Here is a 72,089-nt window from a genome sequence, read left to right on the forward strand (position 1 = left end):
TGGGCGTGACAGAATGTTTTTACACAACTGGGAAACTTTGTGGTTAGGTAGGTAGGTTCTGACTGTAGCAGTCTCAGCAGTGACCTCCTTCACTCTTGGGATCGAGAGGATTCTTAGGCTGCATCCTGAATAGCACTCTATTCCTTAAATAGTGTACTACTTTTGTCCAAAACCATGCGGTCATCCCTGTGGGCCCTGGTCAAAAGTAATGCACTGTGTGCAAAAGGCTGCCATTTGCGACGTTGCCTAAGCGTGATCGCCACTAGCCTATATCCACCATGCCTGGGTCTAAAAATAAGAGGAGTCCTAAAAAAGATTGATGTCCTAAGCACTCGTGATGGGCACTTGAGAGAGATGGTGTCAGAGAGAGAGAGAGAGTGTGAGCTAAATGAACTGCTAGTGAGCGAGGGAGAGAGAGAGAGAAAAGATGGTTTAGTTGGTGGTTTGCTTTTTCGCTCCTCCTTACTACTGGTATTCTGCAGCCAAATTCAGGACTTAAACCCTATGATACATTTTAATTGCTACAGTGCGACATTCTCTCATTGAATCTCCATTCTGCATTTCTATTGCCCAGCAATTTGCATGGAGCTGTTGATGGCTCAGCCACTCTGGGATGTTTGAGGGCGTGGAACGGAACGGCTGGCGACGCTGTTAATTTACACCCCCGACTACTGCGTTCCGCTCAAAGTCATGAAGCCTACACCTGTCATGCATTACTGCCACACTGCAAAGAGGGGTCGGGGTGGGGGACTAACAGGGCAGTTCAGGGGTGTTACATTGAGTTATTCATCCAATCCAATCCCCTTGGGTGTAATAGATACGTTAGCGGTTGTCTAGGCGACAGTGTGGGCAGATTCAGTTCATCTAGTGAGGAATATTCATGATGTGCAAACAAAGCTACATTTCCCTATTGATTGTGTTGTTACTTGGTCTAACTATGTTCTGTTGTAGGAGTTGATAGGAGTTGACCTTAACTGCTGGTTCCAGGGTCAGATATGTTCTATCCTAAGGAGGATTTAGGCTGAGGACATCTGATCCTAGGTCTGTGTTTAGGGGCCAGTTCAACCTCAAGGTGGATTGCTGAGATACCTCTCTAGCACAGAGGTTTTCAAACCTCTCCTCTGGGACGCCAGTAGTTTTACAATTGAGTTGTACCCCTGAACTCGTTCACCTGATTCACTTATTCAAGGGCTTGATAATTATATAGTTGACAAGTTGAATCATGTGTGTTAGCTTTGGAATACATCAAATACATGGAGCGGCTGGTGGTCCGGAGGAGAGATTTGCTCTAGCATGGAAGTCTGAATTCTGAATTCAGTCGGCCTGAATCCTCTCCAGTCCACCACCTGCTCTTAATTAGTCCTACACTGTAGAACTGTATTACACATTAATGATATCACAAGCCAGACTGGAAGCCAAGCCATTATGCAGCACTGTTAACACCCAGGCTGTCTTCCCCTCGCTTTGACTGCTGATGATGCAAACCCCATGGGGGGAAGTGAGAAACACCCCATACCGCTCTGTTTGTCCCACCTGGGGCACCCGTATCATTTTCATCCTGTCTGCACCAAATCACTTCAGTGTCTCCTCTCATCGTTCCGAGGTTGATTTGAAACACCACGCACGCGCCTTCACAACCCGACTCCCCCCACAACCCGCCACCTTTGTCCCAGCACCTAGGGTAGGCTTACGACAGCAACGACAACCACACACCATGCATCAGCAGTAATAGTTGGAGCTCTGTAATCTGAGGACGCGGGCGGCTGATATAAGAGAGTGTTGGGTCTACGGAACAAGATGGGCAGTGAGAGTATACTTGTTAGGGATATTCTGGTAGCAAGAGCACATGATCATCTTATTAAGTCGAGACTGGCGAAATAGAGATATGTTATTTTCTCAGTGTGGTCAGTCATGAAGTTTGATTAACAATTTGATATAAATATTATATAAATGCACTATGCCACAGAAATAGCCTGGACAAAAAAATGGTAGGCCCCTATTTGATTTGAAATCGTAGTCACACAGGTTATGGAATGCCTGGAGAATTTACAGACATGTTCTGTTTCCCACCCCAACAATAACCATACTATTACCTGTGAAAATAACATGTCATGTGCATCACCATCATCATCATCATCATCATCATCATCTTCTTTGTTTCCCTTAGAATGGGAAAGTAACTGAACACACCCTCCACCGTCATGGACTGACAGTAGTCACTGGCTTGTCTTCACATGCTCATGCAACACGCCTAGCAACAGCAAACATCTTGTCATCTTGTGATATGGTTGGTATTTGTTTTGTACACATACAAGATGGCATACGTACATCTTCATTAGCTAATGCTGCCTGCCCATGATCCACGTATCTCCCTTCCTACGTTTGCTAGCCGTCCCGCCCGTTCCTTCCCCTATCCTGTCAACATTATGAGCACTTGTTTATCCATTCAGACAGGTGTTTGAATAATGTGCATCTCTGTCCAATAAATAATGATTGTCATGAGGCTGAGGGGTGAGGCGCGGGGTTAAGGGGTAAATTTATGACAGCCAAATGTATCTTTCACCTCATTGATCATGAAACGTGAGTGACTCCAAAGAACTCTGCGAACAGGTGCGGTGGCGAAGGGTAGGGGCCCTGGGGCGGTGGCGAGGGGTAGGGGGGAGACGAGAGAGAAAGAAAGGGGGGAGTGGAGTAAGAGAGAGAGAAAGAGAGAGAGATGGGACACAGCAAGGGAGTCAGGCAGGTTGAGTGATTGGAATTTGCATGATGAAGAAAAAAAATCTATACTCTGACTCAGAGTTCAGAGGTGAGGTGGATTCCAAAGGCAGGGGTTGTGTGTTTTTCATCCCCACGACATGTCTCCAAATCTAGCATCGGCCGCCGTGGGATACGGGAGACATTGCCCACAGGTGCACTTTGGCGACGCAAACAGCAACCAGTTATGACAGGAAATATGATTGAGAGGCAAGTCATTCGGACCCCCACCACCAAACCCACTGAGAGAGATAGCGCATACAGTACATAATGTTGTCAGATAGTTCATCCCCGTATCGATTACCAGGCCGGCATGGATGGATCATGTGTTACTGTGTCTGTTTTTAAATGTTTCTGGTATCGAATACATCGCTTGGATCAGATGTCTGTGGCATGTTTAAATACACCAGCATGCTGTCTCTCATTCCTTCTCTCTCTCTCGTCCCCCCTTCTCTCCATCATTCCCTCTGTCTCTCAAACATACAGCTTCTGTCTCTCATAAACACATGCACACACACACACACACAAAATGCCCATTCTCTAGGACCTAGGCCTATATCTCACAAACACACTATTTCTCTTGCTCACACGTACACAGCCTCTGTCTATCCCTCTCTCTATCAGTGTGTGGATGACAGCAGTTTAATATGACCCAGGGGGAATGAAGGCAGTTGCCGTTACAAGCCTGATAATTCGTCAAGTCACGAGCTAATGAGACGGTCATGGGAGCTTTGGCCACAGACACACCGGAATGTTGGGAACAGCCAATCACAGGACACAGTAAATTCTATGCAACTTTATTTATTCCCATCAGGGGTGACTTTAAAAATCAAGTTAGACATGTTTGCATTGTTAAGAGAAAGACATAGTAGTGTTGAGGTTGATGCAGTCTCAAATCCTAATTTAGCCTCATCCTGAATTTATGTACTGTTTTGAAAAACATAAACATAACAGTAGGTATCTAATACAGAAGCATGTAACAAAAGTTTCCCATAACAAATGTCTAATATCTCAATATTGACCAAATATGCAATCTGTCATAACTTCACAAAACAATTGCAAATAGGAGCACTAAATAACTCTGATTTATGCTGGTAGAGTGGTAGAAACGTTGTTTGTAGTTTACATAAATTATAGTGATGAATAAACTATAATTTACACATTTTGATAGAAAAGAAGATGTATGTGTGGCGTACGTCTTTTTTTGAGCAGAAAAGTCGCAATAAGATTCGATTTAATGCCTAAGATTTAATCATTGGTTCTGCTCTCGATTAGTCAGCCTGTTTTCATTGTAGGGCTTTTTGCGCAAGCGGTTATATCCTTCTTCACAGGGAAGAGAAGAGCCGATTTCAACAGGTCCCACGAAGACAAACAAAGAACCACACCCGGTATTGTATGACAGGTAGCTATGTCTAAACAGATTATTTTCAAAAATAGCATCTTCACGGATATTAATCACCCTTCGTTCGGGGATAAAATACCATTCATGCTTCCTCGTTCTGCTACTGGCATCGCAGCAAAAAACAAAATGGCTTTACAATGCAGCTAGCTAGCTAACCTAAAGTTAGGCCTGGAAAGCTGCATTTAGTCGGACACTGCAGCTAGTCAATGTGGAACCTGTTTTTCCGCAAACCTAAGTTTTAAAACGACAGGAATGTATTTGCACGAGTGCACAGCTGGTTGGTACTAGCCAATAAAATGAGCATTACAGGACCTTGCTGATTAGGTTAGCTAACTAGCATTGTAACTAACTCCTAATTTCAACTGGTTAGCATCAGAGCGACTCAATGCGTTTGTAATTAAGCGGCATTTGACATCTTGTGCAGTTGGTATATAATGTATAGGCTAACTTTACAGTACAGTTAGAAAGTCGTGTTTATATTAGCGATCTAACTCATGTAAGTGAATAACCGGCCACCTATAGCTATGTTGCTAGTAGCCCAATAATGGACTAGAAGCTAAGGTCGGAGTAACGTTATAGTGCAAGGGCCTTACCGTTACATGTTCTATTTAGAGGGGAATTGGCCCTGGCAGCCAAATAGTCCATCTAAATGTGAATCGATTTTCAATTGCGGTATGGTTCTAGAAACATAAAGCTTTCTACTTTCATATCACATCAAAACAATTTCACAAATGGAAAATATACAGTTACTGTTTTAAAGGTCGGCTTTGGGCAAAAATAACGTATTCAAACGGTATAACTGATCAATGCACCCATCATACCAGGTCATTTAATGCATTAAAAACTCAATTGGATGAATAAGATATTTGCCCAAAGTGCCATTTCTCTAAACAAATCTTTTGAAATGACGTCAACACATATGTAGTTACTGGCTAACGAACTAGCTGTTTCGGTGCGCATGACCAGAATGACGCATAACTAACCACCAAAGGCATACCCCATTTCTCTTCTGAAAATTGAGAAAGGGGCGGAGTTGGACCGGGTTAATGCAGTTGCAGCTGATAGTATCTTTATGTGACAACAGGTTTGTGGCGTCCGTCTTCTGTTAATACTCAGGTGTTCGGGGATGCAGATAGATAATTAGTACAGAGTTGACTCTGGCGTTTTCCGTAAACAAGCACTGTAACATGGAAATATGGCAGTGTGGGAAACCTAACCCTATAAAGCTGTGTAGAAATGTAACCTTTTTGTTTTATGAAAATTATTTCTCATTGATATGGAAGACACGTTCTGTATGTTTCCCAAACTGTACTGCAAGTGATGCATGTTAAAGTTTAGAGAAAGTGTATGGGCTTTTATGGCCAGACATATGATAGTCCAGTAGAGGCTGGTGGGAGGAGCTATAGGAGGACAATCTCATTGTAATGGCTGGAATTAAATTAATGGAACGTAGTCAAATGTGGTTTCCATATGTTTGTGCTTGATATTGTTGCATTTATTCCATTCCAGCCATTACTATGAGCCCGTCCTTCTATAGCTCAACCCACCATCCTCCATTGCTGTCATCAATAGGCCTTATTAAAGGTAGTTAGCCTCTATCAATGGAGTATGTTCCTAGTTACTGCACCCCTTGTCATTTGAACAGAATCCTATATACTTGTCCTTTCTTATGCATAGAACTTCTGCTCTTTGAGACTGATGTATGATGCCAACCCAGATTAGCTTCTAACTAACCTATCCCTAATATTCACACAAGCTTGCTTGATCGGTGGACTAAATCTGTGCAGGATGCTGATGGACTTCTCAATTACAAGATAGACTATCATCAGAGTCTAATGGCAAAATGGCGTTTACTCATTAAGGCGTCAGCATGCTTCAGTTTGACTGGCGCCTATGCGAAACGAACTAGTGTTCTCACATACTCCATTAAAATACCTTTCTCTTTAAAACATTTGAAAAAGGCAGCAATAGCACTTTGAGACGCCGGAGCCAGTATACACTTTTTCAAAATAGTCAGAATTAATCGAAGATAACTCAAGAAATTGGTCATTAATTGTAATGTTTTTGCACAGGAGATCTTACTCGCCCAATTTTACATCTAAAATGTTTGGTGCAGTATTTCTCAATGAAAACAATTTGTGTGAAAATGAGTCGTCTCTCGTTGAATGACAGACTTTATAGAAAAATCCCTACTGTTGACCAGGCACAGATGAAAGGGGCGTAGACTTCGGCTACTACAGACTTCGGCTTGCCTCGAGAGAGAAAATGTCTGTGCCCGAACAACCGAAGAAAACTTTACTGAAGTCCGAAATGAACAAAAACGTCACAATGTCATCATAATACATGCACAAGCCCTTCTGTACTGTTTCGGCTGGGAAGCAGGCGGACGCCTTTACAATTGAATCGGTCTGTCATCTGAAAACGGTGTAAAAAATACTGCTGTTTGGGCTTCTATCGAATTTATGTATAATAATTTTTCCCTTAATATTCCTTGTTTCAGGTCAACATATCAAGTTGTACATGTATTTGAATACAAGCAAGAATCAAGATTACATAAAATATAACATTAGCAACAGAAAACAAAAGGGACATGGCTGGTTGGTATACCGTATTTTACATTAGAAACTGGGTGGTTCGAGCCCTGAATGTTGATTGGTTGACAGCTGTGGTATATCAGACTGTATACCACGAGTATGGTAAAACATTTATTTATAATAGCAATAATGCAACGTCTGGGGTTTGTTGTATATTGCCAATATACAATGGCTAAGGCCTGTATCCAGGCACTCTGCGTTGTGTCGTGTTTAAGAACAGACCTTAGCCGTGGCATATTGGCCGTATATCACACCCCCTCTTCCCTTATTGCTCAAATATACCGGTATTTGGTTTTACGGACCGGTTTGGGTTTTAACTTTACCTTCTATAACGGTATTTGAATGTTTGGTTTGTTAAATCTGATACGCCATGTGTAATGTCCATTTTTATAGTTTACTCCACTACTTGAGTCATCTCTTTCCGCTCTCTTTCTGTGCCGCTTTCCACACAGACCTAGCCCCGTTAGCTAATAAATGTACTGAGTCAGAGAAAATGTAACTAGCTATACAGCCTGATAATACCAGTGATGGTGTAGACCTAAATCAGAATTTTTGCGCAACATTATCTTCTAAATCAGAGGGAAACGTGAAGCTCGAGTATGTTCGCTACATGCAGTTGCTAAGAGAACTTTATATGTAGCCAAAGATTATAGGGTTCCCTAGGAAACACTTATCAACACTTTGGTTGCTACCCTGTCTCCTCCCTGGCATTTTTGTTCATTTTCAAGTCAACCAACACTGTATCCAAAGTGTCCGCTATTATATTCTAACTATAGAATTAGAATAATACATTTCCATGATTCCAACAGTTCACCGAAATGAACATTTGGTTTAGGTCCACTCATTCACATAATTTAAGTGGGCAAGGTAAATGTCAATAAATACACAGCCATTCTGAGTGAGTGATCACCGTCAACCTATGGTGAAGAATTTCTATCCTGATGGGAGTGGTCTCATCCGAGATGAATATGTCCCCATCCACATGGCATGAGTGGTCACTAAATGGTTTGTTGAATGAAAACGATGTAAACCATATGCTATGGCCGTCTGTCACCAGATCTTAACCCAATTCTACACCACCATCAACAAATGATGGAATTTCTTGTGGAAGAATGGTTTTGCATCCCTCCAGTAGAGTTCCAGACACTTGTAGAATCTGCCAAGGCGCATTGAAGCTGTTCTGGCGGCTCGTGGTGGTCCAACGCCCTATTAAGACACTTTATGTTGGCGTTTACTTTATTTTGACAGTTACCTGTACAATACATAACATAATTACATTTTTATTACATTAACAAAAATAAATATTTTTTCTTATTACCCGTGACATTTCTCAGGGTATCTGCAAGATTAGGGGAAAGATAGCATGAAGGGGTCCCATATTTCCCCCCCCCCCCTTTGTTCTGAAGTATGGAATTTGTTTTCTCCAGTGGCAGCCTTTTAAATATCTCATAATACCACTTTTTATAGTAGGTTGCTGGTCTTTTATCCAAATCAAAATAATCAATTTGCAGGCCACAAAGTGTATATATATTTTTAGGTGATTGAGTTGTGCTAGTGTACGTAATGGCCTGTTGTCTGTGACACCTGATACAAGTAGCAACGGGTCCATTCTTCTAGAACATCTTAACATGCCCATTAGCTCAGTTTAGTTTTTCTCCCAAAAAATTGTTAATGTGGTGGGTATGTCCAAAACAAGTGCCATTGGGTACCTTTCATTGTTGTACTTCCACATGTTATTCTTTTCTTGGCCTTTGTATCAAATTGATGGTAAGTCTAATGGTGTTGAATAGTTAACATTGCTTTGCTTTTCCACCCTGTAAAAGAGCATGACTGCAAGATGTTTAAGAGAAGATGATGGAATTTTCCCTCCCCTCAATTTAAAGGAAACAAAAACAGTGAAATCATAGACATTTGTCACTACATAGGGACCCCCTCCTGTAAGAAAACCAAAAAGAAGAAATAATACAAGCAAATGAAATTTGAGGAGGCCCAGCATCTGTAATCCTGTTTCTGCATTCCACCTCTCAGCTTGGCGTTGCTCACAGAAAGTCCATCCCAGCTCTACCCTCTATCAGCTTGGGCAGATAGGGCAGCCAGTGCCTTCGGTACCGTAGGCCGGGGAACCCCGTTCCTCTTCGGACCGTCCGCGGCTATCCGCCTGGCCCAGATCAAAGCCCAGCTAACCCTGCACCAACTGAGCATCATCGCCGCTGCCAGTAACCACGGCAACCAGCAACTGGCCCTGCTCAACCTTCTCCAGCAAGCAGCTGCCAACAACATCGCTCAGCCGCTCGCCACCGCCATGTACCAGCCTCAGCAACAGGGGCCACCCTTCAACAGGCCCAGGAACATGCCATACCATCAACAACAACCCGGCCACTCTACGGATGGCAACAACATGGCCCAGATGAACAGCTACCAGGCGGGTCAGTTCCCGCCGCAAACACGGCTACCCGAGGAGCTGGAGTCAGCGATCTCTGTCCGTGTTCAGGGCGGGAGGGACGAGGACCACCGACTACTTAACCAGAATACCCAGATCTCCCGGCAGCACTGTGTAGATGCCCGCCTGCACGGGGACGGTCAGGGTGGGAGTTCAGAGACTGCCTATTCTAACAGCAACAACCTTGTCTCGCTCTCCTGCGATGACCAGCAGAATCAGATGCAAGATGTGGACTGGTCCAACTACCAGACTCCCAGTAAACTCTTTGGTCTCAATCAGCAGCAGCACCTCCAGCAGTCCTCCCACTCTCATGCTAACCCCAACAGCGGGCATTCAGGAGGGGGCATGCAAAGCTGGAATGCTCCTGTTTCTGAACCGGCTCGTCCACAGGGTGGAAACATGCAGGGTCTGTACGTACCCGAGAGCGCAGGCAGTATCCTGGCCGGCTTCGGTTTGTCAAACGATGACCTGGAGGTTCTCAGCCACTACCCTGATGACCAACTAACTCCAGACACTCTGCCCTTCATCCTACGTGACATACAGATACACAAAACAAACAGAAACACAGGCCCTCCTGCGTTCTCTCAAACTCTCCCTGCTATTCCTAACCTGCCGCCACCGCTGCGTCTTTCTCCACCACAGCGGCATCCTGCACATTCATGTACGACCAACATCCCACGTTTTCTGAGTGTGACGCAAACGGCGGGTAAAGTTATCGACTACGGCCACGCAAGTAGGGCGGCGGAAGAGGGTAGAGACTCTTACAAACGCGAGCTACCGCCTAAGGAGAGAGCGACTAAACCAGAGTCAAAGCCCACCGGTTCGTCTTTGAAACGTAAAGCTGAATCCCCAAGGCAGCACGACGACTCCTCCGACTCAAAGAAAGACAAAGACTACAGGAGGCGTGCTCCAATCCCCGACGCTCACAAGCACAAAATAACGCCCGTCAGAGACCCGCCATCAAGATCTCGGTCGGAGCGCGAAGGGTCCAGATCAAGGCCACAGTTCGAAGCCAGGAGTGAGTCGTCAAAATCAACCAGACCCACCGGTGCCAAACGCAGCTCTAGCGCAACCAAGAGGCTCCCAACACCCACCATGATAGGTGATTTCTCTGCGGACCCTCCGAAGGTGTACCCCCACACCTGCTCCCTGTGCGACATGCAATGTGAACGGGCTAAGGTGAGTACCGTACCTGTACCGCACACGTTGTTCGCCAAGCAGAGATTTTGTTTTTGTTAAACGGATACTTCAGGATTTTGGAGTCTGACGAATTTGTGGATACCATTTGTTGTCTCTGCGTCCAGTTAGGAAGTTGCTAATTAGCATTAGCTCAATAACTGGAAGTCTTTGGCAACTGCTAGCATGCTAGTTGATACCATAGACTTCCATTTGTTGTGCTGATGCTAGTTGGCTTTGGCTCGCAAAGCTACTTCTAACTTCCATCATACTGGATACAGAGAGATTGTATCAATGAGTTCCTCTGGCTCTGGGGAAGTAGATAAAGGGCTTCATTGCCAAAATCACAAAGTATCCCTTTAAGCTTTTATAAAGGCCCAATGCAGTTAGAGGAAAAATCCACTCAAACTATATTTTGGTATTTGTTTCCATGAGTCCACTGTTGATACACTACCACAGTGTTTTGAATGTCAGCAGTCAAGTTTTCAAGATATTGGACTTTCAAGAAGCAAAATGTCCACTTGCCACATTGTCATGATGATGCTAAACATTTTGGGACTGTATCAACAATGGACTAATGAAGGAGGGAAAAAAAGTTTTGGGGTGGATTTTTCCTTTAAACACCATAACCACTTTTACATACACACCAGGCATAAAACACAGTGAAATACATCACATAATATTTGGTTCTACTTACAAAAATATACATATTTTAAGCAATGGTTTAACAGGTCTGATTCACATCAGATTCACACATTGGTGTGCTTACGCTGATTGAAACACCAGGTTTTCTGTGCAGTCTTTCAATTTATTTGGACATGTAAATACCTTAATCGGCATCCCAGCTGTGATCTGCAGTTGTGCTAGCACCAGCTGAGCCTCCGTCTTTAGCGAGAGTGAAGTGAATTCGGAACAACAATGTATGCATCTTTACAAATAGTTTTCACATACAAACTTTATATGTCCGAAATCAGAATCAAATATGTTTCCCAAAAATAACATGGTCGCTGTGGTAGAATGTATATTTTGATTGGCAATTTTCTGCATTTGTCAGTGCCATCAGGTAGCCTGATTCCAGATGTGTCCATGTAAACAGCACTATTAAGGAAATCGTTCTTCTTGCAAAGCATGTCAATGTTTTTATTAAACTATTTTATTGATCTGACTATCCACAATAATCACATTATTGTGTGCATCTAACCGTACACGGTGTCTTCTCCTTTCAAACCATTATTTTGTAAATCCATATATGGTTGGTGTTACTGTTGAGTTGTTCAACAATTAAAACAACTAAACACTAAAGGAGAAAAAAAACTAAAAACATTTGCTCCTGAAAAAGTAGCCTGACCCTTACTCTGCTAATGATGAAGATGAAGAAGATGAAGATTGCAGAAGACATGGATATAACTGCAAAAGCTGAATCGTATTTGTGGTGAAGAGGACTAACTTTACCCAGTATTCACTCTTCTACAGTGTACAAAAACATTATCAATGCTGTTTTAATACAAGAAACACCATTTTGCAATTTACATATTTTGTTACAGGTTGTTGCCAAAATGTCTCTTTTCATAACTTCAAATTTTGAAACTTTCTTTAGTACTTTGCCATTTGATTTGATGCCTCAAACTTGAACAAGTAGTATCAATACATATATTTTTGATAGCTTGTTGAGGAATGCATTCAAGATATGGAAGACCTATACATATCAATAATACTCCTAAATATACATAATACATTTCCACCACACTCCTTAATGCATACATAAGCATAGGCACAATGGTGGTGTAAATGTGATCCTACCAATCACATCTCTCTGCTGGACTCTGGTATATATCTAACCATTATTTCTTTATTTTCTTTTGTTTTTTTTCTCACAGGACTGGATCAATCACGTGAACACAGTCAACCACACAGCTAGCTGCAGAGATCTGCGCAACAAGTGGGTGTTTAAAAAAATAATAATGCTAAAACTATGCTGGCAGTTAAAATCCTTATGTCTATTGAAGCACCCATCAGTCTAAGCAAAAAATTAAATAAATCCCATCAAAATCCATCAGTTTAAGATATCAGATGTCATTTTCTTTTTGCATGGGCTGTGTCTCAATCCATCACATCCTATGTCAGCCTTCCGCGTCCGTGATAGGTGGCCGAGCTACAGCGGTGTTTATCAGACCATGAGACATCCCGAAGATGTCTGTAGGGTCCGAACGGCTTGAGAAGTGTCATGTGACTCGTCTGAAGTCGGTAACGCTGATGTGCCAACTACTGTCTGTAGCGTCCGAACCATTTGAGCTACATTCTATGACCCCACTATGGAAAGTGGTGACTCACAAACACGATGGTGTTCTCCGTTTTGTTCCATGACCTTCTAAAGCTAACCCTTACAAACAAATGAACTATGGACGAGTTAGTTAAGTAAAACAAAACATTTCCTGAGCTTTCTTATATCCTAGATATAGGACAGACACTTCAAAACCTTATTCTTAATGGAAAAAAAATTGACTGCCTTTTTTGTTGTCATTTATGAATGTGTTATTCAATGTATTTCTATGGGCTATAGGAGGCCAAATTCAATATTTCCTAAAAGATAGATATATATTTTCTAGCTTTTTGGGATTCTTAAAGGTGTACTAGAAATTCAAAATCAAATAGCTAAATGATCCATGGTATGACCATCTTAAGGGTAACGTCCCACCTGGCCAACATCCAGTGAGATTGCAGAGCGCAAAATTCAAATACAGAAATACTCATTATAAAAATTCAGAAAACAAAACATATTTTACATAGGTTTAAAGATTAACTTCTTGTGAATCCAACCACGGTGTCAGATAAAAATAAAATAAAAAATGATTTACGGCGAAAGCATACTTTACAATTATTTGAAAACATAGCCCAGAAGACAAATCATTACAAACAGTAACCAGCCAAGTAGAAGAGTTACACAAGTCAGAAATAGAGATAAAATTAATCCCTTTGATGATCTTCATATGGTTGCACTCAGAAGACATTCATTTACTCAATAAATGTTCCTTTTGTTTGATAAAGTCTCTTTATATCCAAAAACCTCCGTTTTGTTTGCGTTTTTTTTAGTAATCCACAGGCTAAACGCAGTCACAACAGGCAGACAAAAAATCTAAATTGTATCCGTAAAGTTCATAGAAACATGTCAAACGAGGTTTATATTCAATCCTCAGGTTGTTTTTAGCCTAAATAATCGATAATATTTTAACCGGACAATAATGTTGTCAATATAAAAGGTTAACATGAAAGGCACTCTCTCTGTCGCGCGCATGAAAAAGCTCTGTGACACTGCAGGGTCCACTCATTCAGACTGCTCTTACTCCCTCATTTTTCAGAATACAAGCCTGAAACAATTTCTAAAGACTGTTGACATCTAGTGGAAGGCATAGGAACTGCAATTTGAGTCCTAAGTCAATGGATACTGTAATGGCATTGAATAGAAAACTACAAAACCAAAAAGAATCCTACTTCCTGAATGGATTTTTCTCAGGTTTTCACCTGCCAAATCAGTTCTGTTATACTTACAGACACTATTTTAACAGTTTTGGAAACTTTAGAGGATTTTCTATCTAAATCTACCCGTTATATGCATATCATATCTTCTGGGCCCGAGTAGCAGGCAGTTTAATTTGGGCATGCTTTTCATCCAAAATTCCAAATGCTGCCCCCTACCCTAGAGAAGGTAAAACAATTCCATATTTTTTAGCTTAGTACCCCTCCCCCACAACGGCTTAGACTTTTAGAGTTAACTAACCCATTAATACTCAACAATAACCCATGGATGATGTACTCATGTCTCTTCTTTTTCCCCCAAAGGTATCCAGACTGGAATCCAAATGTCCCAAGGTGAGAGATGTTCCTAAAATGTAGGACTACCTATTTTTCACCCTGATTGTCCAATCGTACCTTTTTTTAGATTACAACTGTGCAACTGACAAACCACCTATCATTTTCCTCTGGTGGTGTTGTATGTCACTGGGTCTTTGAATCACATATAATGTCATATTGTTCTTCTGACTCCTCTCTCCCCTCTTTGCCCCAAACCAGGAGTGACCCGTCTCAAGGTCAGGATGCCTGTGCCAACTGGCATTCCCTAGAACGCTCTCCCTCCCGCTCCGTGTCCCGTTCCTTGTCCTGGTCCCCCACCCCCCCTCCGGACCGAAGCAGAAGGATCTCTCCGCCCACCTCCCATGGACACACCCCCCACACCTCTGGCCGGCACAGCCCCTCCCAGTCCCATCGGCGTTCTGCCTCCAGCGCTCACAGGCCGGAGAAGAGAACCAGCGAATCCTCAGGTAAGCCACTTTGTCTAGATGCTAATCTGGGCTAGTGGTTGACACGGTTTCCCAGACCCAGATGAAGCGTATTCCTGGAGTGCTAGTCTGTTGGCACTGTAATATATCTGCCCTGTGCTACATCGTCATAACCCAGACGTCATTTGTTACCCCTACCTCCAGGGATATCTACTGTAATATATCAAATCAAACTTTATTTGTGACATGCGCAGACCTTACCGTGAAATGCTTACTTACAAGCCCTTACTTCTTATTCTTATGTGTCAGATTAAAAAAAAAAAAAAAATTGTACGGAAAAAGCACACCATGCAATAATCTGAGTACGGCGCTCAGACACAAAAACAAGCCGTACAGGTACCCGCCATGTTGTGGAGTCAACAGAAGTCAGAAAAAGCATTATAAATATTCACTTACCTTTGATGATCTTCATCAGAATGCACTCCCAGGAATCCCAGTTCCACAAATGCTTGTTTTGTTCGATAAAGTCCATAATTTATGTCCAAATACCTTGATTTTTGTTGTAATATATCTACGTCATTATAACCCAGACATCTGTCACCCCTACATCCAGGGATATCTACTGTAATACACTGCTCAAAAAAATAAAGGGAACACTTAAACAACACAATGTAACTCCAAGTCAATCACACTTCTGTGAAATCAAACTGTCCACTTAGGAAGCAATACTGATTGACAATAAATTTCACATGCTGTTGTGCAAATGGAATAGACAAAAGGTGGAAATTATAGGCAATTAGCAAGACACCCCCAATAAAGGAATGGTTCTGCAGGTGGTGACCACAGACCACTTCTCGGTTCCTATGCTTCCTGGCTGATGTTTTGGTCACTTTTGAATGCTGGCAGTGCTTTCACTCTAGTGGTAGCATGAGACGGAGTCTACAACCCACACAAGTGGCTCAGGTAGTGCAGTTCATCCAGGATGGCACATCAATGCGAGCTGTGGCAAAAAGGTTTGCTGTGTCTGTCAGTGTAGTGTCCAGAGCATGGAGGCGCTACCAGGAGACAGGCCAGTACATCAGGAGATGTGGAGGAGGCCGTAGGAGGGCAACAACCCAGCAGCAGGATCGCTACCTCCGCCTTTGTGCAAGGAATAGCACTACCAGAGCCCTGCAAAATGACCTCCAGCAGGCCACAAATGTGCATGTGTCAGCATATGGTCTCACAAGGGGTCTGAGGATCTCATCTCGGTACCTAATGGCAGTCAGGCTTCCTCTGGCGAGCACATGGAGGGCTGTGCGGCCCCACAAAGAAATGCCACCCCACACCATGACTGACCCACCGCCAAACCGGTCATGCTGGAGGATGTTGCAGGCAGCAGAACGTTCTCCACGGCGTCTCCAGACTCTGTCTGTCTCTGTCACATGTGCTCATGTGCTCAGTGTGAACCTGCTTTCATCTGTGAAGAGCACAGGGCGCCAGTGGCAAATTTGCCAATCTTGGTGTTCTCTGGCAAATGCCAAACGTTCTGCACGGTGTTGGGCTGTAAGCACAACCCCCACCTGTGGACGTCGGGCCCTCATACCACCCTCATGGAGTCTGTTTCTGACCGTTTGAGCAGACACATGCACATTTGTGGCCTGCTGGAGGTCATTTATTGTCAATCAGTGTTGCTTCCTAAGTGGACAGTTTGATTTCACAGAAGTGTGATTGACTTGGAGTTACGTTGTGTTGTTTAAGTGTTCCCTTTATTTTTTTGAGCAGTGTATATTTATTTATTTATCATTATAGCCCAGACATCTGTTTACCCCTACATCCAGGGATATTTACTGTAATATATTTACGTCATTATAGCCCAGACATCTGTTACCCCTACATCCAGGGACATCTACTGTAATATATTTACATCATTATAACCCAGACATCATCTGTTACCCCTACCTCCAGGGATATCTACTGGGAGCTCCTCTCGAGAAGGCCTGAAGCGTTCCAGAAATGACCCCGCCAAGTGTGCGACTGGCCACGGCAACAGAGCAGGGGTTTCTGGGAAACACGAGTCCGGGAAACGTGAGTCCTATTTGTCGTCCACCAGCAAGTTTCCGGCGTCCATGTCTGAGAAGCCACATCGTCCAGCTTCCTCTAAGCCAGGCGCCAAGCCAGCGGCCGGGAAGGATACCGCCCTAGGACAGGACTCAGAGGTGTGCCCTAGGCAGAGCTTTTGGTTCAATCTTTTGTTTGCTATGCACAGTGTCATTAGGGCTCTTAAGATGAACTACATTATCAGTAATAATTACTTTCAGTAGTAATATCATTAGGGAAATTTCACAAATTGAATTAGAACTAACTTATAAGCAGCTTCTTCACACTCCCATCCAACCCAAGCAGTGCTTGTAAACCTTCCTTCCTTGATTTTAGGTCCAGTCCTCCAACGCGCCACAGAAGAAGCCGAATCCAACGCTGCAGAAGAAGAATCCTCCAGGTTCCTACTTGCTCTATCTGACGGGCCTCCCTGTAGATGCCAAGTACCAGGAAGTGGTGTCACTGGTGCAGTCCTTCGGCAAGGTCACCAATGTCCTCATCATCAGGAACGAGGAGGGTGAGGAGAACCAGGGGCAGCCGCAATACAGTAAAGTGAGTATAGATAACTGTGGGAGTGTCAAGTTATGCATCATACCCTTTTAATGCTAAGTGTGGTGTCTTTTTGATAAATATGAAGACATCTTGTTTACCCCTTGGAGTCGATTTCCCCGGCCCTGCATAATAAAAAAAATCCCCATCAAAATCCCTCAGTTTAAGCATTGTTGTGGACTTAACATCCAATTTGTTTGTTTTCCTGTTTATAAAAGTGTGATTTTTCAGAGCGAAAACCTGATAAAACGGAAACCTGGGAAAACTAAACAGAGAAAATGGAATTTGGGGGGAAAACTGAAACTGATTTTATAGGGCTCAATAAATAGGCTGAAGCATGGGGTTGCCCCTCTGCATTTATTCTATTATCCCAGATGTGATCTTTTAACTGGTTAGCTTCCAAAAAGTAAATGTGGACTGTTGTAACATCTTCAAAGTGCGCCAGGCAGATATATTTGTAAAGTCTTCCTGAAATCGTCCATATTGTTTTGTCGTGGCGGGAAGGATTTTGCCGTGGTATAGCACTACATATAAATGACTGCAGCGGAAACACTGATCCACTATATATACAAAAGTATGTGGACACGACGCCAAATGAGTAGGTTCGGCTATTGCTGCCACACCCGTTGCTGACAGGTGCAGAAAATCGAGCACACCGCCATGCAATCTCCATAGACAAACGTTGTCAGTAGAATGGCCTTACTGAAGAGCTCAGTGACTACCAACATGGCACCGTCATTGGGTGCCACCTTTCCAACAAGTCAATTGGTCACATTTCTACCCTGCTAGAGCTGCCCCGGTCAACTGTAAGTGTTGTTATTGTGAAGTGGAAACGTCTAGGAGCAACAACGGGTCAGCCGCGACGTGGTAGACCACACAAGCTCACAGAACAGCACCGCCAAGTGCTGAAGCACGTAGCGCGTAAAAATTGTCTGTCCTCGGTTGCAACACACTACTAATTTTCAAACTGCATCTAGAAGCAACGTCAGTACAAGTACTCTTCGTCGGGAGCTTCATGAAATGGGTTTCCATGGCCGACAGCCACACACAAGCCTAAGAACACCATGCGCAATGCCAAGCGTCGGCTGGGGTGGTGTATAGCTTGCCGTCATTGGACTCTGGAGCAGTTGAAACGCGTTCTCTGCAGTGATTAATCACTTTTTACCATCTGGCAGTCCAACGGATGAGTCTGGGTTTGGGGGATGCCAGGAGAATGCTACCTGCCCCAATGCATAGTGCCAACTGTAAAATTTGGTTGCCCCTTAGTTCCAGTGAAGGGACATGTTAACGCTATAGCATACAATGACATTCTAGACTATTCAGTGTTTCCAACTTCGTGGAAACAGTTTGGGCAAGGACCTTTACTGTTTCAGCATTACAATGCCCCCGTGCACAAAGTGAGGTCCATACAGAAATGGTTTGTCAAGATCGGTGTGAAAGCACAGAGACCTGACCTTAACCCCATCGAACACCTTTGGTATGAATTGGAACGCCCCCTGTTGAGCCAGGCCTAATCGCCCAACATCAGTTCCTGACCTCACTAATGCTCCTGTGCCAGGGACCTCACGATATGTATTGCGATTCAATATTGTTATTTTGTTGCAATTCAATGTTCCAAACATAATGCTCACAGGATGTCTGCTGTAAAGGTACAAGAGAGAGCCATGATAAAACAAGTGCAAAATAAAATGGCTTCCTCTTCAGAAAGAAGATGGAGAACAAGCTATGTGGCAAGAATACTGGTGCAGGTACAGCCCATTAGCGCAAAAATAATATTGAGATATGTGGCTGTACCCCCCCCAAATCATTAGTTTTGGATCCATCTGTCTAACCTGTGCCCCTCTCGGTGTCTCTGTTCCTCCAGGCCACTGTTTGCATGCAGAAAGAGCAGGACGCTAAAGCACTGGCTGAGTGCCTCACTCTCAACATACGGGAACACCCCATCTCTGTCTCCGACCAGGTTTGTCCCTCCCTGCTTACCGTACCAAAGCCACCTCAGCTCCCAGGTGGGTATTCATCCACTGGACTGTATATCATTGAACTGGCTCAGGTTTCCCTTGTAGTAAGGAAGCTAATAATGACAGAAAGAGGAGAAAATTAAATATAAAGAAAGGTGATGATTGATCAAATTTAATCCTTTTTTTTCTTTGTTTTACAGAATGGCGAGGAGGAGCTTACTTCCTCGATACCTGTCATTATAAAAGGGTAAGCATTATGCATTACCTATATATGCCAGGGTTATCTTTGACCCCTGACTTTTGCCACTTGTGTGTTATTACGGAGGCAGTTCTTCACACATTTCACTACTCTCCATAGAGAAGTGATCGGTGCTCCCAAGACACCTGCAGCCCCCAACGAGGCCAACTTGACCGTCAAAGGCCCAGGTAAAAAAAAACATACAATTAATGTTCTTTTGGAATGCATCCCAAATGGCACCCTATTCCCTATATAGGGCATTGTATTCTGCTCAAAAGTATTGCACTAAATAGCAAATAGGGTGCCAGCCTTAGATGTCTTGATTTAATATACAACTAATGATGTTTGATAGACCTGATCAATAAGAGTTGTGAAATGTAACCTTATACTTCTTGTCCCCCACAGAAGCCAGCGTTGGTCAGAAGAATTCAAATGAGGTGCTTTATTTTTTGTTTATCTCTCTCTTATTTGCCAGTATGTCTATTACAATTATATGAAGTCTTTCAATATTATATATCACATCTACAGAAAGACAAGTAAGTGACGGTTGTCACGTTCCGAATACAGCAGGTGTAGACTTTACTGTGAAAGCCCTTAACCAGCAATGCAGTTCAAGAAATGGAGTTTAGAAAATATTTACTAAAAAAATAAAGTTTAAAAAAAATGACAGAAGAAAATGACGTAACAGATAATAAACAGAGAGTGGCAGCAGTGTAAAAATGAGAGGGGGGGGGTTCAATGTAAATAGTCTGGGTGGCCATTTGATTAGTTGTTCAACAGTCTTGTGGCTTGGGGGTAGAAGCTGTTAAGGAGCCTTTTATTCCTTGACTTGGTGCTTCAGTACCGCTTGCTGTGCGGTAGCAGAGAGAACAGTATGACTTGGCCGATTTTTTGGGGGGGGGGGGGGCTTCCTCTGACACCACCTAGTATATAGGTCCTGGGTGTCAGGAAGATTAGTGTTCCAGCATAGTGTTTCAGTTAATCTTTAAAACAATAGAAAACAGGGAGGCAGTCAGCCAGTCAGTTAGCCAGCCAGTCAGCGGTGTCTGAGCTGTAAGATGAAATGGGTTTCCCAACAGATACACAGGGAGCAGGTGAAGCCACAGAGGAAGAGGAAGAGGGGCTGTAGAGCGGGACAGGTCGAGAGACTCAAAAGACTGCAGAGGGAAAACAAGGTGCAGAACTGAACTGATATCTCATAGGCCCAGGCAGGGGATGCTACATTATGGAACGTTTACATAGAAATCTATCATGTAGATTGGACTTGATTTGGCTCCGTCAGGACAGGTAGAATAGGAAATTGTGTGACTGTCAGCTCTTCATGATATCTCTGTATACAACGTTCTGACCGGTTTCTTTTGTTACCTCACTGAATACTCCCCGTCTTGATTGTGACGGTCTTTGTCTCCTGTGGTTTGACCTTTTTAGAGGGGCATGGTCAAGATTACTGGACTTCCTGAAAGCGGCTGCTCCGAGATTGATATCGCAAAGCTGGCCCAGCCCTTCGGAACACCTGTCAAGATCCTCCTCATCACCAAGCCCAGTGAGGTAGGAAGGCTATCCGCAATAAATCACTCACTTTCACATTATGTGGCTTAGGGCAGTGTTTCCCAACCCTGGTTCTCCAGTACCCCAACAGTACACCCTGTACAAGCACACCTGATTCAACTTGTCAACTAATCATCAGGCCCGCAATAAGTTGAACCAGGTCTGTTTGTCCAGGGCTACAACACAAATGTGTACTGTTGGGGGTACTGGAGGACCAGGTTTGGGAATTTGATTCCAACGTAGGACCTGCTGAATATATTGGCGGTGTCAATGTTCTGTCAGATGCTTTGGGTATAATGGCAATATCATGATTTTCACATGGATTTTAAACAATATAACTTGTATGCCCAATATGACTGACTGTCTGTTTGTGGTCCTCCCCAGGCTCTGGTCACCATGCAGGATGTGGAGTCAGCCCAGGAGATGGTGAAGTTTTACAACGACATGCCAGTCTGCATCAAGGACTCTGTTCTGAACATGAGCCTGCTTCCAAACCTCCTGGTGGACTTCAACAGACCGGTAAGATACTGTGGCTTGACTGACTGATCCCTATTAGCTCCTAGTGGAGCACAGGGCCTCAACCGTGCATCTCCAGCGTCCTCTGTTCTGGGCAGTTTTCATCACTTAATTCCAGGTGGTTGCTGCAAAGTATGATCACTGTTCACTATGAAAAGAGTGTTTATGCACATTCAATGTATTTTTCTCTGATCAGTGATGACATAAAGAACTTTTCATTCCATTTTATTACCACAGGTGGCCCTTTTCCATTCATTAATGGGACCCAGGAATCCTGTTAGTGTGAGTATTTTCCTGTTGCTTCAGCTAACCTGAAAGGCTCTTAATAATAGCATTGTTGCCACCCCAAGGAAAAGGTAGAGAAACACAGACAATCCCAACTGTAGACCTGCATGTTAAAACATGATTTAACCTAATGAAATGAATTACACCCAAGAGCATAAATTATTGCAGGGTCCCTTTGCAATTTCTAACAACTATTTATAAAGTTGAGCTTCTTCTAATAAATGGTACAAGTAAAGTTGTTTGTAATTGAATACATTTCAATGTTTCCAATAGGTCCTGCAGAAGGCGGAGGAGGGAGGTGATGATGACTGGAACCGTCTCCTGGTTGTCAGTAACATCCCGGCCACGCCCTCCGGCCCAACAGAGATCCAGAAACTGGTCCAGCGCTTCGGCACAGTCCAACAGACTCTGGCACTCAAGGACAAGGTGAGGGACCTGTGGGTGGGGAGGGGTGTGTGTTGGGGGACGGGACGGGTGTCTTTGTGTGCTCAAGTGTCTGTCAAAGGGAGGGACATCTTAGTGAGGAACGTTTAAGTGTTTGTGTGTTCAAGTGTCTTGCATCTACCCTGCCTACAGTAATTCCACGCCATCCATCCAATCCTGTTTTCTTTACCCCATGCAGATCATCTTTGAGATGGGAACAGCAGACATGGCCAAGAGTGTCTTCAACCGCTTCCAGAAGTTTCCCTGCATTGTTCAGAACAACAAGCTCGCCTTCTCCTGGAAACCTGATCCCAAGACTGATCTACCTAAAGTCGACATCTCCTCTGCCGGCTCAACAGCTTCAACTGGTGGCAATGACTCCCAGACTGCAGAGACCACTATGCCCCCTGGTGGCCAGGAGGACTCGCTGTCTCAGTCAGGATTAAAGGTGGAGTCAGGAACAGGGGTTGATACTAAGGTTGAAGGACAGGAGGTTCAGCCAGGGAATGAAGGGATGAACGTTGATAAAGGGGTTCAAGCCACAAAGTCTCCAGCATTAGGAGGAAAGGATCAAGAGAAGGAGCCTGATACATCTTCCTTACAGCCAGCAGGAGTGAACCAGAGAGAACCTGGAGGTCAGGGTGGAGAGGTCGTCACAGAGAAGGTTGCAGACATTTCAACAACGGAGTCCGAAGAAACTGAAGAACCAGTCTCTTCAGATGCTACCTCCGCTCCTCAAGATGCTAAACCAGAGACTGAGAAAATGTCTGTTTCCAGTTCCACAACAGCCACCCCAGCCCCAAAAGTGATGGCGGCCATCATAGAGGCCTTACGACAGGAGAGCAGGAACAGATCCTCTACCAAGGTTACCACCGACCAGGCTGCAGCTGAGAATCCTCCAGGTAAACAACCAAAAGATAAGGCGACTCCAGATGTTCAGGCTGCCCCCGCTCTACCCAGAGTGACCCCAGAGATCCTGAAGGTGCTGCTGGAGGAGTGCAGGGTCCGGTCCACCAGTAGGGCTGGCGCTGAGCAGGCCAGGAAGGAGCAGGACCAGGCGCCCCCTGCAGGCCAAAATCCATCCACTGGAAACCGAAGAGACCACAGTGGAGACGGGGAGCCTGGAAGAGAGCAGGCCACTAAGAGGAAGACCCGCGAGGAGGAAAGGGAGGAGAGGGAGAGAGCGAGGAGGGAGAGGGAGAAAGAGAGGAGGCTGAAGGCCCAAGAGGAGGAGAAGGAGAAAGGAAGAAGGGAGAGAGAGAAGAGGCGGTCCCACAGGGAACGGTCATCAGGATCACCGGGGTCCAGGTCCTCCATGAGGTATGAGGGGAGCCGGCACAGTGGGAAGAGCGGCGCCAGGTCTGAGTCCAGGAGAGGAAACGGAGAGGAGAAACAGCAGGTAAGAGAGAGGCTAGTGTGTTGGTATTCACTCTATATACAGAGAGGACAAAACATTAACAACGCTTTCTGTGACAGTCTATGATCCCTTATTGACGCCACTTGTTAAATCCACTTCAATCAGTGTAGATGAAGGGGAGGAGACGGGTTAAATAATGATTTTCAAGCCTTGAGACAATTGAGCCATGGATTGTGTGTTTGTGCCATTCAGCGGGTGAATGGGCAAGACCAAATATTTGTGCCTTTGAACAGGGTGTGGTAGTAGGTGCCAGGCACACCGGTTTGTGTCAAACCCAGCAGCGTTGCAGTTCTTTCCATGCTCAACAGTTTCCTGGTGTGTATCAAGAATGGTCCACCACCCAAAGGACATCCAGCCAACTTGACACAACTGTGCGAAGCATTGGAGTCAACATAGGCCAGCATCCCTGTGGAACGCTTTCGACACCTTGTAGAGCGGGGGGGGGGCAACTCAATATTAGGAAAGTGATCCTAATGTTTGGTGTACTCTGGTTCACTGGAGATTCTCTTTCCATCCATACATGCACAGAGTGTCATATACCCATCATGAATATAGAATGCCAATATCAACTTTCCAACCATTTTGGGGAATGACTTTCCATTTTGAAGAAAATTGTGGTTTTAAAGTTCCCTGTCCTGTGTTCTTTCAGGAAGAGGAGGAGTTAGGTGAGAAGCACGTCCCCTTCGACATGGAAGACTTTGTGACTGTGGACGAGGTGGGGGAAGCAGCTGCGGTGCCCCGTCCTCTCCCCGGGACTACCACAGAGGTGACTGAGGTTACAGAGGTGACCGTCAACGACCCTGTGACCACAGCCTCTGAGGCGGAGCAGCAGGCACCAGCTGACACTACATCGATGGAGTTGGAGGGTGAGCCTGGGACACCCAAGGTACGGGAGGAAGCTCTGGACAAACGAGAACAGAAGGAGGGGGGGTTGTCCCCCGCAACCACAGAGGGGTCGGTGAAGACTGCAGAGGGACCTGGGGAGGTGACAGAGGAGACATTTCCAGACTGTCAGGATGACATCAAAGAGGTCAGTGTGTCTAGTCGCATTCCTATTTGAGTAATCCCTTTCCGAAAAGAAAGGCTTCAACTCTATAGCATTCAACAACGAGCAGATCGGTGATAAGACTACTTCAACTGAGGAAGGAAAAAAATGAAGTGTTTCTAAAGTGTGAACACGACCCCATTCTTATCTAACATTACTCTCCTTCAGCCTGTGGTCACTGTGCCCAAGACAACCTGCGACGAGGTCACTGAGGAGTCCACAACCACAGACGCACCTGCCGCCGCTGGAGAAGAGGAAAGGGATGGAGAAAAGGAGGGTCTCAACATGGGGACGTTTCTGACGGTGGACGAGGTGGGACAAATGGAGGAGGACGGGGAGAAGAGGTCTGCTGAGAACGGTAAGAAACATACTGTATATCATTGCTATGCTTGTCTCGTGAAAGCCCGTCATTGTAAATAAAATCTGTTCTGCTGTGCTTACCTGTATAAATAAATGTGTTTTTTAAATGAAGATATGGTAGGAAACTGGCCAGTAGAGGTAAGAAACAAACTTTATATTAAGTCAATCTGCAACATATTTGTCTGAGGAGACTGGGTTGTGTTCAGTAGCGAAATGTTTTGAAATGGAAAATAAATGAGTGGTTTGGACAAGTTCAGGTAGTCCCTACATGATGTTCTTTTTTTCTGATCTACCGTCTGGTTTGCCACAGGAGGAAAAAGACTACAGGTAGAATGTTGTTTTGAGATATGGTAGCCAGCCTACTGTATGCATAGTAGTGGTTGAGTTGGCCACCCGCCTTTTTGTTAAGTGGTCAATGAATGGTAACCTGGTTTACATAGATTATTGGTTGTGGTCATTGTAGAGGAGTGGTAGTGGCGAGGTCAGATAACCAACTGTATGTGGTAGAGGTGTAATGGTACAAGCATTAGTACTGAACCGTTCGGTATGGGGACCTCAGATCGGTCTGCACTGTGAACCCGAATGAATAGATAAATAAAACATCTGTGTGTGTGTATACACAGTACCAGTCAAAAGTTTACACACCTACTCATTCCAGGGTTTTTCTTTATTTGTATTATTTTTTACATTGTAGAATATTAGTTAAGTCATCAAAACAATTAAATAACACATAGAATCATGTAATAACCAAAAAAGTGGCCAACCTTTGCCTTGATGACAGCTTTGCACATTCTTGGCATTCTCTCAACCAGCTTCATAAGGTAGCCACCTGGAATGCATTTCAATTAACAAGTGTGCCTTAAGTTAATTTGTAGAATGTGTTTCCTTATTGCTTTTGAGCCAGTCAGTTGTGTTGTGACAAGGTAGGGGTGTGTCGTAACGTTGTATTGGTTAATGTGACGACTGCTGTTTATAATTACGTGATTTAATGAGTCAGGTATTAACTCGTTAACCTGGGGGCACCATGGGAAAGTTTTGGCTTTGAGTTTCTATTTCCCAAAATAACTCAAATAATATCAGAATATCGATTTTACAACAGTCGCTGATCCTGCTTGAATTCACCCTCTTAGACACAGCTACTCATCCGTAGCATAGATTGTTAAAAGGTTCCTTTGTCTTCTTCAACCTCGTGTTGCGTTTTGGTGTTACAACTAATCGGACCTTGGCTGCAGCTCGTGGTCACTTAGTTAAAATGTTAATTCTTAACTCGCATGTTTTATACCCTCGGGTCAGAAATGGGCCTTTCCGCCTTTAGGGCAAGTTCTCTGGGTGTAACTAGTTACGAGGCAAGGTCTGGATTTTGCTCAGATGCAATTTAGACAACTTCACATTTCATCTTTAAAAAATAAAAAACATTCTCTTTGATCTGGAAATGTTTTCCACACAACATACAATAAATATGCCATCGTCAAGCGCTTGTTGTGAAAACTCTTCAAGTTACAATGTTTTCGTTATAACGTCGTCATTTAACTTATAATAACAAAAACAACATTCATTTTCACATTCCGTCTGTCGTCATGACTACCATTTTGTCTGATGAAACAGTCCATTTATTGCATGTTAGGTAGGTTCTCCATAGGCCCATCATACATTCCATTCCTCCATACTGAGAGGACAAAGAAATGTGTCTGCTGCTTTAAGATTTACAATGGGCGTGAGGTGTCAAAAATCCCCCACCTCCATACCTCTCCATCTCTCCCCCGCTGGTGGGTGTGAGAGATATCTCTGTAGGATTATGGTCCACGGTAACCTGACCCGAACAGGCCAGTCATGACAGGTGGTATACAGAAGATAGCCCTATTTGGTAAAAGACCAAGTCCATAATATGGCAACAACCGCTCAAATAAGCAAAGAGAAATGACAGTCCATCATTACTTTTAAGGCAAAGGTCAGTCAATCCAGATAATGTCAAGAACGTTGAAAGTTTCTTCAAGTGCAGTCGCAAAAACCATCAAGCGCTATGATGAAACTGTCTCTCATAAGGACCGCCACAGGAAAGGAAGACCCAAAGTTACCTTTGCTCCTGAGCAAAGAAACCACTACTAATGGACACCAATAAAAAGAGACTTGCTTGGGCCAAGAAACACGAGCAATGGTCATTACACCGGTGGAAATCTGTCCTTTGGTTTGAGTCCAAATTTGTGATTTTTATTTGTTGTTGTTACAACCGCCGTGTCTTTGTGAGATGCTGAGTAGGTGAACTGATGATCTCTGCATGTGTGGTTCCCACCGTGAAGCATGGAGGAGGAGGTGTGATGGTGTTTGGGTGCTTTGCTGGTGACAGTCAGTGATTTATTTAGAATTCAAGGTACACTTTTTATTTAACCTTTTATTTAACTGTGCAAGTCAGTTAAGAACAAATTGTTATTTACAATGACGGCCTACCCCGGCCAAACCCGGACGACGCTGGGCCAATTGTGCACCGCCTTATGGGACTCCCAATTACGGCCAGATGTGATACAGCCTGGATTCAAACCAGGGACTGTTGTAACGCCTCTTGCACTGAGATGCAGTGCCTTAGACCACTGCGCCACTCGGGAGCACTTAACCAGCATGGCTACCACAACATTCTGCAGGGATTTGCCATCCCATCTGGTTTGCGCTTAGTGGGACAGTCATTTGTTTTTCAACAGGACAATGACCCAAAACACACCTCCAGGCTGTTTAAGGGCTACTTGACCAAGGAGAGTGATGGAGTAACCGGGTGGTCCTGCTTGAATCAGATGACCTGGCCTCCACCATCACCCGACCCCAATTTAAAATGGTTAGGGATGAATTGGACTGCAAAGTGAAGGAAAAGCAGCCAACAAATGCTCAGCATGTGTGGGAACTCCTTCAAGACTGTTGAAAAAGCATTCCAGGTGAAGCTGGTTGAGAGAATGCAAAGAGTTTGCAAAGGGTGGCAACTTTGAAGGATATGAAATATTTTGATTTGTATAACACATTGTTGGTTACTACGTGATTCCATATGTGTTATTTCATTGTTTTGATGTCTTCACTATTATTCTACAATGTAGAAAATAGTAAAAATTTAATGAAAACCCTTGAATGAGTAGGTGTCCAAACTGTTGATTGGTACTGTATATATCCATTTAAATGCCTACGCAGCATCAGTAAATCTAATCTGGGAAAAGAAACATTTAGGCTGTTCTGTTAAAACAACTACAGTCTTATGTGCATGTTGGAATCAAAATGATTTCATTGTCACATTTCACTGTCCTTTTGTGAGGCGCAGCAGGGAACTAGTTCTGTACGATGGGGAGTGGTGGGATGGATAAACCCAAAAGGATTTGCCATTGATATTTACATCTCCAGTTTGGGAAAATGTTGGTTTCCCAGTAGATAACGGTGTTGTCGACACTGCTCAACCAGAATAGCCTATGCAGCTGCCAACACCTCAAACATTTTGAAACGTTTACTTAGAAAACACCCCAGTTTTCCTACCATCGTAGCTTCAACAACACAACTTTGTCTCCCCTCTGCATTCAAGTAGCTTCAGCTGATTCTAAATGGGCCAAAGAAATGACCAGAGCGATAGGTATGTTTATAGCCGTGGATATGCGCTGCTTCTCGGTGGTTGAGAAGAATAAGGGGTTTCGGCACCTCGTCAAAGTGTTCGAGCCACGTTACGAACTTCGCCCTCTCGCACCCATTTCACCAAACAGGTAGTATCCGCTTCCATATAAGCAAGCTAAAGCTGAAGTAGTCAATGTATTGGCCAATGCACCCATGTGTTGCGCTTACTACAGATAGATAGACCTCCAGGGCTACAGAGAGCTACTTAGCAGTGACAGCACATCACCCAGGAGTGGGAAATGAGAAGTACGGTGCTACAGATACGCCCCTCTTTATGAGAGTCAAATAAGTGCATATTTTTCTCTTTGTTCAAAACATTATAGCATGAGCCATGTTTGCATATTGATTTTACAAGTATTACTTTTACAAGTGACTGAGTGTTGTTGAGTAATCCTGTGTTTTCAATCACGAAAATCCGAAGTGTTATTCCTGATTGTGCATTATGACTAATTACACAACGGGTGGGTCTAATGCTGATTGGTCAAAACCGCGTTCCAGCCAGTGTCTGTTCCAGAAGTTAACACTGGCTAAATCTATGACATTAAATTGCCAATTTTTTTTAGTTACACCTGACTGCGCAATCCAGTCTCATCAGCCCAGCCAAGCAATTTATAAACTTGATCTGCACTATTAAAAAGCATTCTAGACATTATCTCACGTTTCTTTTAGACTAACATTTAGTTATCAACAGCAAAGATTTGTTTAAACGTTGCTGTCTCTGACATTTGCAACATTGTTTCAACGTTCAAATGCGATCTCCAGCTTTCCCATAGTAATGAACGTCGGGGAACAGGGACGATAGAGGCAGACAGTGTTTCTCAGCCAGTTGAATTCATGAATCAGCTGGCATCACTTTTATGGATATAAACTTGGCAAAAAAAGAAAAGTCCCTTTTTCAGGACCATGTCTTTAAAAAATAATTTGTAAAAATCCAAATAACTTCACAGATTTTCATTGTAAAGGGTTTAAACACTGTTTCCCATGCTTGTTCATTGAACCATAAACAATTCATGGACCTGCACCTGTGGAACGGTCATTAAGACACTAACAGTTTACAGACGGTAGGCAATTAAGGTCACAATTATGACAATTTAGGACACTGAAAAACACAAAAAGAAAGATGCCCAGGGTCCCTGCTCATCTGCGTAAACGTGCCTTAGTCATGCTGCAAGGAGACATGAGGACTGCAGATGTTGCCAGGCCAATACATTGCAATGTACTGTGAGACACCTAAGACAGGACGGACAGCTGATCGTCCTCGCAGTGGCATACCACGTGTAACAACACCTGCACAGGATCGGTACAGCCGAACTTAATTTAAAAAATATATATTTCACCTTCATTTAACCAGGTAGGCCAGTTGAGAACAAGTACTCATTTACAACTGTGACCTGGCCAAGAGTGATAGATGTGCAAGTAGACATTACTTGTGTGCAAAAGAGCAACAACAACAAAAACATCACACCTGCAGGACAGGTACAGGATGGCAACAACAACTGCCCGAGTTACGCCAGGAACGCACAATCCCTCCATCAGTGCTCAGACTGTCCGCAATAGGATTTTGGAGGTGGATGGTCCGTCATGGACTGGGGCGGTGTGTCAAAGCGTCATCGGACTGAGGTTGTTGTCATTGCAGGCAATCTCAATGCTGTGTGTTACAGGGAAGACATCCTCCTCCCTCATGTGGTTCCCTTCCTGCAGGCTCATCCTGACATGACCCTCCAGCATGACAAGGCCACCTGCCATACTGCTCGTTCTGTGTGTAATTTCCTGAAAGAATGAAGGAATGTCAGTGTTCTGCCATGGCCAGCGAAGAGCCCAGATCTCAATCCCATTGAGCATGTCTGGGACCTGTTGGATCGGAGGGTGAGGGCTAGGGCCATTCCCCCCCCAGAAATATCCGGAACTTGCAGGTGCCTTGGTGGAAGAGTGGGGTAACATCTCACAGCAAGAACTGGCAAATCTGGTGCAGTCTATGAGGAGGAGATACACTGCAGTACTTAATGCAGCATGTGGCCACACCAGATACTGAGTGTTACTTTTTAGATTTTGACCCCCCCTTGTTCAGGGACACTATTCCATTTCGGTTAGTCACATGTCTGTGGAATTTGTTCAGTTTGTCTCAGTTGTTTAATCTTATGTTCATTCAAATATTTAGACATGTTAAGTTTGCTGAAAATATACGCAGTTGACAGTGAGGGGACGTTTATTTTTTTGCTGAGTTTATATACACAAATGTCATTGAGAAAAGGTCAAACGAAACAAATTGCAGCTAGTTTGCAGTGATTGTGTTAGCTGTGTTGTTGGCTAGCTCCCCTGAACAACAGTGCCCTGAAGAGTGAACATATTTTCTATGCCAGGTGAAATTGCGCCTCATTAGCTCATTGTTATCAATGAATCCAAATAAATGTCACTAGAAATCAGTTTATGCAGCTACTTACTGCAGCTGTTTTTCTGGTTGCACTTTTTGACGTGTCTAAGTTTTCCTTTGCTTGCTAGCTAGCCACCTATGGCTAGGAACGTTGCCAGCCAGTTTGGCAATGGAACATTTTAGAGCGAACAACTGGGTTGTGTCCATAGATACAGAACAAAACGACTGGATCGCATCTCTGGCAACCGAACCGATAGAATGAACGACCAGCCGGCTTGAGTAGCAACCCTAGAATTGTGTTGGGACTATGTTGTGGAAGAATGAAAATTTGTATGAATAAATTCATCAAAATAACGTTAATTAAAATATGTAAATCATTATTTGAATATGTTGGTAACCTGTTTTATAAAGGTTATAATGCCCTTAAAGCCAGTGTTTGACACAGGCCTAACAACACCCGTGCCAATATATCCTCAACACAGGCTTCTCTGGCATTCACTTAATGAACATATATGGAATCTGGAATACCAACACTATTTTTATGAAATAAAATAAAAATTGCTACAGTAACATTTGTCATTTCATTTTCCCACTCTACCGAAACTGAATCGTGGCCCCAACACCGCAATACGTACCTAACCGTGGGTTTGGTGAACCGTTACAGTCCAAGTATGTAGATCAATGGTAGCTATGGTAACCACTATACGGCTAGATGATAAAATGTGAAGAGGTGAACTCAGCCAAATCAATGGTGGTAGCAAGCTCATGTTAACCTGGTTACCAGTCTGTTTTGCGTTATGCCACTCCTCATGATGGCACGAAATGCTGGGTTCTTTGAGAAGTTGTAGAAAAATATGGTTGGTTGACAGCCTGAAACCACGTTAGTTGGATTGTTTTTAAGGTGTCAGTGATTTTTATTTCTGTGATTCATGCTTTAAAGACTTGAATTATATTTTTGTTCCTTCCTTGTAAGGACATTCTGGTGACTTGTCAGGTCTAGGAAAACTCACACCAACAAAGAGAACAGTTAAGGTGTCAGTGATGACCCTGCTCCTTCCTCCATCTTCTCTTTCATCTCTCAGTGGAGTCAGAGCGAAGGAGGACATCTCAGGAGGAGAGAGAGGAGGAGACAGCGAGGAGGAAGATGAAGATGGAACCCCTCTTTTATAAAGACTACAGCATCCCTCCTTTCAACCCTGACAGCCCTGTCGGTGAGACTCAAATGATGCTGCGTTTGACAAACTAACTAATTGTTGAAATTGATTAGGGTAGCTCTAATGATAAATTTGTCAAGCTTATCTATTGTCAGAATACTGTGTGTGTATATGTTTACATAGGTCCCATAGTATAATCACATGTCATTTGTATATCTTAAAACAGGTTTTGTTTCTGGTCTGTTTGATCACTATCAGGCATGGAGTTTCTGGTCCCCAAGTCAGGCTTCTTCTGCAAGGTGTGTTCTAAGTTCTACAGCGGAACTGACGAGGCTGAGAAGAACCACTGCAAGACCCTCAAACACCATCAGAACCTGGAGGTGAGAACCCAAAACAACCAATCAGACACAACACTGACAAGTCAACCACCAATCAGAAATAACATTTTGACAATCAGGGATGGGGTCAATTCCATTGAGTAAATTCATTTGGCAAAATAAATTTGGAATTTCAGTTTGCTTCCTGAATTGCTTTTATTGTCCAGGTGTTACGTGTTTGATAATTAATACATTGATACTCAGGAGTGGGGAAGGAGATGAAGGAATGTGTCCAGTCATGGAAACCATCAGCTTAAGATTGGCAGCAGTGGCGCTCTCTCGTGGAACCCGTATGTTCCACATATGAATCAACATTATCTAGTAAGTAAGATACTCACTCATGATTTTCTTTTTATTCTTCTACAGAAATCCCTGGAGAAGTGGAGAGCGAAGAAAGACTGACTTTCCACTATGAGCTGAAGAGTTAAATATTGACTGGCTGTGTCCCAACTCTTTTCCTACTTGTTTTTGTTTTTCTTCCCCATGGGTCCAATCTCTCCCTCACTCACAACTATAACGGTTTCATTTTGTTAGTTATTTTCCCATGATATAGAAGAGAAGTGACTCAATAGAGAGTAATTAAAGTAGAAACCAGTGTACAATGAAAATAAAGTGTTTTATTCAATCGCTGTGTCTTTGTTTTAAAGTTGAAACCATCCTTTGAAGACATGTTTACCCGAGTCACCTTTTACCCTTATTCAATACAACTTTATTCATCCCCCCAGGGAAATTCTGTCTATCTACTTATGCATTATCCTGATTTGAATACTGCTAGTTCAGCAGTGTGGTTTCCATGCACACAAAGGGAAATGTACTGATTTCCATGTTCAACTCATGCATGGACCATTAGCTTCCCCTAGCCATAGCACAGCTAGCCACTGTGCTAAAACCTCTAACCTCATGTTAACATGGAAATATATTAGACTTGGCTCTAGTTAAGGTATCGTGCTCTTTTATATACAGTAGCTATTTCAAATCCATACATTCCAATGACTCATTACTTCACTGCAACAGTTGATTTCTGTAAAAGAGAATTCTGTCAACATAAATACATTAAAACAAACAAAACATGTTTTTTATTGTTTCTGATCACTGACAACGATGAGACAGCCAATAGGGAGGAGATCAGAGAACTGGCAGTGTGGTGCCAGGACAACAACCTCTCAATGTGAGCAAGACAAAGGAGCTGATAGTGGACTATAAGAAAAGGAGGGACGAACAGGCATCCATTAACGTCGACGGGTCTGAAGTGGAGCTGGTCGAGAGTTTTAAGTTCCTTGGTGTCCACGTCACCAACAAACTAACATGGTCCAAACACACCATGACAGTTGTGAAGAGGACAGGACAACACCTTTAACCCCTCAGGGAACTGAAAAGATTTGGCATGGGTCCCCAGATCCACAAAGTAATACAGCTGCACCATCGAGAACATCCAGACAGGTTGCATTGCCTGATGGTGATCAAACAGACCAGTACATCACTGGGACCAAGCTTCCTGCCATCCAGGACCTATTTGCAGTTGAAGTCGGAAGTTTACATACACCTTAGCCAAATGCATTTAAACTCAATTCTTCACAATTCCTGACATTTATTCCTAGTAAAAATTCCCTGTCTCAGTTCAGTTATGATCACCACTTTATTTTAAGTATGTGAGATGTCAGAATAATAGAATGATTATTTCTGCTTTTATTTCTTTCATCACATTCCCAGTGGGTCAGAAGTTTACACACTCAATTAGTATTTGGTAGCATTGCCTTTAAATTGTTTAATTTGGGTCAAATGTTTCAGGTAGCCTTCCACAAGCTTCCCACATTAAGTTATGTGAATTTTGACCCACTCCTGACAGAGCTGGTGTAACTGAGTCAGATTTGTAGGCCTCCTTGCTCGCACACGCTTTTTCAGTTCTGCCCACACGTTTTCCACACAAAGTAACTTTACTTTGTTGTCCTTAAGACATTTTGCCACAACTTTGGAAGTATGCTTGGCATCATTGTCAATTTGGAAGACCCATTTGTGACCAAGCTTTAACTTCCTGACTGATGTCTTGAGATGTTGCTTCAATATATCCACATAATTTTCCTCCCTCATGATGCCATCTATTTTGTGAAGTGCACCAGTCCCTCCCGCAGCAAAGCATCCCCACAACATGATGCTGCCACTCCCGTGCTTCACGGTTGGGATGGTGTTCTTTGGCTTGCAACCCTCCCCCTTTTCCTCCAAAAATAACGATGGTCATTATGGCCAAAGAGTACTATTTTTGTTTCATCAGACCAGAGGACATTTCTCCAAAAAGTACAATCTTTGTCCGCAGCTGCAAACCGTAGTCCGGCTTTTTTATGCCGGTTTTGGAGCAGTGGCTTCTTCCTTACTGAGCGACCTTTCAGGTTATGTCGATATAGGACTCGTTTTACTGTGGATATAGATACCTTTGTACCTGTTTCCTCCAGCATCTTCACAAGGTCCTTTGCTGTTGTTCTGGGATTGATCTGCACTTTTCGTACCAAAGTACATTCATCTCTAGGAGACAGAACACTTCTCCTTCCTGAGCGGAATGAGGGCTGTGTGGTCCCATGGTGTTTATACTTGCGTACTATTGTTTGTACAGATGAACGTGGTACCTTCAGGCGTTTGGAAATTGCTCCCAAGGATGAACCAGACTTTTGGAGTTCTACAATCTTGATTTCTGATGTCTTGGCTGATTTCTTTTGATTTTCCCATGATGTCAAGCAAAGAGGCACTGAGTTTGAAGGTAGGCTATGAAATACATCCACAGGTACACCTCCAATTGACTCAAGTGATGTCAATTAGACTTTTTGGGAATTTTCCAAGCGGTGTAAAGGCACAGCCTTTATGTAAACTTCTGACCCACTGGAATTGTGATACAGGGAATTATAAGTGAAATAATCTGTAAACAATTTTTGGAAAAATGACTTGTGTCATGCACAAAGTAGATGTCCAAACCGACTTGCCAAAACTATAGTTTGTTAACAAGTTATTTGTGGAGTTGTTGAAAAACAAGTTTTAATGACTCCAACATAGATGTATGTAAACTTCCGACTTCAGCTGTATTAGGCAATGTCAGAGGAAGGCCCAAAAAATTGTCAGACTCCAGTCACCCAAGTCATAAACTGTTCTCTCTGTTAACGATTTATACTGCAGTATCCTTCCCTAGTGGTCAGGATTCGGCTCTCTCACCGCCGCGGCTTGGGTTCGATTCCCGGTCAGGGAACTAGTCTTTGCTCCTTGTTTACTTGTGCAATGTGTCACAATGAATTTACTATTTTATCGCACATATGTACCACTTCAAATTTCGAGAGCGAGCTAATATCAGAAATGCTTAAGCTCTCCGGTGTTCAAAAGTCAAGAACCACGGCATATCACCCAATGTGGAATGGAGAAACTGAAAGCTTCAACAGGACTTTAGGTAGCATGCTCAGGAGTCTACCCTTGGAAACCAAAGAACATTGGCCTGAACAAATCCAGTCATTGACATTTGCCTACAATGCCACTGTTCACGAGACTACTGGCTATGCTCCATTCTTTCTCATGTTTGGTAGGGTCCCTCGGCTACCAGTGTATGTGATGTTCCGCAATGTTTTGGACGACTCCAGTGTTGTGGATTGCAACTAGTATGTCAAGACTCTGATCACTGGGCTGAAGGAAGCTATGAGTGTTGCCCAAAGGCACACTGACAAGCAACAGAGAATCGACAAGGTCGGGAGTATGACAAGCGGGTTAAAGGCATCAGTTTGTCCATGGGGATCGTGTTCTCATCGCTCATCTCATTGATGACTCAGTGCACTTCAATGACAGTGATGCTGCAGGACCTTCAATCAATGTAGATGCAGGAGAGGCCACCCACTCCGGCGATGGACTGGACAGGAAAGACATGGAGAACTCTGGGGAGGAAAGTGCATCTTGGTTGGCGGAGGATTCAAGCGATTACTCCGAGCTCTGGACATCGGATGGACAGTCAGAACCAGAAGAACCTTGCTTGCTTGAGGAAAATGACCTGGGAAGCACCTCTGAGATCCTGGAGCTGATTCCTTCAAACCCTCTGATCAATGATCTAAGGCCAGAGCCACTGTTAGTCACCATGGCCCCTAGCCCAGCGGCAGGTCACACAAGGGCGGGGAGGGTAGTTAAACCAGTCAAGAGACTAATTGAGTCAATCCACCAGAAGGTGCAAGTTTAACATATTACAGAGATATAATTTAGTACAGAATGACTGTTTTTTTAAGGCTAAGAAGGTAGGTATAGTGTAAGAGGCACTATGCATCTAGGGGCAGTTGAAGGCCTGACCAACTTTCACTTGACCTGAAGCCTGTAGCTTTGAGCTATATTCAGAATTATGCCTTGAGCTTGGTAGGTCATTTTGTTCAGTTTTACAAGGTGAATGTAACAGTTGTTAAAGTACTGTGTGAATTTCACCAGGTTCATATTTTAATATGGCATGTTGATTTGTTATTATGCATGCCTGCATCCTGGGAGTAGGGGAGTGTGTACCTACGTTTTGCCCTGCGTTCCCGTGCTCAAATCATTTTGGTGCCCGTGCTCAAATCTTTTTGATGCACTATGAGAGGTAGGCACGCTTTTTCTGTCGTCTTCAGAAAAGTTTGATTATTTTAAGCACAGTCATACACACAGTGTTTTGTTCATGAATAATGTTGTCTATATAGAGATTACTCATAAGTGGATGGTATTGTTAAGATGCACTTGTAACTTTACTTTTTAGGATGATATTAACATTCTGAATTCAACATGTGGTTAATAGCTAGCTAAGGTATTAGCAGGCTATTGTAAGTGTGAACGATGGCTAGCTCCTCGAATGATCCCAGTCCCTTGTATTGTGCATCTGTTGTAGAAAGAGGCGATGGTTCGCAGAACATATGTGCTCTACAAATGTTTTATTTTATTTTGGATGCAGATGCAGGATGCAGCGAGTGAATTCTGCTTAATTAAAGCAACCTGATCTCCAAAGTCCACGTCTATAGTTTCAATTAACCACACACAACGCAGAGTTACAGCGGTGCAGTACAGCACCGGTTACACAGTCTTGCTAATTATAGCTACATAGTTTATCATTTAAATTTTTTTTTTACTTACTTTAATAAGTTATCCCGCTGCCTCAGTATTCTGGGTACTTAGAAAAACAAAATAATGGGAAATCTTCCCGAAGTTTCCGGTGGTAGCAAAACGCAGCCAGCCATAAGGACGATTGGATGGCTTCCACCAGACTGACTCTGGTCTTCCAACTGGTACGGTTGCTAGGTGAATTGTGATGTAACTGCAAGCCCTCTATAGGTGCAGTCACTTAGGCCTTGTTTACATTTGGAGTTTGAAGTGATTCAAATCTGATTATTTTACTGCAGTCTGAACAGCCAAAATTAAAATGTAATCAAATGTATTTATATAGCCCTTACATCAGCTGATATCTCAAAGTGCTGTACAGAAACCCAGCCTAAAATCGCAAACAGCAAGCAATGCAGGTGTAGAAGCACAGTGGCTAGGAAAAACTCCCTAGAAAGGCCAAAACCTAGGAAGAAACCTAGAGCGGAACCAAGCTATGAGGGGTGGCCAGTCCTCTTCTGGCTGTGCCGGGTGGAGATTATAACAGAACATGGCCAAGATGTTCAAATGTTCATAAATGACCAGCATGGTCAAATAATAATAATCACAGTAGTTCTCGAGGGTGCAGCAAGTCAGCACCTCAGGAGTAAATGTCAGTTGGCTTTTCATAGCCGATCATTAAGAGTATCTCTACCGCTCCTGCTGTCTCTAGAGAGTTGAAAACAGCAGGTCTGGGACAGGTAGCACGTCCGGTGAACAGGTCAGGGTTCCGTAGCCGCAGGCAGAACAGTTGAAACTGGAGCAGCAGCACGGCCAGGTGGACTAGGGACAGCAAGGAGTCATCATGCCAGGTAGTCCTGAGGCATGGTCCTAGGGCTCAGGTCCTCCGAGAGAGAGAAAGAAAGAGAGAAAGAGAGAATTAGAGAGAGCATACTGAAATTCACACAGGACACCGGATAAGACAGGAGAAGTACTCCAGATATAACAAACTGACCCTAGCCCCCCGACACATAAACTACTGCAGCAGAAATACTGGAGACTGAGACAGGAGGGGTCAGGAGACACTGTGGCCCCATCTGATGATACCCCCGGACAGGGCCAAACAGGAAGGATATAACCCCACCTACTTTGCCAAAGCACAGCCCCCACACCACTAGATGGATATCTTCAACCACCAACGTACCATCCTGAGACAAGGCCGAGTATAGCCCACAAAGACCTCCGCCACGGCACAACCCAAGTAAGATCACGTTAGTGACTCAACCCACTCAAGTGACGCACCCCTCCTAGGGACGGCATGAAAGAGCACCAGTAATCAGTAACCAGTAACCAGTAATTTCAAGACACATTTCAAACGACTTTTGTAGGTGGTTTGAAATCAGATACAATTCTGATTCCTGGCCTTGCGACTTGTGTCGCAGTCAAATCAGAGTTTTTTGCCGTGGAACCGTGGTATCTAACTGGCTTGTTAATTGTTTACAAACAATTTAGTGAATATGCAAGAACGTTGACTGTTGTGGCAAGCCAAAAAACAAGTTTCTCAAGTTGGATCATCCTATCCTTTGATCATTTAAAAGTGTTCTGACACTATGAGTTTGAACATTCAAAGCAACTGGAAAAAGTCCATGGAAGGTATTGTTGTCACCTTAGTTTACTGCATAACTTCTGAGATATAGGAAGCACAAGCACCAATCAACCTACACCACTGCGCACACACCAGTCATTATTATGACAAGTGTAGCCATGTCAGCGAATGACTGCTGTCTGAACACACACAAATCCAACTTGGTCACTTGTAACTTGCTATTTGGACAGTCAGTAAAAACAAAACCGATTTGAGCATCAAGGCATGCAGTGTGAACAAGGCTTTACAAAACATCCTCAATCAATCTTAGACTGTGTATCATTAGGACCCGTCAAACACAATCATTTGCATAGGTGTAATGACCTGCTGCACCTGTTTGTGACTCACATGTGTACAAACAGGGACTAATAGACTTGACTTGTATTCAGGTCACACCAAATGGAAATTGTTTTGAATGGGGTTAAAAACAAAGATGAGCATTCTCATTGGATAAGGGTAGGCACGTCCTCCATTTCCATCCGTTTTGCCCCTGTTATGTTGTGTCTGTTGTGTATGACCCAACATTCAGTTCTTGACAGACACAGACTGTCCAATACAGAGAAGAACTCCATCAGTCAAGGTTTGACATTTTTATTTTTCCTCTTTAATATCAGTATTGTTGCTGTAGAAGAAGTTTTCAGTTCACTTCTGAGGTTTTCCCCTTTGTTTTCTGTACAATATCTGGAATTATTAGACATTTCAAAGCAGGAAAAAAAATCTGCATGGGATAGTTCATGCATGTTTGTTATGAATATCTTACAGTAATTAGTATTTTCAGTTGGTATTTAAAAAACACCTTAAACGCTTAAATGTACACGTATATTGCATGAGATTTATACATGTATCCCTCTGTCTCTCTCTCTGTCTCTCTATATCTCTCTCTCTCTCTCTTCCACAGTGATACTTGAAACATCAAAGCTGGAACTTCCAAACTGAGATTGGTAAAAATAAAAAGATGAACTCTTCTAACCATTCTTCTGTCCTCTCTGGCTATGCGGAAATCAATCACTCTATCGGCACTGCCTGCTATGCAGTCAATCTCATCCTCAGTCTCCCCACCAATGTCTACGTCCTGTGGCTGATAGTGACCGGAGCAGGAGAAACGATGACCTCAGAGTTCTTCGCTCTCAACCTGGCCATCTCTGAGATCCTCTGCTGCCTGTGTTCTGTCTTCTTCTTTGTCTACATACACCTCCCTATTCCCTCTCTCCAAGCTCTAGTATCATTCTGTGGTGGTTTTCTCATCTTTGGTCGGACCCTGTTCCAGTGCTGTATATGTTTAGAACGCTACCTGGCGGTGGTCCACCCTGTGGTCTTCCTGAAGTACAAACTCCTCAGATACAAGTTGGCATGTTCTGGGTTAATCTGGTTGGTTGTGATTGGGTTCTGTCTTACTTTTATGCTGGGAAAAAGCCTAAATGTTTTATATTTTTTGTCTTTGAGTGAAATGTTGTTCTTCATTTCATTCATGTTATTCTGCTGCCTCTCAGTTCTCAGGGCTCTGAAACGTCCAGGACCGGGGGAGAGGGAGGGGACAAATAACATGAAGATAAGGGCGTTTAAGATCATTTTGATTATTATGGTGGCTATGATGGTGAACTGCCTCCCATGGTTAATGATTTTACCTTTCATTGGAATCTTAGATTTGGGGCAGTTCCTTTCAGCCATATATGTTTGTGTCTTCATCGGTGTGGTCTGTGGGTTTGTGCAGCCCCTCCTCTACCTCCACAGGGCTGGGAAACTGCCCTGTATCAGAGGTCTTTAAGAGAGTTGATACTCAAAGTTTCACCTTATACAGATGGCCAGTTGTAACCTGTTTGTTTCCACCTGTTAATTGATAGCTTGTAAAGAGGTTGATAAGCTTGTAAAGAGGTTGATAGTTGTTGATGCTCTGGCAGAAATATGTATGTGTTTTGATAAGGGTTGCCAAAGTACGGAAATTTCCCCTAAATTCCCAAGTTTTCCCGAAATCCTGTTCAGAAGATTCCTGGCATGAGGAAAGAATAAGCAGTAAATCAGGAATTTTACAAGTCTTGGTTTGATTTATTCCCTCGTATATGGGAAGATTACCTATCAATCTTCTTGCTTCACATTGCACCTTTATGTATGAAAGCTATTTATTAGTGAGATGGAATGATAAGACTTACTTTGTTTGGTTAAAACTTGTTTTCATGTTCACTACATCTTTTTAATTTTTTGAATCCTTCACATTTAATAAATACGTGTGCAGAACTACTCATGTAGCTGTCTTTTTCTTTATGTAGAGCAGAGAAATTCAGCCAGTGATACAGTCAGAAAATGTAAAAAGACATGGCTCTGGGTCCAGTCAGAGAGTAAACAGAGAGTAAACAGCCTATTTACATGCAGTAGGGGTTCATGGATAAAATCACTGGGGATGACAAGTTTAAAAAAAATGGCATTTTACAACCTGTGTTGTGATAATTGTGTTGTTTGCTCTATAACCTGTTAGTTCATATGCTTTGTGACTGTGATATATAGGCCTAATGCCGAGACAATAAGAAGACACAGTTGCAGAATACATTTAACCACACCTTTGATTCATCACAAAACCGGAGAGCAACATCTGTCCGGTTAAGTCCACAAAGCATATTGCATGTAACAAACAGCTACATGACCTAGAACATGGTCAAGCAAGTTTATGTTTACAACATTTTTCAGACTACTAATGATCTATTGATTGGTTTGAAGCCAAATCCAAACTGGCTTTCCTTGACACTTTTTTTAATGCGCCAGAACCATTCACAGTAGAGCTTATTTAGTTTAGCATAATGCTGATGGGCTATTATTTAACCATTTGTTTTTATCAAGGTACGCCAAATACTCGCTGGCTTCCCTTGCATTCAATTCTACGGGCTGCAACAAAGCCGAGATGGTCTACACATACAGAGTCAGAGGTGCGTTGTTTCGCTTGCTCGGATGCTTTTCCGGTGAGACACATTCAGCCTCTTGCGAATTGAAGGAAAATTATAAAACAGAAGAGAACAATAGACCAATTATATTAGGTTTTTATTTTTATTGGTTAGTCTTTTGAGGAAGCCTGGCTTCTCTTGGCATCCATGAATACACGTCACTGTTTGAATGTCAGGTCGAAGGCAATCTGACACAGATGTGCAGGCAGTGGGACAGGCAGAGGCACAGTTAGGGGGACAGGCAGGGGGACAGGCAGTGGGACAGGGAGGGTAGCAGGCAGGGGGACAGGCAGTGGGACAGGGAGGGGGACAGGCAGGGGGACAGGCAGTGGGACAGACAGGGGGACAGGCAGGGGGACAGGCAGTGGGACAGGCAGTGGGACAGGGAGGGTAGCAGGCAGGGGGACAGACAGGGGACAGGCAGTGGGACAGGGAGGGTAGCAGGCAGGGGGACAGGCAGGGGGACAAGCAGGGGGACAGGCAGGGGGACAAGCAGGGGGACAGGCAGTGGGGACAGGGAGGGTAGCAGGCAGGGGGACAGACAGGGGACTGGCAGTGGGACAGACAGGGGGACAGGCAGGGGGACAGGCAGGGGGACAGGCAGGGGGATAGGCACGGGGCAGGCAGGGGGACAGGCAGGGGGACAGGCAGGGGGACAGGCAGGGGGACAGGCAGGGGGATAGGCACGGGGCAGGCAGGGGGATAGGCAGGGGTGGTGTACCATTCTTGAAACACACGGGAAACTGCTGTGTGTGAAAAGCCCAGCAGCATTGCAGTTCTTGACAGTAACCGGTGCACCTGGCTCTTACTACCATACCCTGTTCAAAGGCAATTAAATAATTGTCCTTGCCCATTCACCCTCTGAATGGCAGACATACACAATTCGTGTCTCAATAGTCTCAATGCTTCAAAATCTTGTTTAACCTGTCTCCTCCCCTTCATCTACACTGATTGAAGTGACATCAATAAGGGATCATAGTTTTCAACTGGATTCACTTGGTCAGTCAATGTCATGGAAAGAGCAGGTGTTCATAAAGTTTTGTGAGCTCAGTGTATATGGCTCTGGTGAAAGGAAGGGCTCTAAATAGGGAGTTTGGAATAGTTTTCACCAACTGGAGGCCTGCCGGACAAATTTGGCCCTAAGTTTTCAGAATTATAAAAAACATGTAATTGTTGGACATAATACACTGTAAAAACAAAAGGAAATCAGCTCCTTTTGGTTACTGGCCCAATACTCATAACCGCTAGGCTACCTGCTGACCCTACCTGGTCTGGCCCGCTGGTCTGGCCCCCCAACCATCTGCTCAGGGAAATATCATCCTGTGGCTGAATCTAGTTGATGATCCCCCTGGAATATGGAACATATTCTACAAGAACCAATATCAGTCCCTAAAAACACAACCTTATGGAACAATCCTTGGATAGCTTTTCAGAAGTCACAGATAAATTGGTCCACATGGAAAACTAAAGGCATAGAAACCATAAATGACCTGGTAAAAGGAAATACACTTCCAGGTGATCGCCTACCCTGTCTCTCTTCTCCTCTTCAGCCATCCCGTGTTCCAGTGCAGCATCTGTGTGGAGCGCTACCTGGCGGTGGTCCACCCTGTGGTCTATATGAAGTACAAAACCTTAAGGTACAGGGTGGGGTGTGCAGCCGGGGCCAGGGGGGTCATGCTGATGTTTACAGGGATGGCTGTTTCCCTCTACGCACCTCAGTTCCCCATCCACTGCTTCATCACCTACACCCTGCTCTCCCAATTGGTCGATCTATTCTGTAGCCTCTCCATCCTCCGTGTCCTGAAGGGCACCCTACCGGGGCAGGGAGAGATGGAGAGAAGAGAAAGAGGGGAGAGGGAGAAAAAGGGATGAATGCCATTAAGAAGAGAGCGTTCATCAAGGGGCGTCTCGGTCAACCTGGCGGTGATATTGATTATCAACCGTCCGACAGCGGTCATTTCTCTGCTGTAAGACTGCATCACAGCTGAAGTGTCCTGCTTGCTCACTGCCCTCAACATGTTCCTCCTGGTGTTCTGTGGGTTGGTGCAGCCCTTCTTCTACCTCCACAGGAGTGGGAAACTGCCCTTCTGCCCCAGGGGGCAGTGAGTGAAAGGTGGTACAACAAGAGAAATAGAATTGGATACACTCAAGATGGCCGCCGGTCCACCCATCTCACAATATTCACTTGAATCTAGCTATTCTATTTCTACGGGCCACTCCTTTGTATATGTTAATGTCTATTTGCCATTTTTCTACTTTCCCAGAGTCAGATGAACTCATGGATACCATTTGTATGTATCTGCACCCAGTATGAAGGAAGTTAGAGGTAGTTTTGTTAGCCAACACTAACTAGCGTTAGTGCAATGACTGGAGGTCTAAAGGAACGGATGACGCTTGAAGCAACCTGTAATGTCCTTCCTACTGGAAGAGGTAGTTAATATACTGTATATGACTGGCAGATTTTGTGTGGTTCCGAATGGGGGTTCCACTAAACATGAACCTTAAAGCTAAACTTAAACTTAAACACAAACCTAAACCCAAACTTAGCCCTAAAGTAACCCCTTACACCAATCCCCCTAAACCTAACCGTAACCCTTACACTAACCATAAACCCAAACCTAACTTTAGCCCTAAAGCTAATCCCTTATGCTACACCCATCCCACTACGCCTAACCTTAACCCCTAAACCTAGCCCTAAATTTAACACATTTTGAACCCTATGCCTAATCCTACATTTTGGGTCTGCCTGGTCGAATATACAGTTCATAAACTATATCTGTTTTTGATGTGTTTTAACTGCCACGTCACATGGCTAGTATGTCTCCTGTCCCTAGATGTAGTCACTTACAAAACCTTGTCAATCAATCATATACTGTGTATGGCCATTAGGTCCTGACAAACAGAATGTTTTGCATAGGTGTAATGACCTGCTGCACCTGTTTCTGACTCACATGTGTACAAGCTGGGCCCAATAGATCCGTCTTGAGTTCAGGATACACCAAATGGGAAAAACATTTGAATATGGAAAAAACTAAGATAAGCATTCTCATTGAATAAGGTTTGGAAGTACCTCCTCAATTTCCATGTTTTGACCGTGTTATGCTGTGTCTGTTGTATGTGAACCAGCATTAAGTTCTTGTAACAGACACAGACTTTCCAGTAGAGAGAAGAGCTCGATCTGTCAAAGTTGAACATTTGTATTTTTTCTCTTAACAATCTGAATTGTTGCTGATGAAGAAGTATTCAGTTCACTTCTGAGGTTTTCCACTTTTTTTCAGTACATGTTCTGGAATTCTAAGATATTTCATAGCAGAAGAAATGTCTGCATGGTATAATCTATTCATGTTTGATTGAAATATCTTACAGGAATTTTATTTGAAATGTTTATTGATGAAACACATTAAAAGGCAGATTAAATGTAAATGTACATTGTATGATCTGGTGTTGACAGGTAATCTCTCTCTCTCTATCTCTCTCTATCTCTCTCTCTCTCTCTCTCTCTCTCTCTCGCTCTCTCTCTCTCTCTCTCGCTCTCTCTCTCTCTCTCTCTCTCTCTCTCTCTCTCTCTCTCTCTCTCTCTCTCTCTCTCTCTCTCTCTCTCTCTCTCTCTCTCTCTCTCTCGTCCGCTGTATAACCCAATAACAGAAGTGTTTCCCTAAAAGCTGCCTGGGTTTAAACAAACATCCTCCATTTTCAGAAAGAGAAAAGCTCAATTAATATGGACAGAATAGCAAAGTCCATTTTTTAGGGTGTCATAGAGAGGAATCAATATATCCCCATATGCATCGGAGTCAAGTCTTTCGCGGGTGTTTTAGAGCTTGTTTCTACCATATAGCGTCACGAAGAATGGTTGATATAATCTGGATATCTTTCATGTATTTATTAAAAAAATAGAGCAAACAATAGATATCCTTTTGTTAGCATGCTGACTTACAAGCCCTTAACCAACAATGCAGTTAAAGAAACAGTGTTGAGAAAATAATTACTAAATAAAATAAAGTAGAAAAAAATAAAATAAACAAGTAACACAAGAAAATGACATAACAATAACGAGGCTTTATACAGGTAGTACCGGTACCTAGTCAAAGTGCGGGGGTGCAGGTTAGTCGAGGTCATTTGTAGATGTAAAGTGACAATGCATAGATAATATGCAGTGAGTAGCAGCAGCATAAAAACCAGGGGGGGGGGCAATGTACCTTATATAGTCCGCATGGCCATTTGATTACTTGTTCAGCAGTCTTATGGCTGGGGGCAGAAGCTGTTAAGGACCTAGACTTTGTGCTCCGGTACCGCTTGTTGCATCACTGCCTGGTATGACAACTGCTCGGCCTCCGATCGCAAGGCACTACAGAGGGTAGTGCGAACGGCCCAGTACATCACTGGGGCCAAGCTTCCTGCCATCTAGAACCTCTATACCAGGCGATAGAGGAAGGCCCTGAAAATTGTCAAAGACTCCAGCCACCTTAGTCACAGACTGTTCTCTCTGCTACCACACGGCAAGCGGTACCGGAGCACCAAGTTCAGGTCCAAGAGGCTTCTAAACAGCTTCTATTCCCAAGCCATAAGACTCCTGAACATCTAGTCAACTGGTTACCCAGACTATTTGCACCCCCCCTCCCACACCACTGCCACTCTCCGTTGTCATCTATGCATAGTCACTTTAATTAACTCTACCTATATGTACGTACTACCTCAACTAACCGGTGCCCCCGCACATTGACTCTTTACCGGCACCCCCCTGTATAAACTGTTATTTTTTACTGCTCCTCTTTAAATTACTTGTTACTTTAATATCTTATTCTTATCCATATTTTTTGAAACTGCACTGTTGGTTAGAGCCTGTAAGTAAGCATTTCACTGTAAGGTCTACACTTGTTGTATTCTGCGCATGTGACTAATAAAATTTGATTTGATTTTTATTTGACATAGCTCAGTTCTAAGTAGAGACACGATCGCTAAACGCCCAGGAAGAGAAGAGACACCAATCTTTCTTTCTCTCTCCCAAACACACATAGTTCGATGTCAAAGCCAGTACTTAAAAATCTGAGTTTGGTAAAAGATGAACGATCCTACTATTCCTCTGTCCTCTCTTGCTATGCGGAGCATGCTTCTTCTATCGGCACAGCCTGCTATTCAGTCAACCTCATCCTCAGTCTCCCCACCAAAATGTAAGTCCTGTGGGTGATAGTGACCGGAGCCAGAGGGATTATGGACTCCGAGTTTCTCTCTCTCAACCTATTTAAATGCCTGTCTTCTGTCTAAGTCTTTGTCTATATACAGTACATCTCCCTATTCCCTTTCTCCCAGCTCTAGTAACATTCTGTGTTGGTTTTCTCATCTTTGTATATGTTTTGAACACTACCTGGCGGTGGTCCACCCTGTTGTCTTCCTGAAGTACAAACTCCTCAGATACTAGGTGGCGTGTTCTGGGTTAATCTGGTTGGTTGTGATTGGGTTCTGTCTTACTTTTATGCTGCCAATATTATGTGTCTTTGGGTGAAATTCTTATTTGAATCTATGTTATTCTGCTGCCTCTGTTATGAGGGCTCTGAAACGTCCCGGACCGGGGGAGAGGGAGAGGGACAAATAACATCATGATTCATCATTATAATATTCCCATGTTTTCCAGAAATCCCGGGTCGAAGGCTCCTGGAATCAGGAGGGTATAAGCAGGAAATCCAGAATTGTGCACTGTTGGATTTGATTCATTCCCTCTTATCTGGGAAGATTACGTATCAAGCTTATTGCTTCAGCTTTCACCTTTGTGTCTGTATCTAGTAGTGAGAGGAGATGATAAGGCTTCATTTGTCTGACAGCACGCATGACTGTGAGTCGCTTTTGATACGAGATTTGGATAAATGGCATAATTATACAGGGGTAAAAAAAGTGTAATTCATGTTCACTGTCACGATCCTGATCTGTTTCACCTGTCCTTGTGCTTATTTCCTCCCCTTCCAGGTGTTGCCCATATTCCTCACTTGTCCTCTGGGTATTTATACCTGTGTTTTCTGTCTGTCTATTCCAGTTTGTCTTGTTTGTTCAAGGGTACCGGCGTATGGTGTCTCAGCTCCTGCTTTCTCCAGTTTCTCTTTTCTCACCCTCCTGGTTTTGACCCTTGCCTGTCCTGACTCCGAGCCCGCCTGTCTGACCACTCTGCCTGTCCTGACTCCGAGCCCGCCTGTCTGACCACTCTGCCTGTCCTGACTCCGAGCCCGCCTGTCTGACCACTCTGCCTGTCCTGACTCCGAGCCCGCCTGTCTGTCCACTCTGCCTGTCCCTGACCCTGAGCCTGCATGCCATACTGTACCTTTGCTCCGAACCCTGCCTGCCTTGACCTGTCGTTTGCCTTCCCCTTTTGTTACAATAAACATTGTTACTTCACAGTCTGCACTTGGGTATTTCCTTGATCCCTGATAGTTTACAGATTTTTTTTTTTTTTTTTTTTAATCTTTCGTATTTAATCTGTATGCAGAACTACTCAAGTAGCTGTTTTTTATTTTTGTAGAGCAGAGAAAATAAAACAATAATGCAGGCAGAATTTAAAAAAACAAAACAATGAGTCCCCTTTGCATACATATTTGGGTCTCTTAGTTTGTTTTGGGTCCAGTCAGAGTAGGCAGGCTATTTGCCTGTCAGGAAGGCAGGAAGGGGGGCAGACCCTCCTCTTTTCAGTGCTCTGGTCTGCATCCCAAATAGCACCCTACAGTGCATTTGGAAAGTATTCAGACCCCTTTACTTTTTCCACATTTTGTTATGTTACAGCCTTATTCTAAAATGGACTAAATAAAACCTTTTCCTCACCAATCTACACACAATACCCCATAATGATATAGCGAAAACAGGTTTTTAGACATTTTTGAAAGCTCCTCATTTCCCCATCCACTGCCTCCTCACCTACATCCTGCTTTTCCAATTGGTCAATTTATTCTGCAGCCTCTCCGTCCTCCGTGTTCTGAAGTGCACCTTGCTGGTGGAGGAGAAGGCTTGATAACCAACAATGACGAGACAGCCTACACGGAGGAGGTGAGGGCTCTGGGAGTGTGTTGAAAATAACCTCTCACTCAACGTCAACAAAACAAAGGAGATGATTGTTGACTTCAGGAAACAGCAGCGGGGGGCACCACCCTATCCACATCGACGATACCGCAGTGGAGAAGGTGGAAGTTCCTTGGTGTACACACCACTGACAAACTGAAATGGTCCACTCAGACAGACATTGCGGTGAAGAAGCAACAGCGCCTCTTCAACCTCGGGAGGCTGAAGAAATGTGGCTTGTGACCTAAAACCCTCACAAACTTTTACAATTGAGAGCATCCTGTTGGGCTGTATCACCGCTTGGTATGGCAACTGCCCCGCCTGCAATCGTAAGGCTCTCCAGAGGGTGGTGCGGTCTGCACAACGCATCACCGGGGGCAAAATACCTTCCCTCCAGGACACCTACAGCACCCGATGTCACAGGAAGGCCAAAAAGATCATCAAGGACATCATCAACCCGAGCCACTGCCTGTTCACCCCGCTATCATCCAGAAGGCGAGGTCAGTACAGGTGCATCAAAACTGGGAACGAGAGACTGAAAATCAGCTTCTATCTAAAAGGTTATCAGATTCTTAAATGGCCATTTCTAGCACATGGAGGCTGCTGCCTATATACATAGACTTGAAATCACTAGCCACTTTAATAAATGGAACACTAGTCAACTTTAATAATGTCTACATATCTTGCATTACCCATATCATATATATATATATACAGTATCCTATACTATTCTACTGTATCGTATTCTATGCCGCTCTGACGTTGCATATATTTTTATATATTCTAAATTACATTCCATTACTTAGCTGTGTGTGCATTGGGTATATGTTGTGTCACATGGCTTGTAAGTCTCCTGTCTCTAGCTACTGTATAGATGCAGTCACTTACAAATCCTCCTCAATCACTCACAGACAGTGTGTGGCCATTAGGTCCTGACAAACACAATCATTTGCATAGGTGTAATGACCTGCTGCACCTGTTTCTGACTCACATGTGTTCAAGCTGAGACTAATAGACCGGACTTGAGTTCAGGACACACCAAATGGAAAATGTTTTGAATAAGGAAAAAACTAAGCTGTGCATTCTCATTGGATAAGGTTAGGAAGTACCTCCTCTATTCCATATGTTTTGACCGTGTTATGTTGTATCTGTTGTGTATGAACCAGCATTCACTTCTTGTAACAGACACAGACTTTCTAGGAGAGAGAAGAACTCCATCAGTCAAGGTTTGAAATGTTTTTTTCCCTCTTCAAAATCAGAATTGTTTCTGAATAAGAAGTATTCAGTTCATTTCTGAAGTTTTTCCATGTTGTGTAACTTTTATTTAACTAGGCAAGACAGTTAATTATTAAGAACAAATTCTTATTTACAATGACGGCCTACCCCGTCCAAATGAGAACGACGCTGGACCAATTGTGCGCTGTCCTATGGGCCTCCCAATCACGGCCGTATGTGATACAGCCTGGAATTGAACCAGAGACTGTAGTGATGCATTGAGATGCAGTGCCTTAGACCTCTGTGCCACTCGGGATTCCAAATCAGAAATATTTCATAGCAGAAAAAATATCTGCATGGTATAATTCATGCATGTTTGATAGGAATATCTTATTGATGAAACACATTAAAAGGCTATGTAAATGTATTTTGTATGTTCTTGTGTTGACAGTTAATGCATTTCTCTCACTCTCTCTCTCTGTCTCTTTTTTCTCTGTTGCTCTCTCTCTTCCTCTCTCTCTCTTTCTCTCAGTTTCCGTTACACATCAGAACTACACCAATTGAAGAGATGAATACTTCAACTTCAGCTACAAACTCTTCCCTGCCTGAATATCCATTTGCTGCCTACTTGTCCCAAGACCAGTCATTCAGCACTGCTTGCTATGCAATCAACTTTATCCTGGTTCTCCCCACCAATATCTACGTCCTGTGGCTGATACTGACCGGAGCGGGAGGGACAATGACTTCAGAGTTCTTCGCTCTCAACCTGTCTGTTTCTGAGATCCTCTTCTGCCTGTTTTCTATCATGTATTTTATCTGGCTACACCACCCCACAATCGTTGCCTCATACATCATGGTATTTTCTTTTGGTTTTATAATGACAGGCCGTCCCATGTTCCAGTGCTGTATCTGTGTGGAGCGCTACCTGGCGGTGGTTCACCCTGTTGTCTACCTGAAGTACAAACCCCTGAGATACAGGGTGGGGTGTTGTGGTGTTGTCTGGCTGATGGTGCTTGGATCCTGTCTGTTCCAAATGTTTGCGAGTGAAACATATTTTTTCTTTTATGTTTACTGGGGTGAGTTTCTGATATTGTTTTTGGTGAATCTATTCTGCTGCCTCTCAGTTCTCAGGGCTCTGAAACGTCCCGGGCCGGGGGAAGGGGAGAGGGAGGGGACAAATAACATGAAGATGAGGGCCTTCAAGATCATTTTGATTATCATGTTGTCTATGGTGGTGAATTATCTTCCATATGAGGTAACTCTCGCTTTAAAAGCTTATTTGAATGTTGTGGAGTTTTTCTTAGCCTTAAACATTTGTTTGACCATCAATGTGATTACTGGGTTGGTGCAGCCCCTCCTCTACCTCCACAGGGCTGGGAAACTGTCCTGTTTCAGAGCTCTCTAAGATATAATAGAGGCTAGATAATAGGCTTGATGTAGTCCATCTGAATCCAAGGGTGAATTGTGTAATTGAGGTGTAATAAAGGTTAAATAAAAATGGAATTGTTAACTAGTTACAGCATGTATGTTGTTGACAGACTTTACATATATACAGAGGGTACCGTTACTGAGTCAATGTGCGGGGGTACAGGTTAGTCGAGGTCATTTGTACATAAAGTGTAAAGTAACTATACATAGATAATAAGCAGTAAGTAGCAGTAGTGGAAAAACAAAGGGGGAGGGGCGGGGTCAATGTAAATAGTCTGGGTGGCCATTTTATAAATTCTTCAGCAGTCTTATAGCTTGGGGGTTGAAGCTGTTAAGGAGCCTTTTGGATCTAGCCTTTGCGCTCCGGTACCGCTTGCCGTGCGGTAACAGAGAGAACAGTCTATGACATGGGTGACTGGAGTCTTTGACCATTTTTTGACACTGCCTAGTATATAGGTCCTGGATGGCAGGAAGCTTGGCCCCAGTGATGTACCGGACCTCACTCACTACACTCTGAAGCACCTTGCGGTCAGATGCCGAGCAGTTGCCATACCAGGCGGTGATTCAACCGGTCAGGATGCTCTCGATGGAGCAGCTGTATAACTTTTTGAGGATCTGGGGACCCATGACAAATCCTTTCAGTCTCCTGAGGGGGAAACGTTGTTGTGCCCTCTTCACAACTGTCTTGTTGTGTTTGGACCATGATAGTTTGTTGGTGATTTGGACATAAAATAACTTGAAACTCTCGATCCTTTCCACTACAGCCCCATCGATGTTAAAGGGGGCCTGTTCGGCCCTCCTTTTTCAATAGTACACAATCAGCTCCTTTTTCATGCTCACATTGAGGGACAGGTTGTTGTCCTGGCACCACACTGCCAGGTCTCCGTCTTCCTCCCTATAGGCTGTCTCATTGTTGGGCCATTAAGGTTTTTAATAAAAGTGTGTATATTACATGTTTACTTTGTGTTTTTCTTCTTTGGATACTCAATAAATACTTGTGCTGAACTACACATGTATCCTTCTATTATTTGTTGTAAAGCAGAGAACGTTTCCAGACCTCATTACTATAGTACTTACTATAACATGTGAGGAAGCTACAGCTAACAAAGAAGATCAAATGTCAGAAGATACTGTCATTAAAACCTCTTATCCAAATATCCAAATCTAACTGACTGTAGATAAGGACCTGAAGCAAGAACAAGCATATTCTTGATACCATTTTTTGCCCACTAAATTTTGACCACTAGATGGTGTACATGCAAAGTTTTAGACTGATCCAATGAACCAGTGCCTTTCTGTTTAAAATCAAGTCTGCCCAAATGTGCCTAATTGGTTTATTGATACGATTTCAAGTACATAACTGTGCACTCTCCTCAAACAATAGCATGGTATTAGTTGTAATAGCTACTGTAACCTGGACAGTGCAGTTAGATTAGCAAGAATTTAAGCTTTCTGCCCATATCAGATATGTCTACGTCCTTAAAAATGTGCTTGTTACTTACAACATCATGCTAATCACATTAGCGAGTGTTAGCGCAACAGTCCCATGGGGGGGACACCGATCACGTATCCCGAGGTTAACCTCTGCATACAAATGTTAGTCTCTTTACAATGTTTTGTCTACCGGTTAGCCTTTTATACTACTTGGTAAATGACTTACATTTATTCTAGCATTTGTGACCCGTTTCAGGAAACTTGCCGCAGTTTGCTGGTCACTACTTCACAGGAGAGCCGTTGAACGTAAACATTTTACAATTTTTGGGGGGCAGAAATGCCTTCTCGAACATGTGAAATTTCATGTGCCTTAGCAATGAACTTGAATGCCATCTGTAAATACTTATAAAATTGTTAAAATACGAGCCTAGTTGGTTTAGCCAAAGAAAAAAGTCCCGCAACCATCCCGCTAGTGTCACGAATACTACCGAAGGTGGCTCCCCTTCCTGTTCGGGTGGCGCTCGGCGGTCGTCGTCGCCGGTCTACTAGCTGCCACCGATCCCTTTTTCCTTTTCGTTTATGTCTGTCTAATTGTTTTCACCTGTTCCTTGTTGGGGTTTTGGGATGGGTACTATTTAGGTTCGTTTTGCCCGCTAGTGTTTGTGCGGGCTTATTAGTTGTTACGTGTGGTGATGTTGCGTGTCTGTTTTGGGGTTTCGCTGTCCAGTGTTGGTAACAAGGTTTTGGGGTTTGTGTTGCGCCAGTGTTTTGGGCATTCACCCATGTTTGGAACTGTTACGTTTTTCGAAGAACATTAAAGCGTTTTTCCCGTACATGTCGCTCTCTGCAGTTGACTCCTCATTCATTTCACTCACCCGTCATTACAGCTAGCCATGATTGGCTGAGATAATGAGTGGGCTTGACATTCCGAGAGATGAGTTTGGTTTGATCTGCCATATAGAATGCTTCTGTCTATTTGAGCTGGACAGTATATCTAGGTAATCCTGTCTAACACAGTTTTTTTTTTAGAAACGTATTGTGTATTAAAACTGCATAAGTGTTCTCTCCACTTTCTGGAGTACTGAGTTTTGAAATCAGTGGAATTCGAGTATGATAGCTAAGGAGATGGAGAAAACACCTGTCTCCAGTTTACATCTTCAAACTAAGAGCAACCATGGCATCCGACAGGAGACACTCCCAACCATAAATTATGTATACGGTAAGATATTCTAGCTAGCTAAGTGTTTGGATATTACATGTTTCTAATTTTGACAGAAAGAGCCATTTGCTTGGCTTGCTATAGACAAATGTTAGCTAGCTAACATAGAACCTGGTTGGCTAGCTACCTGCAGATTAATGCAGGGTAGTAACATCATGAGTTGTGAATTACCTAGCTAACGTAAACTCACGTAAACTCGTACATCGCCTTGATCCGTACAATTGCCCTTATTTTAGCGCCCCAAAAACGTAATACTTCCAGATCAACTGTAATGTCAATACCATTGTAAAGCACAATTTCTCCCATTTCCAACATTATCAATTACATGACCTAAACGCTGCCCGTTTCTGCATAATTCAAGCAGGCAATGAGCCCCGTCGGGTCTTTAAAATAATGGCGGGCAGGGAAGCGAAACTAATGCGTTATAGTGAGAAGGAGAAATGTGTGTGGGAAAATTGCTTTTTTTCACTCGATCTGTCCAACTTATCACCTTATCGCCTCTAAAATGTAAATAAAACATTATAAAGAGTTTATATAATGTGTCATTACATACCTATTTGAAGGTTTGTGTCAAATTTGAATCGGGGTTTTAGGGCGGTGCTAAAGTGATCTTAGAAGTAAACAGCGGCTTTGAGAATGATGATCATGCAATGGTGACGCAAAAAAAGACTAGGTATCCCCCCTTACCCCTGTCACTGTCCATTTCTTGTTTTTAAACGATGAGAGAAGTGCTACACCTGGTGGAGAGAGATTGTAAGACAGAAATAGTTGCTTTATGCGTGCTGTACGTTACGACATGACACGTCACGATGTAACGGAGGGTCCGTTTTTTCAGCTTTTCTCCAATACTATAGAGCCATTACCAAGTCGATCATCGCTTGAGTAGAAACCTAGTTCACACCCTGATTTTGAAGTCAACAAAGTCGCTACAGTCCCATTAGTTTTCTTTGTAGCTTTGTTTGAATGTTGCGGTTGCGCACATTTGTACGGAATGTGGTGAGTTTACGTTAGCTAGCTACATGTCTTAACCAAAGACTTCACTATGCAAATAACCATTTGAGGTGAGTTCGTAAATTCATTCTGGCCATCTACTCACATTCGGGCCATCTTTCACAGCACTCTCGCCTGAGTGTGTCAGAGAGCACAGAATAACTGATGAATTTCCGAATGCTCAACAACCATTGAATGTCCGGTGTCAGTAAACATCAGTAAACTCAACGACCAGAGGGTCCGCTCTGAACGCAAAACGCTCTGAATTTACAAACGGACAATCCGACAGCACAGTTGCAGTCTCCTGGATAACATAACAGCCTAACCAAATAAAATACAATTGTATTAGTCACATACACATGGTTAGCAGATGTTAATGCGAGCGTAGCGAAATGCTTGTGCTTCTAGTTCCGACAGTGCAGTAATATCTAACAAGTAATCTAACAATTTCATAATGACGACCTTATTCACACAAATGTAAAGGGATGAATAAGAAAATGTACATTTAAATATATGGATGAGCGATGGGCATGCGGTATAGGCAAGATGCAGTAGATGGAATAGAGTACAGTATATGAGATGAGTAATGTAGGGTACGTAAACATTATATAAAGTGGCATTATATAAAGTGACTAGTGATACATTTATTACATCCATTACTAATTATTAAAGTGGCCAGAGATTTGAGTCAGTATGTTGGCAGCAGCCACTCAATGTTAGTGATGGGTGTTTAAAAAAGTCTGATGTCCTTGAGATAGAAGCTGTTTTTCAGTCTATCGGTTCCAGCTTTGATGCACCTGTACTGTTCTCGCCTTCTGGATGATAGCGGGGTGAACAGGGAGTGGCTCAGGTGGTTGTTGTCTTTGATGATCTTTTTGGCCTTCCCGTGACATCAGGTGCTGTAGGTGTCCTGGAGGGCAGGTATTTGCAGACCGCACTACCCTCTGTAGAGCCTTGCGGTTGTGGGTGGAGCAGTTGCCATACCAGGTGGTGATACAGCCCGACAGGATGCTCTTGATTGTGCTTCTATAAAAGTTTGTGTGGGTTTTAGGTGACAAGCCAAATTTCTTCAGCCTCCTGAGGTTGAAGAGGCGCTGTTGCGCCTTCTCAACCGCACTGTCTGTGTGGGTGGACCATTTCAGTTTGTCAGTGATGTCTATGCCGAGGAACTTAAAACTTTCCACCTTCTCCATTACTGTCCCGTCGATATGGATGGGGGGCTGCTCCCTCTGCTGTTTCCTGAAGTCCAGGATCATCTCCTTTGTGTTATTGACATTGAGTGAGAGGTTATTTTCCTGACACCACACTCCGAGGGCCCTCACCTCCTCCCTGTAGGCAGTCTCATCATTGTCGGTAATCAAGCCTACCACTGTAGTATCTGCAATCTTGATGATTGAGTTGGAGGCGTACATGGCCACGCAGTCATGGGTGAACAGGGAGTACAGGAGAGGGCTGAGAACGCACCCTTGTGGGGGCCCAGTGTTGAGGATCAGCGGGGTAAGGATGTTGTTCCCTACCCTCACCACCTGGTGGCGGCCCGTCAGAAAGTCCAGGACCCAGTTGCACAGGGCGGGGTCGAGACCCAGGGTCTCGAGCTTAATGACGGTTTGGTGGGTACTATGGTGTTAAATGCTGAACTGTAGTCAATGAACAGCATTCTTACATAGGTATTCCTCTTGTCCAGATGGGATAGGGCAGTGTGCAGTGTTATGGCGATTGCATTGTCTGTGGACCTATTGGGCAGTAAGCAAATTGGAGTGGGTCTAGGGTGACAGGTAGGTTGGAGATGATATGATCCGTATCTAGTCTCTCAAAGCACTTCATGATGACAGAAGTGAGTGCTACGGTGAGATAGTAATTTAGCTCAGTTACCTTAGCTTTCTTTGGAACAGGAACAATGGTGGCCCTCCTGAAGCATGTGGGCACAGCAGACTGGCATAGGGATTGATTGAATATGTCCGTAAATACACCAGCCAGCTGGTCTGCGCATGCTCTGAGGACACGGCTAGGGATACCGTCTGGGCCGGCAGCCTTGCGAGGGTTAACACGTTTAAATATTTTACTCACTTCGGCCACTGTGAAGGAGGGCCCACAGGCTTTGGTAACGGGCCTTGTCAGTGGAACTGTATTGTTCTCAAAGCGAGCAAAGAAGTTATTTAATTTGTATGGGAGCATGACGTCGATGTCCGCGATGGGGCTGGTTTTCTTTTTGTAATCCGTGTTTGACTGTTCACCTCATACGCCACATACGTCTTGTGTTTGAGCCGTTGAATTGCGACTCTACTTTGTCTCTATACTGACACTTTGCTTGTTTGATTGCCTTGTGGAGGGAATAGCTGCACTGTTTGTATTCAGTCATGTTTACAATCGCCTTGCCATGATTAAAAGCGGTGGTTCGCACTTTCAGTTTTGCGCGAATTCTGCCATCAATCCAAGGTTTCTGGTTAGGGAAGGTTTTAATAGTCGCAGTGGGTGCAACATCACCAATGCACTTGCTAATAAACTCGCTCACCGAGTCAGCGTATATATCAATGTTGTTGTCTGAGTCTACCTGGAACATTTCCCAGTCCACGTAATAAAAGCAATCTTGAAGCGTGGAATCCGATTGGTCGGAACAGCGTTGGATAGACCTGAGCATGGGCGTTTCCTGTTTTGGTTTCTTTCTATAGGCTGGGAGCAACAAAATGGAGTCATGGTCAGATTTACCGAAGGGAGGGCGGAGGAGGGCTTTGTATGCGGAGGAGGGCGGAGGAGGGCTTTGTAAGTTAGAGTAGCAATAATCCAGAATGCTACCAGCTCGTGTCGTGCATTCGATATGCTGTAAAAGTTTAGGGAGCTTTGTTTTCAGATTCATAAAAAAAAATCCCCAGCTACAATAAATGCCGCCTCAGGATATATGGTTTCCAGTTTACATAGAGTCCAGTGAAGTTATTTCAGGGCCATCAATGTGTCTGCTTGGGGGGGATATACAAGGCTGTGACTATAATCGAAGAGAATTCTCTTGGTAGATAATGTGGTCGGCATTTGATTGTAAGGCATTCTAGGTCAGGTGAACAAAATGACTTGAGTTCCTGTATGTTGTTATGATTACACCATGAGTCGTTAAGTAAGGCATACACCCCTGCCCTTCATCTTACCAGAGAGATGTTTGTTTCTGTAGGCGCGATGCATGAAGAAACTGGGTGGCTATACCGACTCTGACAACATATCCCGAGTGAGCCATGTTTCCGTTAAAAAGAGGATGTTACAATCTCTGATGTCTGGAAGGAAACTCATGCCCTAATTTTGTCCACCTTCTTATCTAGAGATTGGATATTTTTGAGTAGTATGCTCGGAAGCGGTGGATGGTGTGCTCGCCTTCTAAGTCTGACCAAGTCCTTCTGCCTCTCCTGCGGCGAGGTAGATGCTAGTGCGAGTAATGTTCAGTGAGCTGTTCTCTCACATAGATGTCTGCTGTTGTTAGTACATTCGGATCAACCTTTAAAGAGATGGAAGGGGCTAAAGCTTTAGAGGGTGTGAACAATGCTGAATGGGTGTAGACAAAGAAGGGCTCTCCAGTATGTACCAAAACATTCAAAGGCCATTTTATCAAAAGTGAGTTTATCAACTTTCAATGCAAAATGACTTTCCCATTGTTCCTCAACAGTATTGTGTTATATACCATTTTGTAGCTCTGAGTCTTTACTTTTATCCAGTGTAATAAACACAATTTCAAATGTTGCTACATAAGGCCGAATTGAGCTGGTCCGTCACATATGATATAATAATAAAAAAAATAATGTATAGCATGTAGCATTTTCCAACTCCACGTTTAGCATCTAGGCCTTTACTGGCAACACCAACATCCTCATCATTCACATTGGTAGTTGTTGTTCCTGTCACACTAAGGAGAATATTTGCATGTCATGTGGTCATTGGGTGTAACTACAGAGGTTTGCAATGTCATGCCACAGAGGTTGGTAGGCAGGTGTTTGTACATAGCTCAGTTCTAAGTATAGACACGATCAATCGACTTCTCTCTCTCTCTCTCTCTCTCCCTCTCTCTCTTTTTTTATTTTATTTTATCCCCTTTTCTCCCCAATTTTCGTGGTATCCAATCGCTAGTAATTACTATCTTGTCTCATTGCTACAACTCCCGTACGGGCTCGGCAGAGACGAAGGTCAAAAGCCACACGTCCTCCGAAGCACAACCCAACCAAGCCGCACTGCTTCTTAACACAGCGCGCCTGCAACCTGGAAGCCAGCCGCACCAATGTGTTGGAGGAGGCACCGTGCACCTGGCCCCCTTGGTTAGCGCGCACTGCGCCCGGCCCGCCACAGGAGTCGCTGGAGCGCGATGAGACAAGGATATCCCTACCGGCCAAACCCTCCCTAACCCAGACGACGCTAGGCCAATTGTGCATCGCCCCACGGACCTCCCGGTCGCGGCCGGCTGCGACAGAGCCTGGGCGCGAACCCAGAGACTCTAGGCTCTAGACCACTGTGCCACACGGGAGGCCTCCCTCTCTCTCTCTCTACCTCTCTCTCTCTCTCTCATATATACATAGTTGGACGTCAAAGCCGTCACTTCCAAACTGAGCTTGTCAATAAGCTGGACGCTTCCTACTTTTCCTCTGTCCTGTCTAGCTATGCAGAGCATGCATCTTCTATCTGCACTGCGTTCTATTCAGTCAACCTCATCCTCAGTCTCCCCACCAAAATGTAAGCCCTGTGGCTGATAGTGACCGGGGCCAGAGGGATTCTTCTTCTCTCTCAACCTGTTTGAAATCTTATACTGCCTGTCTTCTGTCTGTCTTTGTCTACATACACATATTCCTTCTCTCCCAGCTTTAGTAACATTCTGTATTGGTTTTCTCATCTTTGGTACGACCCTGTTCCAGTGCTGTATATGTTTTGAACGCTACCTGGCGTTGGTCGACCCTGTGATCTTCCTGAATTACAAACTGTTCTCGGTTAGTCTGGTTGGTGATTGGGTTCTGCCTTACTTTTATGCTGGCAAAGAGCCTAAATGTTATATATTATGCGATTTTTGGGTGAAATTATGGTCTTATTTGAATGTATGTTATTCTGGTGTTGGAGCAGGAGAGCAAGGAAATCCCAGTGGCAAAAATGTTTATTGAGCAGTCCTAAATCAACTAAAACATGGGACTGAAACACGCCCAAATGAGGTTGCTGAACACACAGGGAAGAAAGCCCTACACACGGAGGAGAAATCTCTACTCCTAAACTCAAATACCAAACGGCACAAGTGCCGTAAGAAAATAAACCCCGTGGTGCAGACACGCACCCCTACAAACGTAACCACAGAAAACAATCCCGCACAAAGACTAACAGGCAGCGGAGGTAAATATACAGACCGGAATCAACTAATAATAAGACACATGTGTAAACAATACAGACAGACACAAACAAAAAGGAAAAATGGATCGGTGGCAGCTAGTAGGCCGGCAACGACGACCACCGAGCACCGCCCGAACAGGGAGAGGAGCCACCTTCGGTGGAAGTCGTGACAGGTGCCTCTGTTTTCAGGGCTCTGAAACGTCCCGGGCCGGAGGAAGGGGAGAGGGAGGGGACAAATAACATCAAAATTCTGGTAATACAGTGTCTTGCGAAAGTATTCACCCCCTTGGCATTTTTCCTATTTTGTTGCCTTACAACCTGGAATTAAAATTGATATTTGGGGGGTTTGTATCATTTGATTTACACAGCATGCCTACCACTTTGAAGATGCAAAATGTTTTTTATTGTGAAACAAACAAGTAATATGACAAAAAAAACGGAAAACTTGAGCGTGCATAACTATTCACCCCCACAAAGTCAACAGGTTTCCTTCAAGAATTTCCCTGTTTTTAGCGCCATCCATCATTCCTTCAATTCTGACCAGTTTCCCAGTCCCTGCCAATGAAAAACATCCCCACAGCATGATGTTGCCACCACCACCATGCTTCACTGTGCGGATGGTGCTCTCGGGGTTATGAGAGCGCCAAACAAGGCGTTTACCTTGATGGCCAAAAAACTACATTTTTGTCTCATCTGAGCAGAGTACCTTATTCCATATGTTTGGGGAGTCTGCCACATGCCTTTTGGAGAACACCAAATGTGTTTGCTTATTTTTTTCTGGCCACTCTTCCGTAAAGCCCAGCTCTGTGGAGTGTACAGCTTGAAGTGGTCCTATGGACAGATACTCCAATCTCTGCTGTTGAGCTTTGCAGCTCCTTCAGGGTTATCTTTGGTCTCTTTGTTGCCTCTCTGATTAATGCCCTCATTGCCAGGTCCTTGAGTTTTGGTGGTCGGCCCTCTCTTGGCAGGTTTGTTGTGGTGCCATATTCTTTCCAATTTGTAATAATGGATTTAATGGTGCTCCGTGGGATGTTCAAAGTTTCTGATATTTTTTTATAACCCAACTCTGATCTGTACTTCTCTACAACTGTGTCCCTGACCTGTTTGGAGAGTTTCTTGGTCTTCATGGTGCCGCTTGCTTGGGGGTTCCCCTTGCTTAGTGGTGTTGCAGACTCTGGGGCCTTTCAAAACAGGTGTATATATACTGAGATCATGTGATAGATCATGTGACACTTAGATTGCACAAAGGTGGACTTTATTAAAAAAAATATGTGACTTCTGAAGGTAATTGGTTGCACCAGATCTTATTTAGGTGCTTCACAGCAAAGGGGATGAATACATATGCACGCACCACTTTTCAGTTTTAGTTTTTTAGATCTTTTGAAATTTGCTAATTTGGAAAATTTTGTCCATGAAATCCAAATAAAAATAAATTTAAATTACAGGTTTATGGTTCCACTCTCTCCACTGTGATTCTCTCCCTCTAACCCTATTATGGGGGCTGAGTCACTGGCTTACTGGTACTCTTCCATGCCGTCCCTTGGAGGGGTAAGTCACTTGAGTGGGTTGAGTCACTGATGTGATCTTCCCGTCCAGGTTGGCGCCCCCCTCGGGTTCGTGCTGAGGGGGATATCTTCGTGAGCTAAACTCGGCCTTGTCTCAGGGTAGTAAGTTGGTGGATTGAAGATGTCCATCTAGTGGTGTGGGGGCTGTGCTCCTTGCTGTCCCCAGTCCACCTGGTCATGCTGCTGCTCCAGTTTCAACTGTTCTGCCTGCGGCTATGGAAACCTGACCTGTTCACCGGACGTGCTACCTTGTCCCGGTCCTCCTGTTTTCGACTCTCTCTCTCTACCTCACCTGCTGTCTCTAACTCTGAATGACCGGCTATGAAAAACCAACTGATATTTAGTCCTGAGGTGCTGACATGTTGCACCCTCTACAACCACTGTGCTTATTATTATTTGACCCTGCTGGTCATCTATGAACGTTTAAACATTTTAGCCATGTACTGTTATAATCTCTACCTGTCACATCCAGAAGAGGACTGGCCACCCCTCAGAGCCTGTCTCCTCTCTAGGTTTCTTCCTAGGTTCCTTAATTGATTGATGGATACCATTTTTATGTCTCTGCATCAAGTATGAAGGAAGCTAGAGGAAGTTTTGTGAAAATGCTAACTAGCGTTAGTGCAATGACTGGAGGTCTAACGCAACGGCTAACGCTCAAACAACATGTAATTTCCTTCCTACTGGAAGCAGAGACATAAAAATGGTGTTCATGAGTTCATATGACTCTGGGGTTAAATAAAGGGCTTAATGGCCAGAATATTGCACTGTCCCAAACAGGTTAAATAAAGGTGAAATTAAAATAAAAATAATAATAAAAAAATATTGCCACCGTGTGGTCAGTATGAATGTTCTTGCATATGTTGAGTCTTGACAGTGTTCACAACATGTCTACCAAATTGTTTTATAAAATAATATCCTTGACTGATTTATATGCATGTATTTTCCAGACCACGCCCATGTGAATGTTTAACTGGTCAATAGCAGCCATGTTGTTTTAGGTGCTGTTCTGGAAAATATTGTGATGAGAAACAGTTGTCCATAGATGGTTTTGTGCAGATCAGTATTTTGGTGACAGAAGAGTAGTGTTTGAAGTGTTTTCCACAGAATTCAAAATAGCAGAAACTTCATCATGGCATACCTGATGTGTCACTGAGGCTAATTTGTTCTTTGTGAGCGGAGGGACCTACGTACCAAATCTCATTACTTTTGGGGTGAGAGGCATGACCTTTCAAAGTTTGGATTTGAAATCTATTCTTATAGCACCACCATCATTCCAATTTTGTAAATGCCAGTTGTCTAAAGCAAAACACATAATTCACCCAAGTTTCATCAAAATCGGGACATTGGGGTCTGAGATATCGCATGTCACCAACAGACGGACGGACAGAGACAGATCCAGATTCCACCCCCCCAGTTTTTCCTGAACTTTTGACCTGGTTTGGGAATAATCAGGCCCCTATCCATCCATCCATAACACATTCTACACAACACGCCATATTCTCTTCAACCATACTAAACACCACTTAGTGTTGTCATAACCAATGGAAAACATTTGCATGTCAGATTTGGTCCATTAAGTGAGGTGATGGGCAGCGTCAGTTTATAGATGGGAGCAACACAGGTGTCTTGGTGGGTGTGGCTCAGGTTGTGGGTATGGGTGAGGGAGGAAGGGGGGGCAGGAGGGAGGGAGTGAGTGAGTGAGTGAGAAAGAGAGGGAGGGAGGTACTGTAGTGTGGGTGATACAAAACAAACTCACTGAGAGACTGAGCGAGGGTGTATTAATGTCTGCACTCCTGCTTCAGCTTGTCAACCTACTGTCACACCTTTACCTTCAGACAAGAAGAGAACACCATCTATTCAGGTTTGATCATTTTGTCTCTAACTTTATCTCTGATTTAAGAACCAAAGAGAATATACTATGTGCTAGATTTGTTGAATTTGGATAATATCATTTGATGTGTTCAGTAAAACATTGAGTGAGTTAATTCAATAACATGCAATTTTATTAATAATAATAACAATAATAATACATATATTTTCAAGGACCCAAAGTCACATATTTTCAGTGGTGGAAGAAGTACCCAGTTGTGACTCACCACCTGGATTCGGGCTTATGTAGCAACATGTGAATTTCAGTTTTTTTTATACATTGGATAAAAGTAGAGACTTAGAGCTACAATATGGTATATCAAACAGTGGGAAAGAAATTCCACTTTGAAAGTTGATCAACTTGTAAACTCACTTTTGAGAAAACTGTCTTCAATGTTTGTGTACTACTATTGGAGAGCCCTCCTTTGTTTACACCCATTCAGCATTGTTCACACCCTCTTATTAAGCCTTAGCCCCACCCATCTCTTTAAGGGTTGATCCAACTGTTCTGTACTAACTTTCCAACAACTTCCAGACATCTAAGAGAGAGAGAACAGCTCACTGAACATTACTCACCCTAGCAGAGCTGGTTAGGCTGTTATGTTATCAGAGTGTTAGTGACTGCAACTGTGCTGTCAGATTGTCTGTTAATAAATTCAGAGCGTTTCACGTTCAGAATGCACACTGGATGCTCTGGCCAATAAGTAGGGTTGTTGCAAGGTTGTTGCGAAAGCTCTGACCTTGCAACTACAGTCAAGCACCCAAGCTAACTGGCTAACAATTTACAGACACATAATGAGAGAACACCCCACTTTGACCATTTTACTCGCCCTAGCAGGCCGGTTAGTTTTTTTTTGTGTTATCCAGAGCGTTGGTGACTAACTGTGCTGCTGGCTAAAATTGAATTGCGCTTTGTTGTTGAGCGTTCGAAAATTAATCAGTTACTCTGCGCTCTGGCACACTAAGACGAGAGTATTTTGTTAAGAAATGTAGCTAGCTAGGTAAACAATGAATTCCAACGCATCACGTAACATTAGCAAGCCAGCCAGACAGCTAATGTTAGCTAGCTAGCTAACAGTACACTTTAACTTGAAATGAAAATACTTTGTCAAAAAGTGGAGTGGAGACTTCTGTTAAGACATGTAGCTAGCTAGCTAGCTAGCTAAACAATGGACCATAATCACAACTCATGACGTTACTACCATGCATAGATATGCAGGTAGCTAATCAACCAGGTTCTGTGGCTATAACTAGTCAAGCAAATGTGTCTGAGATACGAAGAATAAGATCATATACATAACATTAGCTAGCGACCCAGCCAGCTAACGTTAGCTAGCTAGCAGTAAACTTGAAATTAAACCACTTTCTGTCATAATTAGAAACGTGTAATATCTGAACATCTGAACATCATGGTTAGACGCGTCTCCTGTCTGATGCCATGCATGGTAACGTTAGCCCTTAGTTTGACTATGAAATCCAGACTAGTGTTTCCTCCATCTCCTTAGCTATCAAACTCGAATTCCAATGATTTCAAAACTTGGTCCTCCAGAAAGTGGAGAGCATACACATAGTGTTAGCTAATGAGCCAGCCAGCTAATGTTAGCTAGCTAACAGTACACTTTAACTTGACATTAGGTTTTTGCAGGTTTACTACACAATACATAAAAAAACAGTGTTCAACACGATTACCTAAACATACTGACCAGCTCCAATAGACAGACGCTCGCTATGTGGCAGACCAATCCAAACTCATCTCTCGGCATGTCCAGCCCACTCATTATCTCAGCCAATCATGGCTAGTGGGAAGGTTGCTCACTTTTTCTGTGGCTAAACCAACTAGGCTCGTAATTTAACAGTTTCATTCATATTTACAGATGGCATACACGTTTGACATTAAGTCATATGAAAATTAACATGTTTAAGAAGGCACTTCTGCTCAAAAAATCGCATTTTGATAAAAAATAATGTTTACGTTCAAACAGCTCTCCTGTGAAGTCGTGACTTGGAACATATGCCTAGTTTACTGAATCTAGTCACAATTGTTATACTTGAGTAAAAGTAAAGATACTTTAATAGGAAATGACTCAAGTAAAAGTGAAAGTCAACCAGTAAAATACTACTTGAGTAAAAGTCTAAAAGTATTTGGTTTTAAATATATTTAAGTATCAAAAGTGAATTTAATTGCAAACATATACTTAAGTATCAGAAGTAAAAGTACACGTATAAATCATTTTAAATTGCTTATATTAAGCAAACCAGACGGCACAATTTTATTTTCTATTTACGGATAGCCAGACTACAACATAATTTGCAAACAAAACATTTGTGTTTAGTGAGTCCTCCAGATCAGCGGCAGTAGGGATGACCAGGGATGTCCTCTTGATAAGTGCGTGAATTTGACCATTTTCCTGACCTGCTAAACATTCAAAATATAACGAGTACTTTTGTGTGTCAAGGAAAATATATGGATCAAAAGGTACATTATTTTCTTTAGGAATGTAGCAAAGTAATAGTAAAAGTTGTCAAAAAACATAAATAGTAAAGTAAAGTACAGATACCCCCAAAACTACTTAAGTAGTAGTTTAAAGTATTTTTACTGAAGTACTTAACACCAGTGCTTATTTTGTGCTGGTATTGATGAATTTCCTGAAATGACTGAGTTGAAATGGAAATGAATCCAACATTGGTTCCTTTTATTGATTCATGATTGATTAATTTGTGTATTTCTGTGGCATTTCAACAGGAACAAATCCTGGTGACAGCTCTGAATTGTTGTAGAATATTGAAGCCCTAAATACCAGTACAGAAGGTGAAGACATGAACATCTCAGAAACAAACAGTTCTTCAGTAGCTGCTCTCTATGCACAAAGCACATCCATCTACACCGCCTCCTATGCAATCAACATAATCCTGGGTTTCCCCAGCAATGTCTACGTCCTGTGGCTGATACCGACTGGAGTGGGAGGGACAATGGCCTCAGACTTCTTCTCTCTCAACCTGGCTGTGTCTGAGGTCCTCTTCTGCTTGTTTTCTGTCTTTGTCCTTGTCAACATGTACATCCCTACAATTGCACTTGCATATCTTGCATCATTTTCTTTGGGTTTCTTTAACACTGGTCGTCCCCTGTTCCAGTATTGCATCTGCATAGAGCGCTACCTGGCGGTGGTCCACCCTGTGGTCTTCCTGAAGTACAAACCTCTGAGATACAGGGTGGGGTGTTGCAGTGCTGTCTGGCTGATGGTTCTTGGGTCCTGCTGTCTTTGTGTGTTTGAGAACTTTTCACCAGTATTCGTCTACTTTATCCTTGGCGAGTCACTGATCTATTTTTTGCTGATGTCATTCTGCTGCCTCTCAGTTCTCTGGGCTCTGAAACGTCCAGGGCCAGGGGATGGGGACAGGGAGGGGACAAACAGCTTTAAGATGAAGGCTTTTAAGATCATTTTTATTATCCTGGTGTATACTACTGTGTCTCAAATCCCAACAGTATTGATGATATCGACTAAAAGTTACATTCCTGCATTGGACTTTTTTACAGGCATGGCCATTTGTTTCTGCATTAGTGTAATCTCTGGGTTTGTGCAGCCCCTCCTCTACCTCCACAGGGTTGGGAAGCTGCCCTGCATCAGAGGTCTCTAAGACAAAAATTTAAAATCTCTTCAACATATTAGAGCCTTAACAATATAGTAGATGTCATTATTTTTAATGTTCTATGTTTTTCCTTAGTCATTTTTTTATTAAAATGTATGCCTTTTTAATTATGGATTGTATTGCTTTCCAATTCTTTATGTTTGAATGTATTTTGAAAGTAATCAGTAGTCTAGAAAATGATGATTTAATTTCTCTCCTGTAGATTTTGTTTTGATAATATTGGGTCTTCACTTTATGTATCCACATAGTGTTTAAACTAGCCTAAGAACTTTAATCGTCCATATGTAGCAATTCTTTATATATACACAGTACCAGTCAAAATGGGTTTTCTTCATTTTCTACATTGCAGAATAATATTGAAGACATCAAAACCATGAAATAACACATATGGAATCATGTAGTAACCATCAAAATATATTTTATGTTTGAGATTCTTCAAAGTAGCCACCCTTAGTCTTGATGACAGCTTTGCACTCTTGGCATTCTCTCAACCAGCTTCCTCCCTATGTGGATACATTTTGTTTTCCAATTCATGAAGTTTGAATGTATTTCCAATGTAATCTGTAAAAAGTGTTGATTTGATTTCCACTGGGTTTTGTTTTGATCATTTTGGGTCTGCAGTTTATGTACCCACAAAGAGTGTATTCTAGACCAAGAACTTCTCAAATCATTACATTTAACATTTACATTTAAGTCATTTAGCAGACGCTCTTATCCAGAGCGACTTACAAATTGGTGCATTCACCTTATGACATCCAGTGGAACAGCCACTTTACAATAGTGCATCTAAATCTTTTAAGGGGGGGGGGGGGGGGGTCAGAAGGATTGCTTTATCCTATCCTAGGTATTCCTTGAAGAGGTGGGGTTTCAGGTGTCTCCGGAAGGTGGTGATTGACTCCGCTGTCCTGGCGTCGTGAGGGAGTTTGTTCCACCATTGGGGTGCCAGAGCAGCGAACAGTTTTGACTGGGCTGAGCGGGAACTGTACTTCCTCAGTGGTAGGGAGGCGAGCAGGCCAGAGGTGGATGAACGCAGTGCTCTTGTTTGGGTGTAGGGCCTGATCAGAGCCTGAAGGTACTGAGGTGCCGTTCCCCTCACAGCTCCGTAGGCAAGCACCATGGTCTTGTAGCGGATGCGAGCTTCAACTGGAAGCCAGTGGAGAGAGCGGAGGAGCGGGGTGACGTGAGAGAACTTGGGAAGGTTGAACACCAGACGGGCTGCGGCGTTCTGGATGAGTTGTAGGGGTTTAATGGCACAGGCAGGGAGCCCAGCCAATAGCGAGTTGCAGTAATCCAGACGGGAGATGACAAGTGCCTGGATTAGGACCTGCGCCGCTTCCTGTGTGAGGCAGGGTCGTACTCTGCGGATGTTGTAGAGCATGAACCTACAGGAACGGGCCACCGCCTTGATGTTAGTTGAGAACGACAGGGTGTTGTCCAGGATCACGCCAAGGTTCTTAGCGCTCTGGGAGGAGGACACAATGGAGTTGTCAACCGTGATGGCTAGATCATGGAACGGGCAGTCCTTCCCCGGGAGGAAGAGCAGCTCCGTCTTGCCGAGGTTCAGCTTGAGGTGGTGATCCGTCATCCACACTGATATGTCTGCCAGACATGCAGAGATGCGATTCGCCACCTGGTCATCAGAAGGGGGAAAGGAGAAGATTAATTGTGTGTCGTCTGCATAGCAATGATAGGAGAGACCATGTGAGGTTATGACAGAGCCAAGTGACTTGGTGTATAGCGAGAATAGGAGAGGGCCTAGAACAGAGCCCTGGGGGACACCAGTGGTGAGAGCGCGTGGTGAGGAGACAGATTCTCGCCACGCCACCTGGTAGGAGCGACCTGTCAGGTAGGACGCAATCCAAGCGTGGGCCGCGCCGGAGATGCCCAACTCGGAGAGGGTGGAGAGGAGGATCTGATGGTTCACAGTATCGAAGGCAGCCGATAGGTCTAGAAGGATGAGAGCAGAGGAGAGAGAGTTAGCTTTAGCAGTGCGGAGCGCCTCCGTGATACAGAGAAGAGCAGTCTCAGTTGAGTGACTAGTCTTGAAACCTGACTGATTTGGATCAAGAAGGTCATTCTGAGAGAGATAGCAGGAGAGCTGGCCAAGGACGGCACGTTCAAGAGTTTTGGAGAGAAAAGAAAGAAGGGATACTGGTCTGTAGTTGTTGACATCGGAGGGATCGAGTGTAGGTTTTTTCAGAAGGGGTGCAACTCTCGCTCTCTTGAAGACGGAAGGGACGTAGCCAGCGGTCAAGGATGAGTTGATGAGCGAGGTGAGGTAAGGGAGAAGGTCTCCGGAAATGGTCTGGAGAAGAGAGGAGGGGATAGGGTCAAGCGGGCAGGTTGTTGGGCGGCCGGCCGTCACAAGACGCGAGATTTCATCTGGAGAGAGAGGGGAGAAAGAGGTCAGAGCACAGGGTAGGGCAGTGTGAGCAGAACCAGCGGTGTCGTTTGACTTAGCAAACGAGGATCGGATGTCGTCGACCTTCTTTTCGAAATGGTTGACGAAGTCGTCTGCAGAGAGGGAGGAGGGGGGGGGGAGGGGGAGGAGGATTCAGGAGGGAGGAGAAGGTGGCAAAGAGCTTCCTAGGGTTAGAGGCAGATGCTTGGAATTTAGAGTGGTAGAAAGTGGCTTTAGCAGCAGAGACAGAAGAGGAAAATGTAGAGAGGAGGGAGTGAAAGGATGCCAGGTCCGCAGGGAGGCGAGTTTTCCTCCATTTCCGCTCGGCTGCCCGGAGCCCTGTTCTGTGAGCTCGCAATGAGTCGTCGAGCCACGGAGCGGGAGGGGAGGACCGAGCCGGCCTGGAGGATAGGGGACATAGAGAGTCAAAGGATGCAGAAAGGGAGGAGAGGAGGGTTGAGGAGGCAGAATCAGGAGATAGGTTGGAGAAGGTTTGAGCAGAGGGAAGAGATGATAGGATGGAAGAGGAGAGAGTAGCGGGGGAGAGAGAGCGAAGGTTGGGGCGGCGCGATACCATCCGAGTAGGGGCAGTGTGGGAAGTGTTGGATGAGAGCGAGAGGGAAAAGGATACAAGGTAGTGGTCGGAGACTTGGAGGGGAGTTGCAATGAGGTTAGTGGAAGAACAGCATCTAGTAAAGATGAGGTCAAGCGTATTGCCTGCCTTGTGAGTAGGGGGGGAAGGTGAGAGGGTGAGGTCAAAAGAGGAGAGGAGTGGAAAGAAGGAGGCAGAGAGGAATGAGTCAAAGGTAGACGTGGGGAGGTTAAAGTCACCCAGAACTGTGAGAGGTGAGCCGTCCTCAGGAAAGGAGCTTATCAAGGCATCAAGCTCATTGATGAACTCTCCGAGGGAACCTGGAGGACGATAAATGATAAGGATGTTAAGCTTGAAAGGGCTGGTAACTGTGACAGCATGGAATTCAAAGGAGGCGATAGACAGATGGGTAAGGGGAGAAAGAGAGAATGACCACTTGGGAGAGATGAGGATCCCGGTGCCACCACCCCGCTGACCAGAAGCTCTCGGGGTGTGCGAGAACACGTGGGCAGACGAAGAGAGAGCAGTAGGAGTAGCAGTGTTATCTGTGGTGAGCCATGTTTCCGTCAGTGCCAAGAAGTCGAGGGACTGGAGGGAAGCATAGGCTGAGATGAGCTCTGCCTTGTTGGCCGCAGATCGGCAGTTCCAGAGGCTACCGGAGACCTGGAACTCCACGTGGGTCGTGCGGGCTGGGACCACCAGGTTAGGGTGGCCGCGGCCACGCGGTGTGAAGCGTTTGTATGGTCTGTGCAGAGAGGAGAGAACAGGGATAGACAGACACATAGTTGACAGGCTACAGAAGAGGCTACGCTAATGCAAAGGAGATTAGAATGACAAGTGGACTACACGTCTCGAATGTTCAGAAAGTTAAGCTTACGTTGCAAAAAAAATAAAATAAAAGATCTTATTGACTAAAATGATATAGTACTGCTGGCTGGTGAAGTAGGCTGGCTAGCAGTGGCTGCGTTGTTGAAAGTGAAGCTGGCTAGGTAACCTCGACAATTTCTCTAAATTTCTCTAAACTACACAATTATCTTGGATACAAGGACAGCAAAGACAACTATGTAGCTAGCTAACACTACGCTAATCAATCATCCATATACAGCATTGAAAATGTTGATATATAAACTGGG

General features: G+C 43.8%; 1 protein-coding gene across 1 annotated transcript; it reads left to right on the top strand.

Annotated features, from left to right (window-relative positions):
• The first annotated feature begins 2,855 nt into the window (after window positions 1-2,855).
• Window positions 2,856-33,645, top strand: LOC120034778 (zinc finger protein 638-like). Its single transcript, XM_038981382.1, has 22 exons — window positions 2,856-2,909; window positions 4,030-4,142; window positions 8,779-10,369; window positions 12,244-12,305; window positions 14,204-14,233; window positions 14,435-14,682; window positions 16,588-16,838; window positions 17,056-17,271; window positions 19,133-19,228; window positions 19,427-19,473; window positions 19,585-19,652; window positions 19,870-19,901; window positions 20,893-21,012; window positions 21,397-21,531; window positions 21,766-21,810; window positions 22,087-22,239; window positions 22,436-23,635; window positions 24,303-24,683; window positions 24,867-25,056; window positions 32,148-32,276; window positions 32,478-32,599; window positions 32,963-33,645. Exons 1-22 carry the CDS (start codon window positions 2,856-2,858, stop codon window positions 32,996-32,998), a joined length of 5,319 nt encoding a protein of 1,772 aa, XP_038837310.1. The 3' UTR covers window positions 32,999-33,645.
• Window positions 33,646-72,089: the final 38,444 nt, after the last annotated feature.

Source organism: Salvelinus namaycush, chromosome 42, assembly GCF_016432855.1.
Source record: "Salvelinus namaycush isolate Seneca chromosome 42, SaNama_1.0, whole genome shotgun sequence".
Lineage (NCBI taxonomy): Eukaryota > Metazoa > Chordata > Actinopteri > Salmoniformes > Salmonidae > Salvelinus > Salvelinus namaycush.

What these genes read in the sequence shown, in the direction of transcription:
- LOC120034778 (XM_038981382.1), top strand. Translation starts at nt 2,856, where the DNA reads ATGTCTCCAAATCTAGCATCGGCCGCCGTGGGATACGGGAGACATTGC. An exon ending in GAGAACCAGCGAATCCTCAG is followed by an intron (nt 14,683 to 16,587) that starts GTAAGCCACTTT and finishes CCCTACCTCCAG; the next exon opens with GGATATCTACTGGGAGCTCC. An exon ending in GACCCAGGAATCCTGTTAGT is followed by an intron (nt 21,811 to 22,086) that starts GTGAGTATTTTC and finishes TGTTTCCAATAG; the next exon opens with GTCCTGCAGAAGGCGGAGGA.